Below are 60,948 nucleotides of genomic sequence, written 5' to 3'. Positions count from 1 at the left end.
TTTCTCCCGAAATGAGTGGATTACTGACAAACGAAGCCTTAGATTTTTCAAAAATGGAAACTCTATTTCAGAAGAAAACTATTAAAACTAGAGCTATGTGCTTGTGGAGATATAATCCTCTAATAAAAAACTTAATTGAGTCCCAACTGAAAAATAAGGTTTGGAAATCCATTTTTGTTTACTTAGCCAATTCAGAGTAATTGAGATTATCTGGATTCTTTAAAGGCGGGTATGTGTAATGTGTACAATTTATTGGTCATTTGACCAACTTTTAAACTATTGTAAGCAGAATTATCAAATTAATGTCCTTTTGGTAGTTTTATTAAAGGACCCAAAGTAAAGTTGACACTAAAATAGTAGGGCAATAATTTAGTCGTTCGGTGCACACTAGCTGCGCTGCACTGCTAAAAGCTTCACATTTTAATATAGGAATACAAATTCTATACTTGCAGTATTCAAAGTTATGGGTTTCAACTCCCTTTTTTCTACTTTCATTAATAATTTACTCTGATATTCTAGGCTTCTACGCTTCTGGAAACGTTACTTTAGGCTAGGCTTAGAGGGATAAAATCCATTGGTGAACTGCGGGATCTTAACCCGGGACCTCAGGTACCGAAATCCCGAACTTTACCATGGACCAACTCTTATTTATATTAAAAGGACAATAAAATGAAAACACTTAAGTTCTACATACAGTCTTGCAATTCTACAACACCTCTCGTCACAGTCTACAGTATACACGCTACCGTTGAGTCAGTAGCAGGCAAGTTTCCGCTCAGTAGTACAGACTCGAGAAGTCACAGATAACACACCTGACCCTGTATCGGAGCTGATAACCTATCAGTGGGTAGCCAGTGATGTCGCGGGCAAGATGGCGACTGTAAGTGCGCTCAGACCTGTAGCATGCGTCGCTGCGCTCAACTCGGCCGTGAGTATTTACTAAATCAATTATTGTCACTAGTGTATCCAAAAGTAGTTAAGTAGGTCAGTATTGGTTACGGAAACGTAGTTGGCTAGGAAACGGACATGATCACAATCTTTTTACCTTTTGATAAAGTTGAACGGTTATTTCTTTTGAACTTAAATTATTTTGTAATGCAGAATATAGAATATTTTGAATATTGTTGCTCTATGAATATAGAACATTTTAGGGAAGAATTACCAAATATATTAATTCCTAGAGTCTAGATATAATTTGCTTAATGATACATGACAATCTGTATGAAAATGTCAAAGAAATTTACAAGAACTGGATCAAATATTTACTCAAACGTCTTTTGATGTTCAATGATATAATACGAGTTTATCCAATTGTGTGAGATTGTCATTTTAATTTCGGTCACATATAGGTTGATCATGTCTAAGCATTTAGTTTACATTTGTTGACAAAATTGTTATATTCGGCTTTCGCAGTTTCACTTCTGTATGTAATTTTGTGTATAAACTTCAACTAGTAAACTAAGTCTGCTATTATTGCTGTTTTAATAAATATTGTTGTATTACAAGATAAAATTTTATGACACTGTGACCCAAAACATCAGCCAAGATAACTTCAGATTTAAGATTCAGATATGTTTTTAATAGGATCAGATTCCATTCAAAAAAAGTACTGAACTATTTTTGATAAAATTTAGAACTACTTCATGCATTGTTTTATCACCAGTGGGTTTCTATTGATTTAATAAAATACATTTTCAAGATTTTAAGATCTAATGAAACTAAGCTGAAGCTCAAACAAAATAGCATCCATAAATTATACTGTTATAGAGTTGTAGGTACAATAACAGAGTATTAAAAAGTCATTCCTTTATCACTGTGTTATTACAAATATCTACAACTACTTATAAAGTGTTATATGAGTAACAAGCATTTTTCATTGCAATTATTAAACCTTTGATAAACGTAACCGTGATAAAAGATTTGCTACAACTGAAATTTGAGAAAACGAATACAAGACTATCTAGTAGTATTAACATCATTCATAGTTTAAAAAGCTAAATAAATGCTATCCAAAATTTTATTTCTTACAATAAAGACATATAAAGTGCATAACTGATAAAACGATTAATCCTATATCATTCAGTACATTATTCGTAGTACAACGTTTCTCCTGGTGTTAGGGCCTATATACTCACCTAATATGATTTATTTACTATAATTATTATAGCTCGAAAAAATTGTTGGCAAGCTAGTATGTAAGTAACAAATACGCCTTTCCATTTATTACTTATGGATACAATATTCATCAAAACTACATCATACTAATTTTGATGGATTTTTAAACATAGCTTGTAGGCTGTAGCTACGACCCAACAATACCTCTTCCACTGATTACAGTACGATAACAACCACTCCTAAACAGGCATACTTGTGATAACACCAACAACAGTGGGATTACGGTGACGAACGGTTTATTGAGCAATAAACTCTCACAATTCTGAATCACCCGGGGAATTACACACTAGGTTAACTTATGACAAATAACAGAAAACTAATACCTGCCATGGAGTGTTATTCATACTCTCGGGAAGGATCAATTAATTGAGGTTGAAATCAGTTCACCAACAAGTGACTTTAAAAATGTCACTGGATAAAAGTCTTACAGCAGTTAAAATAGACAAAATTGGAAAAATAAAATATACCCTTGCTGTATAGTCACAGCTACGGTACTAACTCCACCCGAAGTAATTAAATGTTCGTTTAAAAGGCTTGCCTTTTAAATTCAAGGAAAAACTCACTTAAGAAATTAAATCTTGAAAAAAGGACTACTTACATTAGGGAGGGAGTCATCCAATTGGAGCCCAGAAGAGTATAATCAATGATGTTTGAATATCGAAGTAGAAATCTTATTTATAAACGGGCCAGCTGTTATAGATAAGTTTTTTATTAAATAAAATAGAACAAAGTTGATTTGCAAAAGTTGGATTCAATTCTTTTTTTGTATGATATTTGATGTGATATAAAAAATGCTATAGTTTGAAATAAGCTATTCTTATAATAATTACTGTGGTTAAAAAGTTGCGTATTTGACATAAGTTAGGGACTAATATCAGCTCAATTTAACTATGTCAATGTTTGATTTAAAACTGGATACAGTTCTAACGATAGGAATGGAATGTTAAGTTCTGACAAAGGTCGAAGTTGTGATCAAATGAAATGAAATGTCTTTATTGCTTTTAACATCATATAACATGCATTGCAATCGTCAAAATACTTATATTATAAAATAAGTAGCATATCATACAGTGCAAACCATGCAAAAAAACTCAAACTTAAGTTAGAAAGAACAAAACCATGCTTTCTACTCTACAATAAAACAATCCTGTTGAGGCAAACAAACCAATCTACTTACACAATAGGCATACCTTCAACTTAAAAAATCATTTCAAGACTGTCTGGGCATTTATTAATAAGCCATTTTTTAAATTCCATTTTGAAGTTTTTACCTTCTAGTTTCTTTATGGAGTTTGGTAACTTATTGAAAAAAAAATGTTCCCTTGACATTAGGGCTATTCTCTGTCCTTTTGAAATGTCTTTTCACTCTGAAAAATTCATTGCACTGTCTAGTGTTATGGTCATGCATTTGTCTTACATTAGCAATTAAAATACCAGAACTACAGCTAAATTTAACCAAACATATAACCTGGTATACATACATTGCGTACAAAGTCATAATGTTGTGTGACAAAAAAATGCCTTTGCTATGAGTCCTTGGGCTAACTTTTGCTACCAAACGTACAGCTCTTTTTTGTAACAGAAAAATTCTTTTGGTATAAGTGTGAAAAGAACCTCCCCACAGGACAAGCCCATAAGCTGGATATGGATACACCACTCCAAAATAGACTGACCTTAATGTTTCACAGTCCAAATAGTTTGAAAGTCTTCTTAGCAAAGAAATACCACTCAAGACTTTAGCACCAACAGTCTGAGGCAATCATGTTTAAAACGTACTTTCAAACAAATCCATGTTATGTAGTGGAGATTAAAATAGTTTTTTTAAACTGTTTTTTTTTTCAAATAGTATCATGTTTTAAGGCACTGTCAGCTATAGCGATGTTTTAATTGTGTAGAAACTACAATCTTTTTTTAAAATTGATTTGTGTCTATTGGTTCAAAATATATGTTTTATTGTTGGTTTGTTGTTGCAGGCCCAGGGGCTGGTAGGGGTGGTTCTAGGAGTCCTAGGACTATGTGTGTGTTTCTGCGCGCTCGGTTCTACCCCTCAGTCTTCGGGGAATGACTTTGGCCAGTACCTCACCTTCTACCTTCAAGGTCAAATCCAATCTTATTCTCATAGTCATAGGTTATAAGTTATTGTATTTGTAATACAAACAACATAAATTGTAACTATGTAGAAACCTTTTTTCTTACGGCCATTGGTTAACTGACTCTAAGGAAGTTATAAAATAATTATTAATAAAAGAAATCTTATTACCACAGTTTTAAATTAAAGGTTCTTTAGGGTTTAAAGGAGGCAGGTAAGGGTACATAATTGATTTTTAAAAAGCTAATTAATCAATATATTTTAATTGTACACCATTCAAGTAAACAACTTAATGTAGTTAAAACGTTAATCAAACAATTCTTGTACCTATAGTTAAAACATAAGTGAACAACCGTTCTACAGAAACAATAACATTTTTATTTCTTTTACGCGGATATTTTGTTCTTTTGTTCAGTTAAGACCTCATGTAATTTCAACCTCAAGGTTTCAACAGTCTAAACTTCTTGAAGGAAGGTAACTTAGAATTTATACATACCAGATAACAGCTCTGGTGGTCAATGATAATAAATAAAGTTAGAACATCAAAATAACACCGTGTGATGGATTCGGTGGTGTTTTAAGGACTGCAAAACTATGTGTGGTTATTGTATAAGACCTCAGACATGCCAAAATATTTTTGAACACTTATATTTTGATACACAAAGAAAATTACCACCAAAGAGCATTATATAGGTGTATGCAGGTATTAGCTTAGTATTATAACAATGATCATCAAGTGTATCGTCTTAGCCATAACTAGCATACCGCAGAGCTTAACAAGCTTATGGTTAACCTAATAGCTTTAAATTAAACCGCAGACTCAGCCTGGCTGAAGGGAACCCATCAACTGACCGCTGCTGTAACTGATACTTATTGCATGCAAGTAACCACTAATTATCTTTCAGGTATTTGTGGTCAGGTTGTTTGGTGTTCAAAACATGGGTAGACTATTTTAAATAGTACTTATCAATTATGTACCCTTACCTGCTTCATTTAAACCCTAAAGGACTTTTAACTTTAAATATACATCATATTATACAATTAAATAAAACAGGTATCAGAACCATAGAACTTTAGTAAAACTGCAGTAATAAGATGACTTTTGTTAAGATTTCATTTATAACTTCCTTATAATGTGTAAAACTCAATACTGTTCAGTACGTGGCACAACCTTCGACTCCGGTTTAAAAACTACTTAAAACAGCTAAAAATTAAAAACACATTTATTTGAAGAATTATTTTGTTGTTGTTGTTGTTATTATTATTACTGAGAGGAAGATCTCGATTACAGCCAAAGGTTTCCGTAACTAAGAGCCTCGACCCATTTGGTTTTTGGGTAGTCCTACAGCTCCTAATAGTTAGGCCTCGTATCACCAACTTACTGTATATCACAGCTAATAGTCATTGGTACCATCATTGAGCCCTTTAGTCAATGGTGATGTGCGATAGTAATATTTGGTCCCTTGAACACGCTTTAACCACCCTACGAGTGATATCCTCGTTTGATTGCAAGAGCATTTAACTAATTAATAGAAAAAATATTTTAAATTTATTTAATTGAATTTGGTTATTTTTGTAACGGCTATGATATTTAAAATGTGCGACACTCTATTTAACATGGCGAGCGATTGTTCAAAGAGGGATATAGGACTATAACGTAATGATTTTGTGATCATACTTTAAAAAATTTAAAGACTGTAATTTGTATTTAAATCTGATAAATAAATAAAAATTTAATTAGAAAAGGTATGGGGAATTTTAAGGAAAGGAAAGGTGTGAAAATATATTTGCACAGTGGATTTATTCGGACTTAGTGGCAAATATTATGCCAGTGAACCGTCAAACAATATCGGGTCCACAAACCACATTGCAATATTAGTTTGATGCGGAAAAACCACAACTTTTTAGCTGACGTTGAATTGAATGGTGGAGATCGGTCTGCTGGAATAGTTTTTATATTAATCACTGATGCATAGTGTGTATCAATTGATTAGGTGGTATATTTTGGATTAAGTTTTTATTGAAACATATCAAATTGATAAACTATTTGACAACACCTTAGTTTTATTGCTGGGTACTTTTAGCGATTTGCCCATATTTAAATAGGAAATTCACCTTATATGCTTAAAGAAAAGTTTAAGTAAAAACCTGATAAAGTAAATTGAAATTCGCTTAGTCTGCAGGTATGCCGTGACGGGGACACTTTTATTCTACGCGTATTACAACCAGAGGGCAAAACTGTTTTTAAAGTCATTAAGTCGGTATTTTTTTATTTTTATTCTAGCTAGAACCCCATAACAAACTGTAACATGAATAACATTAACGATTTTTTCACTGTATATTTTCTTGGAAGATTTAACAAACTGGACCTAAAAAGTAACATCTGACGCTATTATTGAAGCTGTGTTCTATTTGATGAAAGAAATTCCCATAACTTACAGTAAAATTACTAAAAACACTCAGTTTCCTAAATTAATACAAATTGAATATATTATGTTTGCTCAAATAGTACCAAAGATTGCCGATACGTTACTTGAAATACAAAAACAATTTCAAAATGTGTATTAAAATTCTACAATGACATAAAGCCTTTTATTAACCTCAAAGTTTATCTTACCTGTCTCTTATAGATAACCAGTTATCAAGTCATTTTCTATATTATAATTTTTCAACGTATTTTAAGCATAAAACAGAATAGAAAATAACTGAATTAATTACTTACTAAATTAGAATGGCAAGTTGTAAAAGTTTTAAGTCACTTTTGAATCGACAATATCGAAAATATTTGTATATTTGTATCAACACTCGACCTGTAATCGCTTTTTCCCGGAACAGCCACCAATACCAGTATTAATCTTGGCCTCTCGCCAAGGCAGGCTTACCTCTGTGTTTGTTCCGTGGTTATTTCATCCCCTTGTAATGTCCTCGATTTAGGCTTTATAACTGTAAAATACTGTATTGTAACGTATCCAAGCTGATCGTGTAATTTGAATATGCAACAAAACATGTATTGAAAAATCTGAATTTACCCTATGAAATGTTGAGCAGTTATTACATATTATGGAGTAGGGTAAATGTTAACGATTATCATTATAATTACTAGTAAAGTGTCTCTAGGGTCTAGGTAATAGTATGTAGTAAATTAAATTAGACAGCTGCAGCAAACTTGAAGTTTATGCAAATTTTCGGCTGTTTTTGTAGATTTTTACGAACAAACAATTCACAGCAATTTTAAATTTGCGTAATAGGGTCTACTGCTTTTATAATAACTGCTTCTATCACTTTGGTTTTTAATAATTAGAAACCCTATGAATGTGTAATAGCTCTTTTGCTATTTTGGTTGCTATGCCATTGAATTTACAATAGTACAGTGTACAATATAAATTTACAAAATTAATCGGTGTAAAACTCGTAGCCCTATCTCGTTTTGTAGTCATTTTGTACTATATACGAATTGGCGTTGATGTTATTTAAATGCAATGTGAATTACTCCAACTATGTAATAATAAATTCAGATGGTTCTTTTTATATGTTTTTCAAATTATATAAATGCCGACATTGTTGTGAAATATACGTTCTTGACAATAATGGCCATAACGTAACGATGTGATAGTACTTTAAATAATCGGGACCGTTTTCCTCGGGGAATTCAGTGGAATAAAAAACAACACTTTGAAATCATGTCATAAACATCCAGATGATTATTTTACGCCCGAGGGATAAAAAAAGAACAATTAAAAAAAAGAACTATTTCTACGTTTGTATTGTAAACAACTGTTTAGCTGCAATAAATTATATTTGTTTTGGTAGCTTGTATGAAAACACCCAATGTCTGTTTAGTTACTCTGACACATATTGCCTGTATTGATAGTGAGAGGTAAATGATAACGCGTGTTATCAACAATCCCCCCTCTCCTCAACAGCCATTGCAGCATATTACAAGAAACATATACGTTTTCAAGGTCGTTTATTAGATAATTTAGCGTTTGGAAATTTGAAAAACTTTTTAAATTTCCTCTATTTTTAACAGTTGAAAAATATTTGTTCTAATGCATGATTGGAATGATTCGTGTATTCTTACCGCTAAAAGTAGTGACACTATTCAGTAATAGCATTAGTATTATTTTTGATTAAGGAAAGACATAACAAATACAGTACTTTTGTATTTATATTTACATATATTTTTAAGTATTTGTACTTTAAAGTAAAAAAAAAAAAAATAAACATCCTTTTAAAAATTTAATCGAACAAAAATAGGTTCTAGTCACTGAACTTTTTCCATGTTTGTAGATTATGAATAATTGTTTATAACACTTTTTAGAAATTATGTTTTTCAGTGGGTACATCATGTTACTGTTGCAATATATATTTCAGGAGGGGAGTGCAGCAAAGTCACCACCGAACTGTACTCGGATCTCACCAGTCCTACAGCTCTCAGAGTCTGGCTCGCTCTCTCTCTCTTCTTCAGCGCCTCCATGCTGGCCAGTTCTCTGGCTCTTTTTATAGGTAATTATGAGTTTGTATTGCAAATATTAATCTATGACCTTGGAGAAATTCATTTTATGTTTACTTAAACTATTCCCCAAATAGTAGTGCACAATTATATTTGTTTAAAATATATATTTTTTTTAAACCAGCAGCCTTCTTAAAACTTAGTCCTTGTATGCGCTTTCAGCAGAACTACATATTGAATTCGTGATATTACACACGTTTCGTCTCAGAAACACACACATTCGGTCCAACTAACTGTAATTGCTTGTAGCAGGTCAGGCTGCTAAAACGCCAAGAGCCGGACCATCTAGTTTCTGATTGGCTGTGTGTTTGCTTGCCATTTGCTGGCATGTAATATTTCATCATAATTTGTTGCCACCTAATTAATATTTACAATCATAACGATAATTGACCATGAATTTCTTCTAAAGGGAAGTTGACAGTATTAGCTGTCAAAAGTAACTCACATAATTTTCTTTAGAGTACCAGGGGACCAAGCTTTTCTCGGATTGAATTAAACATTAAATGTATTATACTGGGTGGCGCATAAAGAACGCATGGATTTGAGTTGAGTGGTGAGAGCAATAAGAGCGTCCGTGGAGGGACAGGGCCTGGTTGTTTTGTAGGTTAGGGCATCCAGTTTTAGTAGCAATGGTGCAATCGACCTGGCGCATCGCGTTTTTGCTGTAGAACGTTTATTCAAAAATAATGAATCTTATATAACAGTTCAATGGTTCAAAACAAAACCCGATCGCAACACAATACTTTGTTGGGTAGCTTCTTTTCGCACAACTGAATCAGCTATGAAGCAGAAGTGGTTAGGTCGTCCTTGCACGGCACGAACTCCACAAAATGTCGACAGAGTAAGGACGTCTGTTATTCAAAGCCCTCGCCGCTACACTAGGCGATGCGCTCCAACTGTGTGCTTGTCTTGACGCTCGTTGCAGGGCAACCTGAAAGATGAGTTAAAATTTCATCCTTACAAAATTATGATCGTACAGAAGATTTATGAACGTGATTACGAACAATGAAAACTGTTTTGAGAGAATGGTTGATGTTCTTGCCACTGATGGCGTTTTGTTTATGATGTTAATGATGGAGCGCAGTTTCATTTGGATAGTTATGTTAATAAGCAGGACTGGCGATATTTGGCAGCAGAAGACTCAAAAAAATTGCATAAAAAACCACTACACGATTTGAAACTTAACGTTTGGTGTAACTTTCGAAAGTGGGAATTCTTGGGCCTTACCGTACTTTTTGAGGACTCGCGGAACGTACTTTGTGCAGAAAAGCCGTTGAACAGTTTAAACAGATTTAATTACTTTTGAATAAATGTTCTACCGCAAAAATGCGATGTACCACGGACCACTGCACCATTGCTACTAAAACTGGACACCCTAACCTACAAAACAACCAGGTCCAGTCCCTTCACTACGCTCCTATTGCTCTCACCACTCAACTCAAATCCATGCGTTCTTTATGCGCCACCCAGTATAAGTTAATTAGCTCAATTAAAAATATTGATTATGCAAGGAAAACAATATGAACAGATTTAAGATGATACAAAGAAAACATTTTAATACACCTTTATAAATACATAAGAGTAGATTGCAATAAAATAACCTGTATCAGTCGTATTTATTAACTTCAGCTACGAAAAAAACATTGACAATAGCATAGGTACTTTCAAGAGCTGTAGGGCGGAACCCAATTTTTTCCCAGCCCTGTGACTAACTCCAATCGATTTCTCGTGGCCAAATACCTCATAATATAAACAAATATAAAAAATCCTTTGGACGAAAATAAAAGTTTGTCCGTATATGTGCTTGTTTTAGGATAGGATAGGATAGGATCGACATCTTTCATGAAAAAGGTCTCTTACCGAAAAAAATAAACACCTATTGATGTCAAAGTATGTGGTCCACCAAACCAATCGTGTTAGACAACTACCTGAACAAGTCATATTCTCACATTTCAAAAATGAATCTAGCTTTGATTAACATTGCATGTGTCTTGAGAAAACTTTATTAACAGTAAAAATTGTAAAATACAGAATGTGTTGGTAAATTAGGCATATGGTTAGTCATGTTTGTTCTGTGGCTAGTTTGAGGGTTCATTGTTGTATTGTCGTGCCTGATTAAATCATACTAATTCGTACGACTTCACAACGTGTACAATAAATAATTAACCATATCAGAAACGGGTGCATGCTTACTCCCTAAAAATAATTTAAAATTATTTTCTCACCATTTTCTGAATATTTACGTTAATAAATGTAATGGACAAATCAATAATACAATCAATAACACATTATTTGATTTGGCAATTATTTTTATTTTAAAATGCGGCAACCTGAAAATTATCATTATTATGGAATATCATTAGCATCAGAGTGCCTTTAAATTATTAACCCTTGATAAAGATCGTTAGAGCTGATTTTGGGACATTTAGATTTTAATTATTTTACTGATTAAAATATTGATATGATATATTACAATTAAAATATGAATAACAAGAGAAATTGTAATCTATCAACTATGTTTTTACTTATAGTATCAACAAGTTCGAGTTTCTAAACATATCATGACATTTTGACAATTGGTGTTTAGCCCTGTACATATCCACATAAACACAGACAGTCATCACCATAAAACTACCTTGAAACAGGGGGGAACAAAACGAATATTTCTTCTAAACCCAAATCTTGATCATGCGGACGTCGAGTTTAGTGATAAAAGGTGACCTATTCACTAATGTATAGCTGGAAAATATATGTTGTGATAAACAGTAAGCGATGGACATAACCCACAAGTTTCTGTATTGTTCATTGAGTCAGGGGGGATGTGCAAATATAAACACGATTAAATCATGGTTATTTTATAATTTAATTGTTATATGTTCAGTGATGATACAAACTTCTCTAATTTATAACCATAATGTACCATAATGTCTGCATTCAAACGTTTTGTTACCAAACAAAAGTCTTACTCTTGCTAAGCTTGCTACGAAACCCTTAAATGGGAAAGACCTCTAGACACTATAACATAACCAAAGAAGATGATCGGTCTCACATAATGTAACTTTAATAACTTGTTTGTTTTCAAAACTTGAACTTCTAAAATATATCTTAATCACCAACTATTTAGTCCAAGTGGATAAAAGGCAATAATCTATTTGGCATAAAGTATATAATCCTATGTCATTTAAAACAAATTAAAATACTTGATTTTAAAACTTACTTTAACGAGGTAAGTGTGACTTCTTCGGGAAATATAAAATGAAGTAAGGTCTCCAGTATATTTGTAAAATGCTCAGGTAAAAATGTAAAATGTATTTAATATTAGGTCCGATGAATGACAAGTAGTCAATTGATTATTTGTTTTTTGATTATTGGTTTACTTCACAGCTGTAGCTAGACGATGGTCAGACGAGAAGCTCCAGATCACACTGGTGTCTTGGCTTTTCATCAACACCTTCACGGCCATCGATGACGTCATTCTAGCATACGTCTTTGGCAACGACTACACCACCGCCCGTGTAAGTAGTAAGAATTCAGATCATAGTTAAATTTTCTTACTGATCCAACGAAATCGTCTGTTTGCAGAGTCAAATATCGTGAATACAACAAATGCAGAACTAACTTTTGATTGTAAAATACTTACTTACTACTGAAAATAGTCATAATTTGACTGTTAGTATTAACGTTGACTGTAATTAACAATGGTAAACATATTAAAAGTATGTTAAAATGGCTGATTAATTCGACCAGTTTGTTTTGTATGTTGTAGTTTTTTTGAAATTTGTTAAATTTGTTTGTAATAGATCAGTCCAAAATTTGGTCTTGATGTTCCACGTCAACTTGTTGTTGGATAGACATCGTTGATTATTTGTCCACTGACGAATGCATACGGGTCTAGAATTAGCCCTGCTTGGGTTTAATGAACAGTCAAACTTCTGTTGATATTGAAAATAACAAAAAATATTCAAACTGACCATAAGTACTACCACTAAACAATTAATTGCGGCATTTAAATGAAATTAAATAAAAAAAATAAATAAAAGAATCAGGATCAATCAAAGAATTTAGAGAGTAAGTGTATATACAGTAATTAATGTTGGTAGGATAGTACAGTAAGTCGTGACGGTGATCGAGCTGGTCTAGTGGTAGAACGTGAGGCTTAGGTGTCCGAGGTCCCGGGTTCAAATCCCACCAATTACCAATGCATTTTATCTACGTGATAAAGCCGCAAACCTCTAGAAGCAGCCTGAAGTAATGTGTAAAATAGTTACAGGTAGAACTTGCGTCCTAAGATTTGAAGGTGGGACATAAAAAAAAGAAAAAGTGTATTTTTCTTTTATAAAAATGCCAATTTAATGATTTCCATGTAAAAGTTAATCGTTGCAGTAAACATAGCCAAACACAGACTGTTCTTCAAACTAAACTAACAGAAATGCATGAAATAATTCAATTATCAAGATATGAAACACAAGTTAGTTGCTTCAAACCAGCTTTGTACAACGCTCTAGTTAACAAGGGGCGCGTTTAAAGTTTAATCCAACTGGAAGAACATGTGATTAAAAGCTCGTCAAGTAGTTGCATTTTGGCTTGGAAACTAATCTGTGCTGCTATTGTCTCGTTCAGTAGTGTTAAACAGGTTTGAATTAAATCTTGTAAAGGTTCTGCTTGTCAAAGTTTTTACTAAGTTAACAGCAGAAAGCGGCTGAGCTTTGTTTGAGTCACTATTATTTTCTCAGAGTAGACATTGTTTTATTAACTTTAGATGTGGGCTCACATTTACTTAGAGAAACGACCAAATTTGATATTAGTTTTATAGTTTCGTTTTTATTGGACAATATGACGTCCAATACCTTTAATTCAAAACTTAAATTCTTAGAGTTTTGAAAATAAAACATTCTTTTTTATCGATCAGTAGTATTACTTTCATTTTATAAACTCCGCCATCACTTAGCTGTAAGTAGGTTTAAATAATCATTCTTGATTACAAATCAAGAACTACAAACGTGCACCATGTATACAAAGCGTTACTTCTAATCAATTTAATTTTAACTTGACAATTTGGTGATGAATTTTACCTCCATTCTACCTTATAGAGGGGAATTCAGGACCTTTCCCGTTAATTAATTATCACGATGTTTTTCCCAGGTTAAAAGTTATAATTATATACTACTTTTGTTTAAGATTAAGTTATTATTGGCTAGGTTAGGTTAAGCTAAGTTATGGTAAAACCAAGGAACAACTTAAAACTTCAGTTGTGAATTGTATAAAGGATTTAAAGTACGGAAAATTTCCAGAATGCGTCTATTTCACCTCCTTTGACCTAATTGCCTCTGACTACAACATGTATTTTCATGTCTACTCCAGGACAGCACCTCTCAGCGCGACTCCCTGGGACCCCTGACCCTCTTGCTCGTGACTCTGGTCGTCGCCCGAGGGGTTTATCTCTGGCTTCTCAACCTTGTGTTCATCTTCTACCTGTTCTCTACCGCCCGCGCCCTCCACAAGTACTTGAATCAGCAGGTAAGGAACGAGCTGCCCAAGTAGACATGATTTGTTATTAATTTTTAATAGTTAGACAGGTTAACTGGTTGTATAGACTTAGCTCTATATTGACTGGGAAGGGCACCTTTCGTTATAGCTATCCAGTCTAGATTTTTTTAGTCTAGGAGGATTTCCTTCAGGAAAAGGACTTTGGTAAAAGACTCCTCATCTCCATGGGATGTACAAGAACCGTAAACAGAGAAAGTGATATGATTTAGAAAAAAGAAAAACGTTGTTGCGACCAAACATACTGGGGTTTAGTAAATAATTACAAGAAATAATTTGAACCAGTTAAACATTGTTCCAGCAGATGAATATTAAACATATTATAACATAAATTTTCTCGTATAATGTGGCACATTTGGATGAAGATGTTTTCATTATTGATGGGTCTTCACTGTGAAAAATGCTACTCAATGGTTGGTATACATATGAATAAAAAGTGGGAAAAAGAACTCTGCAGAAGAATAAATTTAAAGTATGATAAAGTCATCAACAACTTTAATGATGTGATAACGGAGAAAAGCTCATCCCTGGACAATTATAACATTGCTACATGAAGTAAGTCAGTCCGAAACAATTTCACTCAAAGAAGTAAAGCGTTGTCTGTTTTCAGCTCCCGGTGATCATGCTCTGGTTCACTCAGTTGCTAAGCTGATAAGAATTTGAGAAATGGAAAATGCATTGCTGCTAAATTCAAATGTAAATTCAAGGGACTTGAAGATGTGAAGTCACAAAATGTGCAAGTAGGTGGTTGTGCTACACTGAAGGTTGGCTTGCAGTACATCTTCTACTTAGTAACAAAAGAGTTTAGTTACAATAAGCCGACCTATCACTCTCTTCAAAACTCACTCAATAGTCAAAAGGAAAAATGCATTGAACATAATATTATTAAGTTGGCGATGCCACGTATCGGTTGTGGACTGGATGGACTTAATTGGAGAACAGTTAAGGAGATGTTCACTAAAACATTCAACTATCTAGACTTGATGATTAGTATTTACGAATTTAATGTAAAAGGCTTGGCTGAATAGAAGATGGGTAAAACAAACTTCCAGCCTTCAACGTCACTCAAGCCTCATCCTCAGTATTCAACGGACGTTTCACTATATATCAACATAGATTTCAAGCTACCCACTACTTTTACATTTACATTAACATTTACGTTCAATCATTGACTATTGGCTACTGAAGTTTAATTCAATTTGCATCTTCCCTCTGGTCATAAAAAAAACATTTATTTAAGTTGTATGTAAAAAATGTTGCTATAATGTCAATGAAATTTTCCGCTGGCTGTTGAACGGTTTCTATTGGTTTTGTGTTTATAAACTATTTATACCATTAATGTTTTGTACAAAACGAATAAAGGATAATTTGATTTGCCGTTATAGATAAAGTACGGATAGGAAATATAAGTTTAACGCCATAAGGCAACAAAATGTCATTAAAAGTCCTTTTTAGGTTTGTATGGTTGAATGCAATTACTAGAAGTTTACATAAGTTTAAGGAAAAAATTGCGATTAATTTGTTAAGATACTTGTATGGCAGCCTTATACGCCACAAACCTCTAGTCAAGTTTGTCAGATTTGGGTTAAACTGATAAAACAACCTATATTGAATGTGATTCATTTAGTCAGTAATCATAAAATAATCTGTACAAGATAACCAGTGAATTGCCAAGTTTCTTATCTGTAAACTATAATTTCAAAGAAAACATGAATTGGCTAACATTGAGTCCATTTAAGTGGCTTATTGCATGTTATTTTTAGTGATGGATGGTTACACCATCCCAATGTATTTCAACAATCGTAACTGTACACAAAAGTTAAAAAAATGGCATGTAGTGGAAATGTTATTTTTCTACCATTCTCTAACGTTGGATTTACTACATAAGAAAAGTCAATACATAACTCATCTCATTTCGCCTAAACCTAAAATTGAACTCCACTTGTATTTGTAACGAATTAATAGAATAAGCTCAGCTATTTCGACGTAAATAAATAATTATAAGTATCGATGTGACAAATTAGTCTAACATGTATAACCTAATTCGCACTATTCTTTATTCATTCAACCTATAACGTAATTTAATTATTAGAAGAGGTTGCTATTGCCTTATTTTAAAATGTCCCTAACAACATTGGTATTTGCGTAAACGGTAATCTTTAACAAAATTAATGGAATTCTGTCTGAACATTTCTTATGAGCTTAATTTTGATGGTAGATTAGATGTAATTTATTAATCATTTTTCAAAAGCTTTCAATGAAGTTTATCACGATATCTTTATAAACAAGTTATTAAAATTAGGATTTGTAATGTTTTTTTTTTCAACGGTCCCACGTCTAATCGCCCACAGTTTGTATTAAATCTTATTTTCCTCTGTTTATTTTAGTTTGTATTGTCTAAGTAATATAGGGATCTAATTTAGGACCAGTGCTTTTCTTAATGTTTAATAATGATCTCCTTAGCTGTGATTGAGATCATTGACTGCATATGTTTATTATTTCCTATGGTTTGATAATATTTAGGGGAATAAAATGCTAATGAAGACATTTAATTATTATAATACCATAAACAATAGTTTTTGTCTATGGTAATACTCAATCAACTAGCTCAATTCCTGGTGATCCGCCAATAAATTCTCTCTTAATGTTAATAACTGTTTTGCCATGTGGTACTCTAGAAGAAGAGTTTTTTGGGTGTCAGTTCTATTGGGAACTCACCATTGAAATCAGCCAAAACCTATTGAGGATCTAGGGGTTTTTGTTTTTTCTTTTAATTTCTTTGGACATATTCATCGTTTGCTAATAGATTCCTATAAGCTTTTAGGGTTTATTAAATAAAAATTTATTACAATTTAACACAATAGAACCAATTTTGCATTTTTTCAGACTCTTATACGACGTATATAAGAATATTGTGCTATAGTCTGATATTCAATCCATAAATCCGAAAGTTTCTTCGTTTTTTTTTACTTTGAGATTTTTTCATCCACGTCCCATTGATTTTACTACTAATAATTTAAGAAGCCTTTTTTCTATTCCTTAATTGTCACTGAGAAGGAAGTTATCCAATATTTGATTTGTTTATAAACGTATTAATGGTACTGTTAATACTGGAGTTTCACTGGAAAATAAACACTTCCATGTGCCCAGTCTTATCGTTATAACTTACAATAAATTTTTACTGCCTGGATGTAGAACTACTCATTAACATGTTTCATTGGTCGTGGGTTTAATTCCGACAATGTAGATTTATTTAGTGATATGTTGAATTTATTCTTGTAGAAATGTAGCAATATTTTCGTTTAGTTTTTATCTTTTGTTCTATGGTTTGGGAGTACAAATTAAATGGTAAAATTATACGGTTTAAGTGGTTTGGGTTTTATATTTCAATTTGGACTGTTACATATTAATACTCATGGTTAGCTTTTAGTATAGTTAGTTACTTATGTTTTGAGTAATAATAATTTAGTTAAGATAGCTGTATCGGAACATTTTTCTGTAGCTGTAAAATGTCATTATCATCAAATAAATAAATAAACAACTTTTATATAATTATTTGTTCATCCTTAATCCAGTGTTTTACACCAAAATTATTGACGTAAGCATTTTATTCATACTATATTTTCAAACTCGTTAAGCTGGTAACGTTTTTTTGTAAAGTGATGTGATTTAGTAGTAACATAATAATGTTCCTATCATCGCGAGAGTTACTGTATTAAAAACTAGGTTTTTTATGACGGGAATAACATATTTTATAAGTTTATTTTTTGTGTGAATGGGTACGGCGTTTGAGGTATTATTGCGGACAGTTGCATAAGTGGATTATTGTGTCCATCTTTGTTCTTACCTATTATATTCAGATTTCGTTTTTGTTTTGTGCATGTTGTTCTGACTACCATACAGTGTAAGGTTATCCTATGTGTTTTCAAGCTTTAGCTGGGTTTGTTTACTAATATGTATTAGGTTCTCACCTGAAGATGGCATCACATTGCAGATCCCGTAACGTCATACAATTGATTTACTTAACACGTGATTGAAAATGTCCTCATTAATTCCTCAAACACTATAGAATAAAACATTATAAATCAATATCATTTTCTATGGCTCTAATTCAGGAAGCAGCTCGATGAGAGCCTGACTTTTGTCCTGAATGTGCGGGTTAAAATACAGCCTATCAGTAAAAGCAAATGTAATTTTCCATGTACAATTGTTGGGACACACTAGTTTTGAGCCTAGTCTTAGTTATAGAGCCAATTATCAAATAACAAAGATGAGTTTTTAAAGTCAGAGAACTGTCTTATATTGGATATCAAGATATCCCTTTACGAAAACTATGCAATGTTTTTTAAATAATCGTTAACCCATAAAGTGCTTTAACGTTTACAAATAAAACCTGGAAATCAAATGATTCAAACAATGAATATTAAAACAACCGAACACTTCAAAAATGATTGTTATTATGAATAAACAACAAAAAAAGTTGTCTAAAACCCACGAAGGGGAAAGAATCCAGGAACTTTTCCATTAATCTTGAAAGAAAGAAGCTTTGCCGTAGTTTTCAATAATTAATTCAACCAATCTGAAAGCATTACCAATGCAAGCCCCTTGGATAAAAGGGAAATACCTTCCTTTTCACTGCAATCGATTCAGGCCTGCTCATCCCTTTTAAGCCGGAATGTTATTGTTATCTTTACAATTCTATTTCAACACAATTTGCCCGGCTCGATTGTAAAAACCGGAATTACAGGGCCGTTCGTTGAGGAATAATTAATTGGAAACAATCACAAAAGGTCAAATTTCGTAATTCGTTATAATATTATACAGGACACTATATCTGTACTATTAATTAGTTTTTGAATGTTTTATGTATTTTACAGTGACTATAATGATGAGAAATTGCAACAAATACACTGACTTAACGTTTGGAAATATTTTGTAACATTATAACATTCCATTATATATTAATTAGTTTAATAGATAAATACGGTATTTTTCTATAATTGGTAAGCTCTGTATTTTTATGTAACCGTTTTCACCATAGCGTGGATATTTATTCTTTCCTGAGGGTTTTAATTTATTCTAAAAAAAAATTTAAAAGAATGCTTTATGATTTTTACGTTTGACATGGCTTGTTATAATGTAGTTGTATGGGTTTGTATGCAAAAATGTAATCATGTAAGTCTTATATACCCTTCACGAGGTACTAAAGGACTGTAAAAACTGAAAATAGAAGAACACTATAAATACACTGTATTTTAACAAACTAATGCCCTCCAAAAAAACATAACAAGTCATGTCTAATGCTTAGTCATGCAATGTTACAAATAATACATTATTTTATAGGGCCCGAATCATGATCAACAGCCGATAGAGAGGTGGCCAACTTTGGATGACTTTGGTAAAACAAAGACCGCTGATATTGAACGCACCCCTACAGCGATCAACCCCCGCCTCACAGACAGGTTGAATAACAATTTTAACTTATACAATAGCTATAACTCTAGGCAGTTAGAAGATTTTATATATTTTGAGTATATGTAAGGTTCAGCTAAAATGTTAATAAATGGTTTTGATTGTCTGCCAATATAAAGTAGTCTACTCATTAGATGAATTCAAAGATGGAAATACGGAAGGCACTAGGAATATAATTTATAGTAACATTATTAGATTTACAATGTTCAATTTGGATGTCAATGCAATTCAAAATCACCTTTACAGTGAACCTGGAGCAGTACACTCCATTTTTAAAATGAAAAAGTCTTTGTATATCATTCATGATCCAAAAAGTTGAATTTTCTCTTTGCTTGTATGTGTATTTGTCATATTGTACATAAATAATTGGAAAATATTTCATCCAAGCTATTTCTAAAGAAACTTAGTTGACTATAAGGCATGATTATAAAATGTAACGTTTCAAATAAAATGTACACGTGGTTTAACATTTTACATAGCCTATTAATGAACTGTGTGTCATACTTATGTCTTACATTGAACAGTATTACTGTAGTAAATGAAGCTTGTAGTAATAGTGTCATAATTTGTACGTATGACATTTATTCACGATAAATTGCGTTTTTATCACTAACTCCTATAAAATCCGAAAAAACCACTGTTATCTTTTTACCTTTTAAGGATGGACAGCACGGACTCCAGGTACCCAGAGTATTCCGCCATGTCCCGCTGGCCAGCGCTGAACGGGGAGCCAGAGACCATGAGGGAGTCCCGTAGAGACAGCCACAGAGAAGGGAACCACCGCGAGAGAAGGCCGAGATCAATGAGGGAGCCGAGTTTCAGGAGACAAGATGGTATAGACAACCCAGCCTACGACACTAGCGACATCTACTACCTACGACTCCAGAGTGACAGAGACTACGACCGTAGAGACTCTAGAAGAGATTCCCGAGAGCACGCGAGGTCCAAGAGGGAGGTTGTGGGAGAATCAACGTCTGGGCAGTACAAAACAACAATCCCTCCTCCTCCAGTCAGCCCTTCGTTTACCCCAGGATATGACGAGGAGAATGGCATAATCATACCTCCCATAGACTACCTAGATCCACCCGAGGAACAACCGGGAAGTCGTCCTCTAACCCTCCAAGAGGCAATCCGAGATAAGACTCTGAGACTGAAGAAAGTCCCGGAGGAGTTGAAGAGAGGTATACAAATGTAAAACTTTGATTCCTAAGCGAAAAAATGTGATAAGTATAAATTGAATGTTCATGGGTTGATATTATTATCAAGTCAAATCCAGCTCGATTACTGTTTTTACATGTAACAGTTTTCAATTTGTTTGAATGGATTTTAAGATGATTGTTAGTTTTATGTATTCTCTTTGGAAATTAAATACATTTATTTTTCTTTGTTGTTTGTTTCGGACCCACTTGAACAGCAAGTATATTTTAAATAAATGTTTTATGAATTACTTGTACAGCATCCTTAATATTCACATTGATATTTTAGGAGAAATAAAAAACCAACTAATGTGTTATGGTAAATAATGTCGAACACTTGTGCGTAAAAAGATGTATACTTCTTTACAAGCCTTAAGAAATATAATGTAACCTATGAACACTCTGTATTTATGTTATAATGAAAAATGAGTAAACAATTCAAACCGACCTTAAAACAGTACAATATACTTTTAGAAATTGCTTTGTTCTACTGATTTAATGAGTATTTTGTTATAAAAAAACTAAATGATCAATTATGGAGATTATTTTAAGATCATTGATGAAAATGTTTCATAATAAATGAACACTGATCAGGGGGAAAGGAAAATCTGATCGAATTCCAACCAAAGTTTGGAACTCAGCTTGCTTCTGATTAAACAGTTCTTCGTCTGATCCAGCTCTATACACATCCCCAATCTCACTTTTAGAAAAATGGGACTAACCAAACCTAAATTTCTTGACCTAACTTTTTTTGGTGAAAAGTTTACTTCCGCTATTAAGTAATTATTAATTGCTTGAAATTAAGAATATTATAGAAAATAACCGTTTTTAGAGAATGTTGATTGTGTTTTGCTTAACATAGTAAATTAAAAATTAGACATTGAGGATGGCAAGAAACTATTATTATACACGAATGAATGTATGCACATGATGTTTCCTGTGTAAAGATACAGCATTAGCTTCTTAACAGTGTCAGATCACGGCACATATTTCAAGTCTGCATTAGAATGACATATTTAGGGTCAGAATAGAAACTTAAAGGCTTGTCAAATGTTGAAAATGTTATGAATTTTCAGATGCCTGAAAAGTAATAATAGTATTAGACCTAATACAATACAAAACTTTCGTTTGAAAATATAATAATGAAAAAGTTGAGTAAAAATGGCACTTTCTATTATACTCAAGCGTTGATGTAGGCTATGCACATGGCGAAAATCTATTTAGTTCCTTCGTATATATTAAAAATCGGGACTGGCTACAGAGCCTTATAGATTGTCTTAAAACTGGACACAGCTATCCCTCCCTCATCATTGGGCTTTAAATAAATTATTTCGATAATGAAACAAATGGTCTTAATCAGTAACAAAGCTACACATACCATCTCACTCTATTCTACACTCATACTTTACTCATAACTGGTTTTAAATATGCACCTAGGTGGTGTCCTCATTTCAGTTGATAGCGATAATAATAAAAAGAACTACAGTTGTTCACAAACCTTTATTAGGAATTTAACTTTATAAGTTGTAATCTATAATCTGCTTAACATTTTCACTTGGCGAAGAAGTTATCAACTTAATTCTCATTAATAATACTTGACTGGTTGATAGGATTAAAACGAATAAGCCTCTTATAACCTAACCAAGTTTATGAAAAGTTATATCAAAACCGTTAAACATTAATACACTGTATTAAGAAGAGTAATGTTAACAGACTGTCAATTTTGAGTTAAATAGTAGCCAAATAATTTGATAAAAGTTCCTGATATTAGTAGTTGTTAAACAGCACACACTGTTTCAAAGGGTAATTTTTAAATGAATTAATATGTGCTAAAAAAAAAAATATTAATTGCATATTTTTAGGAGTATACTACATTACGGAGATGGTAAAAACGACTTTACTTAACCGTAATAAAACATAAACTGCTACAATTGTAAAATACTATAAATCACTATATCTACTACATACATTATTATGTGATGCTGACCCTACTAAAGCTTACTTCAACCTAAAGGACTGTTCACGCCGGCGTAGCCAGACAGATGAATTCGACATGTTAATGGTGAGCTAGGTCCATTTTTAATCACAAAAATCTACTGACTTTCCTTGAATTTGAACCTACGCCCTTTAAATTTCAGGTAAGCATTCAACTATTACCAAAACTACTAGTTTTTACTATGTCTGTTTGGTAGTGCGGTTACAATAGCCTACTGGATCAAATAATTTGACACTGTTCCTCCATTATTTGAACGATTATTGCAACATTTTATTTGATTTACTTGTCTATTTCATGTACGAAGATTGACAATAGTGGAGTGAGTTTGAATATTGTGGTAGATCTCAGGGCTTCAGAGCACGTCATTAAAATCCCGCCAATCACCAATTGATTTTATTTATGTGATAATGCCGCAACCTTTGGAACTATTCTGAAGTCATGTGTAAAACAGTTCCAGGCTAAAACCTAGAGTGTTATGATATGAAGGTGGGACAACAAACAATGTACAACAACACTGTCATTGTAAGTTTTAGAATTACAGCTCTTCTTGAAGCTCCCCAAGTTCATACGTTGAGCTGAAGAGAAGCAATTTATCGATTGATCTTCATGGAAGCAACGAAGAAAACCACAAGGGTCAGAATAAACCAGTTTTCATTAGCAGTTTTCAGTGCAAAAAATAACAAAGATGTAAATTTCATCGATTGTTTATATTTTGTAATCAATAAAAACAGGTAGGCCTACAATTACTACATATATTTACTTTTGCACTGGCGTACCTTACATGTGTTACGTTAAATATTATACATACATAGATGTGTCGATCCTATTTTTTTTACCTTCGTTATATAAGGTAAGCTTCACCCCATTGCACCAACTTCCTTGACACGTCTTATTTGGAATAAATATCTAAGCACTCACTATGCTTGGGTATAAAACAAGAAGAAAAACTTATCCAAACAAAAATGGAAAATAATAATATCTATCTATAAAATACGTAATATAGTAAACGACAACAAATATTTTAGCTTGAAACTCTTAATAACAGTTCTGACAAAAATAAAACAAACAGACAAATCCAACCAAGCATGGTATGTAAATTATCTTGGTCGTTTTCGCCTTCGTAGAATTATTTAATGTTATCTTAGACATTGCGATTAATTCTAAAAAGAAACCATAGCTCATGTAAATGATTCTTTAATAAATAACTACTGGTATTGTTATAGTGTATATAACATTTTGTTATTCAACAGTGAATATTTTGTAGAAGAGTGACACGTCTTCATTAAACTATAAAATTAAGTTATATTTGAATCCAGTTATGAATGTTTATAAACTTTATATAATGTAACGAATTATAATTGAATTATGACGCCCGTGTATTGTATGCATGTTTGGTTACAATCCTTCCTTTTGGTGACTATTCAAATACAGCTTATCGGAGCCTGCTGTAAATATTCGTAATTGAAGTGGTCCCAATCTTGGTCAAGGAAACTTACTTTAATTTTGCCTATAGGTATTGAACTATAGCCATTTCCTTTTAAGGTAACAAGAATGATTGTTTTGATATTTATTAGAAGAAAAACAAGTTTATCCAGAGATATAATTATAAACTTTTAAAAAACCGTGTTACTAGTCTTAGTTTTGTTAAATACGAGATTACTAACCCAGTTTTTCCATGTAAGTCAAATTATTAATGTATTTAAAGAGAAAAATCCGACAAAATTCAGAGTAAAACATGGAAAATAAAAAAGTTTGTAAGAAAACTGTCTTGATAAATATAACTCGCCTTTCGTGAAATAATTTACCTACCAGTTTACTTTGATTTAAAATTCTAAGAGATTGCTTACTTTGTGTTATTAGTTTATTAACATAATTGTGTAATATTTGTACTTCTGCTAAATAATATTAGTCCATGCTTGTACTTTTAGCACAAACATTGGAAGAGTTTCAAACATATCCTTGAATATACTAGTAAGCTTAAATTTGATTTTTAATTATTTAAATGAGTTAAATGTTTCCTAATTGTTTAGTGAAGAGATGATACTAAATGCTTTAAGCATAAAAATTATCAAACATATTTGATGATGATTATTTTCATTATGAAATTGACATTTTAAGTACATTTCAGTACATTTCTAGAGCCATGAGATTAAATTCTTATTTTTTGTTTTGTATTAACTTTGGGTGATATTACCTAGTTTAAGGGTAGGCCTATATTAAATTTATATCCATCCGCTTGAGGATATTCAGTGTTTGAAAGTTCAGGAACAAACACCATTATACAGAGAGCTTCAACTTTTCCTTTCCAGCTTTGGGTTTTAGGTGCTCTAGTGTTATAAGTAGAGAGTAATAGAATTTAATCATTATATATTAGTTTTATTAGGAGTACAGTATATTAAAATCATTCCTAATAGACATTTCCTAATTATCAGTCATCAGTTGTTAACACGAAATAAATATTCAATAGGTGGGGGAGTTGATACAATTAGTAAAATTAACGATTCTTTTGCTACAATGATTCAAACGGAAAAATACATTTATAAACAATTTCAAACATTTATAGAAAAAAGCTTAAGTTTGAGTTTAGTTGAAGCAAATTATTTTAGTAATCTTTTCTAGATCATAAACATGAACCAACTTTAGTGAACTGTTTTGGGGGGGAAACTTTGCTTCGTAGCGGTTTTAAGTTTTTTTTATGTAGTAACAGTTTTTTTTTCTTGAATTGTTTAACCTAGTTTGAGGTTAATCACGAACACGAATCATAACATGATTCGTGTTTGCTAATTTAACTACTATATTGTAATTCACTATGAAACAAAATCACGGCGGCAAAACGTAACCCTCAAATAAAATCGTTGACAGGTAAGAATAAAAGTGTCATTTCGTGTTTAATAGTTATGCTAATTTAACTACTATATTGTAATTCACTATGAAACAAAATCACGGCAGCAAAACATAACCCTCAAATAAAATCGTTGACAGGGAAGAATAAAAGTGTCATTAAGACGTTCCGGTGTTTAAATGAGGCATGATGTAATTAAACATACCTATAAATTACGTCTTTTCAAACCATAGCTATCATTACACACATATTTGCCAATCAAGTATTTCATAGTAATGATCGAGATACGCTTTCAGCGAGTGATCAAGCCCTTTGAAGTGTCGCCTTACTTGAACAGTCAAAGTAATATTTTTCGTAAATGGACTCCTCGTTAATATTGAAAATATCGTAAATTCTGTATAAAGACAAAGCCACGTTCAGTAATATTTTAACCGTTTTTTCTTTGACCCTACCGAATCCAATTTACTTTCCCTTTCGTTCGATTATGGTCGATTACACCGGGTAATGTTTCTAAACGAGAATTGCTTTTGAGACAAGCAGATTTATAGCAATAAAAAAAAACTACTTCTTTTAGAGTGTTTATTTTTTTAGATTTTCAATACATTAACTTTTAGTTAAGATCTTACAAATTCAGGTTGGTTTAGAAAAAAAAACAATGTTATTGCATTTAATAACATTGTCATTTAGATACAATTCACCTTTTTCAGGAAAAAAAGGTAAATATTCTCAATTGTTAATACTGTACTTATACCAAGGTATTCTCTTATTATTGCTATCTCTAACTAATGTTTACAGTTTGCCACAATGCAACAAATAGGTGTTTTTTTCCTAATACGCTAGACACGAGCCCGGGATTATTTTTCACACTACTTCAGGCTAGACCAAGGGGTTTCAGCATTATTAATTAGATAATCCATTGGTGATTTGGCAGGATTTGAACCCAGGACCTCAGGGACCGAAGTCCCATGCTCTAACCACCAAGACCAGCTCGCTCCGCAATGCAACGAATATTAGACTTTAAAAAAATGCAATATAGTTCGTATTTTAAAGTATGTTTGTTTTATATCAAAATCAACAATAAATACTGTTAAGTATACGAAGAATACAAAATTTAAAATTGCGTTATGTAAAAGAGCCTTAATATTTACAATACCATAGACTATTGTTAAAAACGTGTTTGGAAATATTTGATATTCAACAAGAACTTTTAAAATATATTTCAATTTTTTATTATAATTGAGGAACTAAAAAAATAAAAAAAAACTAACGGTTGATGTATGTAAAACAGTAAATGTGTTATTTTTACAGAATACATAATTCACTAATCATTTGTTTAGTTTTTCATCGATAGTTTCAAAAAGCACAAAGTTTTCTGGCGCTGTGGTGCGAAACAGTATTTTACGCTTGCTTTCAGAAGATTAAAAGAGTAGAATGATATTGAAAGCGTTGTCGAGGCCATGCATCTAACCCAACGATATTAAAAAAGTTATCGGAAGATAAAGTGAGTCAAAGTTATATCACGAAATACACTTTGCTAGGCGTACTCTATGATATACGCCAAATTTGATTTTGTGAATCGATAAAGATTTAGTGATTACTTATATTTTTGTTATAAAGTCTTAAAGTATTTTCCCCATGTAGGCTGAAACCAAAAAAAAAAGGTTTGATTGACAACGGGGTTGTGTAAAAAACAAAGATTCTGCAATTATGATTTTTTTTCAAAAAGTTTTCCAAATGTGAAAAGTCAAATTAAATTTTGTTGTGAAATAAACTGGTGCAATAGAAAATCTTGGTTCTAGCCTGAATAAAAATCCTTACCCACAACCGTAACTAAAATAAAATCGAAAATATTAAAAAGTAAGTAACTTTAATTGACTACTGTTGAAATTGACTGCAGTTAAAACTGATTTACATTAAATCAGAAAATGTCCTGTTTGCTTTTTTTGTCAACTGAAAAAGTGTACAAATTGTAAAAAGTAGCATATTTTGCTAGGTTTTAAGGGATTCCATTTAATTACAAAATTGTTTTTGAAATCATTCAAAAGAAATTAATTTGATGAAAAATTGAAAAACCAGTTTTGGGTAACCACTTTGTAATAAATTACATTAATGATTATTATATTCTCAAAATATTTTCCAGGTTTCATTTACCTTAGGTTATTTAAGAAAAAGTAAAGACAGAAAACAGTCAAAGTTTAGAACATAATAATTGAATTATTCACAATTGAATTACAGTTTTATGATGTGATTTTTTTAATTTTATGCATAAGAAATATTTAACAAATTAAGATACACATGTGCTTATGTTTAGTATACGACTATTTTGATTCAGTATTATGGTTCAGTTGTATGTGCTTACTATTACTATTAATATAATCATTTAATTAATTATAAACAAAAATTATGGTTTTAAATATTTCACTCGAAGAGTTGGGATACATTTTTTGACTGAAAATTGAATAAGATCAAACACTGGAATTTAGGAAACGGTTGAATCTTTGACCTCGATACGGTTGAAGTTATGTTTCGAAATTTAAAAACCGACTTATCTCTAAATATCTCAAATGTCTTATTTGTTATTCTTATGAATCAACTAACCTTTTAATCACAATCGCAATTAATATGCAATTTATATGCCAACTTTTGTGATTGTTGTTTCCTAAACGACTAAGTCTAGCCATAGTTCAATATCAGAACCTGACATTGATTAGAAGTTTTGACCGGGTCCTGTTTGTTAAACAGTAACTTTCCAAGTTAACCGACTCGTCTAAGGTAGTTGTTTGGCTAGCCTACTAGGTCTGGTTCAATATCAGAACCTGGCATTGATTAGAAGTTTCAACTATGTCCTATTTGTTGAACAGTAACTTTCAAAGTTAACCAACTTTTCCAAGGTAGTTGTTTTGGTAGGCTTCTATGTCTAGTCACAGTCCAATATCAGAACCTGACATTGATTAGGTTAATTGAAGGTTAATTACAAGGTTAATTAAGGTATAGTTTTTGTAGACTTCTAGGTCTAGCCATAGTTCAATATCAGACCAAGACATTGATTAGAAGTTTTAACTGTGTCCTGTTTGTTGAACAGTAACTGTCAAAGTTAACCAACTTGTCCAAGGTTAATTACTCAAGGTATAATTACTCAAGGTTAATTACAAGGTTAATTAAGGTATAGTTTTTGAAGACTTCTACGTCTAGCCATAGTTTAATATCAGACCAAGACATTGATTAGAAGTTTCAACTGTGTCCTGTTTGTTGAAAAGTAACTTTAAAAGTTGACAGAGTCGTCCAAGGTAGTTGTTTGGGTAGACTTCTAGGTCGGGACATAGTTTAATATCAGAACCTGACGTTAATTAGAAGTTTCAACTGGGTTGTGTTTGTTGAACAGTAACTGTCAAAGTTAACCATCTAGTCTAAGGTACTTGTTTGGCTAGACTTCTAGGTCTAGTCATAGTTCAATATCTGACCAAGACATTGATTAGAAGTTTCAACTGTGTCCTGTTTGTTGAACAGTAACTGTCAAAGTAAACCAACTTGTCCAAGGTAGTTGTTTGGCTAGACTTCTAGGTCTAGCCATAGTTTAATATCAGACCAAGACATTGATTAGAAGTTTCAACTGTGTCCTGTTTGTTGAAAAGTAACTTTAAAAGTTGACAGAGTCGTCCAAGGTAGTTGTTTGGGTAGACTTCTAGGTCGGGACATAGTTTAATATCAGAACCTGACGTTAATTAGAAGTTTCAACTGGGTTGTGTTTGTTGAACAGTAACTGTCAAAGTTAACCATCTAGTCTAAGGTACTTGTTTGGCTAGACTTCTAGGTCTAGTCATAGTTCAATATCTGACCAAGGCATTGATTAGAAGTTTTAACTGTGTCCTGTTTGTTGAACAGTAACAGTCAAAGTTGACAGAGTCGTCCAAGGTACTTGTTTGGCTAGACTTCTAGGTCTAGTCATAGTTCAATATCAGACCAAGACATTGATTAGAAGTTTCAACTGTGTCCTGTTTGTTGAACAGTAACAGTCAAAGTTGACAGTGTCGTCCAAGGTACTTGTTTGGCTAGACTTCTAGGTCTAGTCATAGTTCAATATCAGACCAAGACATTGATTAGAAGTTTCAACTGTGTCCTGTTTGTTGTACAGTAACAGCCAAAGTTGACAGAGTCGTCCAAGGTACTTGTTTGGCTAGACTTCTAGGTCTAGTCATAGTTCAATATCTGACCAAGACATTGATTAGAAGTTTCAACTGTGTCCTGTTTGTTGAACAGTAACTGTCAAAGTTGACAGAGTCGTCCAAGGTAGTTGTTTGGCTAGACTTCTAGGTCGGGACATAGTTTAATATCAGAACCTGACGTTAATTAGAAGTTTTAACTGGGTTGTGTTTGTTGAACAGTAACTGTCAAAGTTAACCATCTCGTATAAGGTGGTTGTTTGGCTAGACTATTAGGTCTAGGCATAGTTCAATATCAGAACTTGGTATTGATTAGAAGTTTCAACTGGGTCCTGTCTGTTGACCAGAAACTGTCAAAGTACGACGACTTGTCCTGAATTTAGGTGGTTGTTTGTCTATACAATTTTCTATCCTACATTAACCTCATAGAACTCATAGGATTTAGCTTGAAACAGTTTTTATATTACTTCAGGATGGCCTACAAGATTGAGTTTTATCACTTAGATAAAATCCATTGGCAATTCTATAAATTAACACTGTCCTGTTTGTTGATCCGTGACCTTTGAATGTTAACAGACTAGTTCTGCATGTTAAGTAGACGGTTGTTTGTTTGGACTGTTAGGTATAGGCATAGTACAAGATCATGACCAGACAATAATCAGAACTTCCAACAATGTCCTGTTTGTTGATCCGTGACCTTTGAATGTTAACAGACTAGTTCTGCATGTTAAGTAGGCGCTTGTTTGTTTGGACTGTTAGGTATAGGCATAGTACAAGATTATGACCAGACAATAATCAGAACTCCCAACAATGTCCTGTTTGTTGATCCGTGACCTCTGAATGTTAACAGACTAGTTCTGCATGTTAAGTAGGCGCTTGTTTGTTTGGACTGTTAGGTATAGGCATAGTACAAGATCATGACCAGACAATAATCAGAACTCCCAACAATGTCCTGTTTGTTGATCCGTGACCTTTGAATGTTAACAGACTAGTTCTGCATGTTAAGTAGGCGCTTGTTTGTTTGGACTGTTAGGTATAGGCATAGTACAAGATCATGACCAGACAATAATCAGAACTCCCAACAATGTCCTGTTTGTTGATCCGTGACCTTTGAATGTTAACAGACTAGTTCTGCATGTTAAGTAGGCGCTTGTTTGTTTGGACTGTTAGGTATAGGCATAGTACAAGATCATGACCAGACAATAATCAGAACTCCCAACAATGTCCTGTTTGTTGATTAGTGCCCGGCAAAGTTAACTGACTCGTCCTGCATTTTGAGTAGGTAGTTTTGTTTGTCTAGACTGCGTCTGAGATATCCGAGGAACTTTGTCTATTACATTTGTATGAAAATTCTCATATAATATAAATATATCGTTTCTACCTTGTTTTGAATACAAATTTAATGCTTGAACTTCCGATAAACAAAAATTAATAAAATACGCTTCTTTGGTTGTATCTATAGTTTTAAAAACGAATAAAATTTTGTGGTATTTATTTGAATTTGTCTAGACAATTTATTCAGTTTATGTAATGTGCAACATACTGTATACGGTCTTGCCTCTTTCCTGAAGGTTATGAGATGTCACCTTCAATGAAATAAATTTCATTGATACTTAAATAACTTGAGTATACTTTGTTTAAGGGGTTCTAAGCTCTTGAACCTTTTAAAGAAGATAACAGAATACTTCATAAGGGTTCTCAAGAGTAGGGTTCTTCAAGACAGCTCGATTTTCTAAGACTATTTTTAATTAATACAGTCTTCGTCAGGAATTCAGTGATTTAAGGAGTTGTTAAGATTTGTCTCAAACATAACGAGATACAGTGTGAAGATATTGAGGTGAAGTTCCAGTTATTACTTCTCAGCATGGTTTATTTATGACAATTTATGACAATTTATGTACTATTTATTTTTACATCATTACTGCTTGAAACCTAAAATCTCTTACTATTGAATCTAAGAAACTTGTGACTTGACTTACAAATGAAATGTTTTTGTTATTTTATCAAGGCTTAGACATATGGTTTTCGATACAAGTATTTTTGTTTGTTGTTAAGATAACTAAGAATATATATTTTTAGACAAGAAATTAGTACTATATTTGATCCATTAATAAAAAAAAAAGAATTTGTCCGTTTAATGGTTTTGAAGATAAACTCAGCCACGTAAACATTCATCGAAAAATATGAACTGCAGTTGAAGTTAGCAATACATCTTTGTCATTTATTCATTACGATTAGGAACAGTTTTCTAAAAGTTGCACATATTACCATAATATTGCAATATGTCGTTGTTACAGAACTATTAATACTTTTATCCATTTAATAAACATTAAAGTTTTTAATTACTTATTATGTAGCTAAATAACGTTTGTTGCAATCCAGAAATGAGCGGAGGGGAGCCCAAAGGTGCTTCATTTAATTCTAACGGACCTAATAACTTTTTGGTTTCTTACATGGGATTTTTTTTCTGGTACCAAAGCACCTTACTATTATATTACGCGTAAAATCAAAACCAGTAACAAAGGAAATTTTTGATATTGGAAATTGATTTACTAATAAAGTGATTTTTAAGTAGGCCACGAATAGAGCTAATCGAGATTTTATATCATATAACAAAAAAAAGTTGTGTAAAAAGATACTGTTTAAGATTTAGTTTAGGAATTTCATTTTGTTAAAATGTCACCGAAAACGTAGGGGAAAAGAAATGTAAATAAATCTTAGTATTTAATTACTAATTTTACTTTAAAAAACCTGCCAATTGACACTAAACAATAGGACGTGTTATTCTGGATGAATATTACTGTTATTACTGTATTACATATTACTGTTTGTTAAAATGAAAATAATATAAATTCTTAGTTATACAAATTTTTAAAATCATAACTTGAGCTATAAGTAATCTTTTCAGAATTTTAGTTAAGACCACCTACATCAACACACTTACTGCTACATAATGCTTTAAATACACAAATGCTATTTCCATTCAATAACACTTCAATTAACATTCAAACTACATAATGACGATACTTCCCAACGAGGATATAATAAACTATTTCAGTAAACAATCTAGGTGATCATTCAGTCAAGTTGATATGTTCAAGATACTTTGAATCACCACAACCAAGTTAGATATTGAAATCTTGGCTTTGTCTACAAAGGCAGATTAACTCACTATGGCAGATGTCACTTGTGGCGTTTGATACCCAACTTGGTGTCTGTCTTCACTCAACTTCCCACTCACTTGTCTTCACTGGTTCACACTCACACAACTTACCACTTAGTATTCAACTGAAAGCTTCATCCTAATTCAGCAAATCGAGCAGTCAAACTACAAGTACTGTATTTCAAAGTTGATCCTTTGAGTTAAATAAGATAGTTTTGAAATAAATAACGTTCAAGTTTTGTTTATATGATGTACTTTAGTAGAAATCACCAACATATCAAAGATAGATTGTTTTAGTAAAGATAATAAGGTTTATTAATTCAAATTTGGATTTGGAGATTGGGTCTTTTACAATCTGAGTCGTTAGCGTCTCGGGCTTTGATGTGAGAGTGACGGGTCCAGTCTCGGTATTACATGTGGGCGTTGATCCCCTAAAGGTGAGGAAAAAGGTTTTCTCTTAAAAGCGTGTTAGTTTTTGTCAGATCAGTATTCCTTTGGTGTAGATAATCAACAAAATGAAATAGTTTATTTGATTAAAACAGATAACTTAAATAACTTACCGATTTCGCTCTGCTTATCCTTTAATGTGGTCACCTCACTAACTTAATGCCTTAGGATGATAACAGTGCAAGTATAGTCAATTCAATATGATATTTCATATAAACACAGTTCACCTTTTAATTTAAACACACAATTGAAACAATTTGATAGTTTATTGTAAAATATAAACGTGCAAATATAAATTTGTTGGGTAAAAGACCTGAATGAATACATTATTCGAGACACAATTTTGGTTTCGTACCTCATCTAAGGATTTATACAAAGACTTATTTAAAGTGCGGTTAATGTTGTGCATGCCAAAATTGTATGGTTTTTTACTAATAACCTATTTAGGTATTAGTTTATTAAAATATTTCAAAAATATTTCTGTTTGTATTTTGTTGAAAACAATCGAAGCTAATTAAGAACGGGTACGTTACCCACATTTACTCTACATTAAAACTACATATGAAATGCAATAGTTTTTATAAGTTTGGAATTTTAATTGAGAGAGTTTGTGAAAAGTACTGAACCAGACGACTAAAACTTTGACACTTAAGTTTAAGAGTTCGTGGTATCCGGTTGCTTCATTGTAAATGAAGTCACTTTCTAGATGGATGTTTGAATACTTATCTGGTACCAAAGATTGCCGTCAAAGGTCTAGATAATGTAATATTTAGAATTAACTAAAACTGTCTATCAAAAGAGATGCTTGACCTTTTTAAAAATATATTTTCAAGCCTCATTACTAGTTAATTAAATATTTTTGGAAGATTTTTGACTTTTATAAAGTCACGGTGGATAGATACAAAACTCCTTTCAAAGAGTGTAATAGTTTTATGGTTGAGATCTTTTATTATTTTTGAAGTGTAAATTTCGCAAAGCCAAAACATATCTCGCCATCGCCCGGGTTTGGTAAACAAAATCAGATTAAGAGGGTGGTTGAGCTTGAAATATAAAACTACCCGAAATGTGACTCTGAACCGAGCTGTACAGTGTATAACTTTAAATCTACACATAGAAATATTTTCTCTGAGAGTTAAATGTATTAGGGTTTAATTGTTGTGGTTTCTATAAAACTTAAGTAAATATAAGCAACTCGTAGTATTTTCACGCTTTTCGAATTTCCCTATAGGGAAGTAGCTATTACCGTAGGTGGCACGGTAAGACCTAGACCCGGGACCGATTTACTTTTTCATTTTGATGTCCCCAGAGGCCAAAAACACCATTCGTTCAAATTTTTATATATGTACTAGCTGACCCGGCGAACTTCGTATCGCCTAAGTTATAGGTTTCCCCTAAGACAGACCGATGGAAAGAAAGTACCGTTACGTTTAATTTTCAAGATGATCTCGTTCGCATCGCTCAATCACGTCCTGGTTGAAGTTCGTTCGCTACGCTCACTCACCTTTGGGTTGGAGCTCGTTCGCTACGCTCACTCACCTTTAGGTTGGTTCTCGTTCGCTGCGCTCACTTGCCTTCAGGTTAGCTCGTTCGCTACGCTCACTCGCCTCCAGGTTGAAGTTCGTTCGCTACGCTCACTCACCTTTTGGTTGCAAATTAGCTGTTGTCATAAATGTAAAAGAAATAATAGTGCTGCACCCTGTGGTAATCCTTGTAACTTTAATGCTATTGAACATCATAGAACAGAACCAACTTGTTTAATTGAAACCGCTGTTAAGATTCATTAATACCGATAATGACGGAGGGTGAGGACAATTGGACCTGTGTGTCACATTACATCCAGGGTATTCTCCGCGCCAAGAAGCTCGACCTTGACCGGGATGCGGTGTAGGTCTTAAAGTATCCAAATGCCATAAACGGTGAGAGCCCTGAGGGCTTAGGTAACATGTTGGCCTGACTTGAAGTAATGTGACAAACAATTCCAGGTCTGTGTCCAACAGAGTAGAGGGGGTTTTTTAGTGAGTAGTCTGCGATAGATTCAGGAGTCTCACACTACAGGCTGGCTACCTGTGTGCGTAAAAGCATTTTCCCTCCTCTCCCTTAAAAAAAAAAAAAGATTCATTAATTCCATTTCTCATAAGGTTAACATGGGAAACTCCAGAGCCACTGGGGCGGAGCCCTTTTAAGAATTTCGAAACGGGAAATAGTTTACGTCCGATTCGCATACCTACAGAATTTACACACCAAATTTCATAACGATCGGTGAAGTCGTTCTGGAGGAGTTTGCAGACAAACACTGTGACACGAGAATATATATATATATACGTCCGTGAACGCGATAACTTGAGTAATTTTTGTCCGATTTCGATTAAATTTGGTTTAAAGGTGTAAAGCGGGATAAACTTGAATGAGTTCGCAAACCAGCATGATCGGACCCTGGGAACGGGGCTTTACGGGGGGTTTTATGGGGTAAAAATTGGTTTTTCTTACTTTTGACCCTCAAAACACAAAATTTCCCAATTTCTCTTTAGACCTTTTTAAAGAGCTTAAAAAACAATTAATTTAGTATATAAAAGTATTTTTGGTACTTACGTATTAAACGGAGGCCACATTTTGTCAGCGCGCTGCGGCGGTTATGTTAGGTTGGGTTATCATAATAGAAAGTATAACTCGTCTGGTAACGAAGCGAGGAAAGTCCTACACACATAATATTTACGATAACCCAACCTAACATAACCGCCGCAGCGCGCTGACAAAATGTGGCCTCCGTTTAATACGTAAGTACCGTATTTTTGTTCGTTTAATAGTAACGGAGAAAATAAAAAAAAATTGTAAATTTAAAATTCCCATGTTATTCTTATGGAGAATATTGTCAAATGTTGTAGTTTGCTCGTTTATGGATATATTTTGTATTTTGATCAAATTTATTTATTTTGTACTAAGCTATCAATATTAAAAAAAACGCACTTTATTAGCTTCCTTGTAGCAGCAAACATAGGTACTCGTTAACCCTAATGTTATTAAAATATATTTAACTGAAAATCAATTAAGACAAATGGAAATTCGCTTAGTTTGCAGGTTTGCTGCGGCGGGGGTATTTTATTATCCAATAAATCCTTCAATAACGTTTTAAATCCACTACTACGCTTCTCTAAGGACTGATATAGTATTATATTTTCAAAAGTATGATTATTAACTAAGATAAATGATAGTTAAGAGCAAAGCTCAAGGGTATTTTGATAAACTTTAGAAGTTTATTAAACTATTGGTTGGTTTGAAACTGTTCTAGTTTAACTCGAGCCAGCAGACGGATACTCTAGAGACATTGTTTAATTTCAAATATTATAATATTCACAACTTATACAGTGAACTTTAATCTTCAAATTTATTACACAACTATACGACTATGTTGTTAGATAGTTTTTTATTATAGTATGTTATAGTAAGCTGAATGCTAATTTAGTATGCATTAGAACAATGATTTGTTAAGGATGTTAAATTATTTAATGGTACATTAGGAACAAATTATTGGGCTTTATTTGGCATTTACATAATAATGGAACTATTAATGTTATTTAAAAATTATTGAATTTGTTTACTAGGCACGAGCCTGGGATTGTTTTTCACATTACTTCAGGCTAGACCTAGGGGTGGCGGCATTATCACTTAGATAAAATCCATTGGTGACTTGGTGGGGATCGAACTTGGGACCTCAGGGACTGAAGTCCCGCGCTCTAACCACTACGCCAGCTCGCTCCCCAAAAATTATTGAATTAGTAAATAAGGAAAATACACCAGCCGCAGCAAACCTGCTGACTAAGCCAAATTCCATTTGTCTGAATTGATTTTCAATTAAATTAAAAATAACTTTCAATGCGTATACGGTCGAAAAAACATGGTTGGAGAAGTTAAAATATAACATCCTTTACAATAGTTTCATGTAAATTAGTCAAAATTGACATTCTAAAACAATATGGTTATACCATTTGAGTAATTGATGGAGACAACCAATAAACTATCAACTTATGGTGGATTCCATGTAATTAAGTGATTAGTAGTTGACTGATGGCCGTAGTTAGCGTAGCATCTGTCAGAGTAGATATATCAAAGCACAATTATTCACAAATGGACAATTCTCGATCTATTGATCATTCTGTGGAATTGTCTATCGATCTACTTGTAATACTGTTTATGTTCTAGTAATTTCAGGATACCTGTTTAAGGTTTAGGAAAGGTTCATCACTATGTACTGACAGTTGGTAAATTTAATTGCTAACAAACTTTATCTGTAACAAAGTTTAGGTAGAAGTGTAACGTAGCTGTTATAAATACAAATTATTTATATAATTATGTTTCTGCACGGCCATATTAGGTCTATGATAGATAAAATGTTGATAATCATTAAATCACACTCCTTTCAAAAGATGAAAAGCGAAAAATAAAATCCATAGTGCATTTCAATAAATATATTCAAATTTCCCGTTGGTTTGGATAAAAAATAAAATTCAATTAGATAATATGGTTTGAAAAACGTAGACGTGATTTAATAAAAGACTGTTTGAACTCTTTGTAAAACATCACGTTTGTAGTAATTGTTACGTGACTGTAGTGGTGAATGTGGCGATGAATATTTTAACAGATTTGGGGGTTTTCAATCACATAAAACGTTTTTGGGAAATACTTCCATAAAAATCAAACTTTTTTTGTTGTGTTGTTTTTTTTAACATAAGCGTATTCAGAGCTTACCAGGTTAAGGATAAAACAAATCACTACAACACATGGCTGATAAAATAGGTAGGTTCCAGTTTCTTAGTAGTCTAAGAGTAGAATTCATTTATGATCTATTGATTTGTAAGGTGGTAAAAAGAGAAGTATATTAACTATGACCAATAAAACGGCTCTAAGAGTAAGTATAGCTTACATACTATGGCATTAAAAAGTGTCATTAAGTCTAATATAATTTCCTTATCATTACCTATTGTTTCATAGCAAAGGTATGTTTACAAGACGACTAAAAATTGTATGTAATGGAAGAGAATGAAGGGCTTGAGGGACAACCAAGGACAACAGCACAACATGTGCGACAGACATGTCATAGCCAGTGCTGGACTGTGGTTGTAACATACTGGTCATTTACACCCTTACACCATATACATAGGGTATACAGGGTTTATGTGAGCGAATAAATAAGATGTCTTACTTGGTATATGCGGTCACTTATGGGTTTTTTCAGTTTTTCTACCTCATTGGCATTTTCAATGTTTTAGGGAAAGGTCAAAGCATTGGTATTTTTATTATTGAAGTCAACCTCTTGATAGACCAATAATTGAATAGTCCAATGACAAATCTAGGTCCAGAAATTGCTGTACAGTAAAAATTAAAGTTAAGAAAATCATTAGTGAATGAAACTGTTGCTAGTTTATCGATAACATTGTGGATACTTGTTTCAGCACGAATAATAGCAACATACTAAAGCACACAACATCATAAACTACTAGATTGCTTGGTGTAGAGGAAGAAAGTATGTAGCTTTTATTTTTATTCAAAATAATCTATTATCAACAGTTCTTTTGCTTGAAATAGTCTGATATATTTTGACCAAATGTAAACGTATTTTTTGATATTACTTTTTTTTAATAATTTTAATTGGACTAGTTCTACTAAAGTTACATGTAATTTATCAACTATACCATGTTTAAGTTACAGCAAATGGTGATATAATTAAAAGTATAGTAATGATTGAAATCCGAGTTGTAAAGTATGTAGGACAACCGGGATGAATATATTTGCATGCTAAATGTTCGTTCCGAGGTCTTAATCTTATTACTAAACCTCGTATCTCGAACTTACGATTTGAGGTTTACTGTTGGCCTTATATTTAAATAAATTTAAAATTGCCTTACATACTAAATCAGGGAGAATCACGTATGGGTAATTTGTCCACGATTAGATTACTTTCCAGATCCACCCTATAAATAATACCATTTACTGAAATTCTGTTGTTACAAGCATTAATTTAAATTGGGTAATGTGTGCTCAGACTATAAAAAATAATCTTGACCTATATTAAGTTTACAAGAAGAAATATGTAATTATAGTATTGTAATAATCATTTATAAGGTGACAAAATGCGTATAAAGTAGCCTATAGATTTATATTGAAGTATATACAAAATAAATTGATAGTGGTAAAACTAAGCATTAGTTGATGAAATATGATTAGTTCTAATTAACATTCCACACAAAGTCTAGTTGAGTAATTAATGGGGCTAACCAATAAAATAACAACTTATGGTGGATTGCACGTAATTAAGTGATTAGTGTTGACTGATATCCCTAATTAGCATATCAGCTGTCTGAGTATATCACATCTAATTATTCTCTTCATGAATGATCCTCAATTAGTTCAATTATAAACCTTTTTCCAACCATAATAGATTGGTAAAATGTTAATAAATGTTAATAAATGTTAATACGTTTAACAAAAAATAGTAGGATGTTAGCGATTCCGGAAAAAAATATTCTTGTAATTGTAGCTAATTCCTGTCAATTAGCTATTCATGCCTTATTTTTGTCTATGACAACTTTAATTCAATGATCGAGGATTGATTGTGATCTTTTAATGAGCCAAACATTTAGAAAATGTCAAGAGTATCAAAAGCAATAAAAGTTTTTGATTATTTACACATTTCTCAGGGTTAGTTTAGGAATAAGTTTTGATAGTTTTGAGAGTAAAATTCATTTAGATGACATAATATGTAAAACTTAGATATTATTTGATAAAAGACTTACATAATTCTTTGTAAAACACTTTTGTAGTTACGTAGTGGTGAATGAGGCAATGAGTATTTCAATTGATTTGGCGTATTGTAACAGACAATATAGCTCATATGAAATAAAAATTGATAATTTCTAGGTTACTGCTTAAAAAATTAACTACAGAAAAATACATTGCCGATACATAGGGTTTAAATAGTGCCCTACGAATGAATTTTAGATTTATTTCTTCGTAAATGTAATGGTAGTAATACTATTTTTAAGTTGGCATACAAAATCCAAACAAGAAGTTAATTCAAAGCTTAAACAAAGCCCCGTTTGTTGATTAGTAACTGTCAAAGTTAACCAACTCGTCCTACATGTTGCGAAGGTAGTTTTCGTGCCTAGAGCACTGTGGAAATATCTAAATAACCATTTGTATGTTCAAACTTTTGTTTAAAAATTGTGACATGGCATATCTAGTTTTTAAAAGAATCATCATTCTTGGCAATTTTTTCACCTTTCGTCAAAGCATGGTTTACAAATCAGGTATATTTTTGCACTTTTATGCTCGGTATTGATAAGAAAATAACAGAAAAGGTAATTTTATAGCATTTATTTTATACTTAATTTAAAACAAAAACACTTTATGGAATGTGCTTAATAAAAATGATGTCATGAAATTCGACCCTTGCTAAATATTGAAATTTTATCTAGAATTAGATGTCATACAAATAGAAAGCCAAGCGGCAAATATACCTATCGCATGCACTTAAGGATGTCAGTTAAAAAGATTTACAAAAGTAATTGGAACTGTCAAACTATTGTAAAAAATGGAATGTTTTTTATAATTAAATTAAAGTATACGTATTAGAAAGTTGGGGTAAAGTAAAACAAATTACAAGAAGTAAATGAAACTTCGTCTCTTACCTTATACTTATGAGATAATATCATATCTGAAAGATCATTAAATGTATACTAAAATATCTTGATAAAATTTCTTTGATGTTCTTAAAAACCATAAGTTTAAAATAACATAAAAGAATATTTATATAAGGATTCTTGAGAGGTTCGACTTAAAGCTTGATATTCTCAAGATTCCTGAATCGATATTCCGATTAAATGACAATAATAATAAGGATTAAATCAAAACTATTTCATGATCCTCCTTTAGTTAATGCCTCATTCAAGCTTGTGTGTACAATTTACTTTAAACTCACCACAGCCAAGTTGGGTACAGAAGTCTTGGCTTCATCTACGAAGACAGATCAACCACAAATCAGGCACTTGTGGTGGTTCATACCCAAGTTTGTTTCTGTCTTGCCACTTCTTACTTTACCAACCATTTTGTGCTTATTTCATCTTACTTCGGCAGATTAGGTTTTTGATCAATAAATGACAAATATTTAGGTTTTTGACCCAGGTTCATAATTACTTACTAAATATTCAAGTTATGCTCATAAGGTATAGTTTATAGTACATAATTTTCTATCTGCGATCGTTTTTTCAATAACTAAAATTCGAGTAATTAGAATATTTGTATACTGTAATTTAAAGACTAGTTTTGTAACTATCCTAGTAGTTGACGTCGAAGTCTTAAGTGCGAGGCTGACACTCCCAGTATATCCCAAAGAAGGTTGCGGAATATTATCCTTTAAAATCGTTTCAGTCCACCTCTGGTATTAAAAAAAAAAACTAGCTGTTACCCATGGGCTTCACCCCGTTTGACTTCATAAGTATTAATAAAATTATTCATTGGATATAGTCCAGTCAAGGAATGAGGTGCAGAGTGCGTGAGCAGGTAACTAAGTGATTCCTTCAGAAACTTGTTCAGTGGGCTTAGGGTTTTAACATACCAAAAGTCCTGACTCCTAGGTGTTGAGCCGGGGGGTGGAGTGGGAAAAGGGGGAGAGTAAAGTTCGCATTTTGGGTTTTTAGATTATATCTCGAAAACTATCAACTTTTTGTACACTATAATAAATTATAAAATTTATGAAGATAACATTCCCCACAAGAAAAGTATATAATGTGTTTATTTTGATTTAACCATTTACGAGTTATTACTAATTTAATTAATATCTTATTAAAATACTCCTTCCATAAGAAATGCATGTAAATTAGTATGCAAAATGGGACAAGTTTTATCCGGCCAAAGGAAATATAACCGATATTCTGGGTAATAAAGTAACTAAGTAGGAAAGAGGGACTTAATTTTTTATGTTGGCGGCCTCTCTTCACTCGTACACATAGGTTTCAAGTCTGCTTGTGGACGTGTCAAGCAGAGTCGATGCCGTACAAAAATGAACTGTAATAATAAATATTGACGATACCGTGGCAAAGCCCTGCGGCATTACTGCCTTAATCGGTGAATGCAGGAAATACAACGTAATTTTGAGTGGATATCTCTTGACACCCTACTTTCTAAACAACAGCAACCAAACAACATAACAACACAAGAACAACAAAACAATATATAATAAGGATAATGAATCATCGCTAAAATAACTCATTTTTGCGACAACACATTATATTCACAAGGAGACATTTCCACTGTAAGACTTTATGTTTAAGGCATTCTGGTTTCACCGGTTATTATTTTACTTCATCCTCGCTTACTTCTAACACTAGGGACATGAACGCCTTAATCCAAATATGGATATAGTTTAAGCTTATCCATGTATCCCGAGCATTTATAATATCTATTAGTACTGTCCATCGTATTCAATCTATAAATTCTCCTTAATTCCCTCTTGTATATGAGATTTATAATGGTAAACATATTAAATCAAAACTGTGTCAGTTTTTCTGTGGTTTTGAAAACTCCTACAATATGTAGAATGGCCTATTTTTTTATATTTCGAATGAAATATCATACCAATGTGTATAAATGTATTATTATTTGCACAAACATTTCATTTTGAGTGCCATTCTCAATTTACAGAATTGTCTAGTAGGAAATAAATCTGACAATTTTTAGGGAATATTTTAGTACGAGCCAGGTAAATACAAAATTTGCTTAGTCTGCAGGTTTGCTGCGACGAGGGTATTTTTAACTGTTTTTTTTCAAATATTTAGGTTCACAATCGTGATATGGTACATGCTAGATTAGTGATAGGTAATTAGTAATAATTCTGATCGTATGAAAAAAAACCCGAGAAAAAACATTAGTGTCAACGCTCTCCGATGAAATGCCTTTAATCTGGAGGTAGCTTGTTAAAAGTGCTCAACCAGACTATTCAAAGTTTGACACTAAAGGTTAAGGAGTTGAGTGTATCCAGTGGCTTTCTTGATAATGAAGTCACTTTTTGAATGGCACTTACTTTGTTTGAAAACACACCTGCATCTTAATTAGTTTACAAGACATACAAATTATGATATAATAAAATGGATTGTCAATAGATACATTTAGTATTTAAATTACAAAGTATTTTTATGGACTCAGAACTAGACTAAAAATAGTTGAACGATGCAAACTATATAATGTTTAGTAATTGTGGATTTTAATGAAATCCCTTAAGTTTTGTTTTCTTATACTTACAAAAGAACAATTTGAAAATAATTTTATTCATATTATTTTATTAGCTTTGAAATGCAATAATCCCGTATCCTAAAGATTGCACTACATTGCTCGGATTGGTAAACGAAATAAAATCAAGTGGGTTGGGGTTGGGCTTAAAGTAATACGATAAAGAAAAATATAAAACTCAATTAAGTTGCTAAAGCTTCAACCTACTTAATAAATACCCTTGGCTGTCATTATATTAGAACATAAGGGCATATATTTGCTGTTTTCTATGGAACAGAATTAAATTATATTTAATGATGTGCAACAAAAATATGATGAAAGCAAAACTATTGTTTTATTCAACAAATTATCCAAAATATTTCAACTTAGGTTCTCTCAGCACTAAAATGTTATTATATTTCAGAAGTGTTATTATCAACTACGATAAATTGTGGCTTAAGTTGTGGCTTAAGGGTTATTTGATCAGCTTTCTAAGTTAATAACCTACTAGTTGGTTGGAAACAGTTCTAGTTAAACCCTTTTCAGTAAATAGATGCCGTTGGTATGAATATAAAACTATAGAGACATTGTTGGCTGGAAGCCAAATGCTTATATTTGCAGTTTAAAAAACTAAATATAATATAAATTAAAACATGTTTCACAGGTTTAGGCAAAATCTTAATCTAGTAGCTGCGATTAAGTAAAAATTATAAGTGATAAAATCATATATGTAAAGATCTTAGAAACTGAAAAAAAATGGAAATGTGAATGGCTTGAACAAATATAGTAAATAATGATACCAAGAAAAAATACCGACTGCGAAAAGAATGAAATGTTAATAACTTATATTGGAGATATTGGCAATTAATTAGTAATGAAATGTATAACTAAATTTAAATGTTCAACAAGGCCTATATTAACAATTACTATATATTGGCCTTGTTGAACATTTAAATTTATCTAAACATTTCATTACGAAATGTTAAGTTAAGAATGTTTTGAATTCTATGTTCTAACGTTTTTCTTCTTCAACTACAACTCTAACATGGATATATCGTTACAACTTTAAACAATAATTTATGGAATAGTTTTATAATGAATTGTGAATCATGCACAAACTATCGGATGATTTATAACCTAATTTAAAGAAGTTACGATAACATTTTTACATTATACTATCATCCTTACACTTTGCCATTCCATGCACATAATGACTCGGTAGAAGTTGATAAAACTGGCGCCAAATCTGATTTGAGTGAGAGGGAAGATTTACCAAATCACCCGGGACCTTCGTGCCCTAAACCTGAAATTGATTGAAATGGGACTTATTTCTCTCAGCTCCCTTAATATTCATACAGGTCAATAAGATATACATAAATAACGCATTTGGTTGTGCATACTTAGACAAAAGATTTTCTGAAAAACGGAGTGACTTACATAAACTGAACCAATAGCTAACTTGTTATTATGAGAAGGACAAGTTAACATCTTATAAAACACTTCCCTTCTTTTTTTTAATGTTTTGGAATATTTTTAATTAAAAAATATGACCATCATTTATCAATATTGCTGACAAATTTAATATTTTTTATAGAACACTCTGTATCGTGTGATAGTTTAGAATGTACAGTTTATTTCTTTTGATCTAGCTTCTTTTGATTAGCTACATAGTAATAAATATAAAGAGGTGCTGCTACAATTGTGATCATACTGTATCTAACTATATCATTTAAGTTTTAAATTATACGCCTTATTTAGAAAAACCTGTCTATATTTAAAAAATCCAATAAATGAAAAATAATCGTTCGACATAGGGAACTATAGTTAAGCCAAGAATAAATTAGTTCATATTGACATCACATAAAATAGATAGATTTTTTACAGAAACTCTTTTATTTTAGTCAGGCATCTTTTTAAGCTCATTGTATCTATGATAGTTAGCAACAATAAAATAATGGAAAGATTTAGTTTTTTACTTAGTAAGAAACTCTATTTTTGTTAATGATGATAATAATTTCCTATATAAACAAGACAATATTACTTTTAATTTTATGGTTACTTTTTATTTTTTACTAACAAATAATATAAAAAAATGGTATTACGGACACACAGGATTTTAACTTAAAATTATAATGCGGTTATGTAGAACTAAATAATCACTGTAATGTTTTTCCCGTCACTCTCAAAGGAAATTATTTTTAGTGAGTTTCCCATGTTATAAGAATAGGATATAATTACCGTAGGTTGCATGGTAAGACCTACCAGGTACCGACTAAATATTTGTTTGATGTCCCCAAAGTCATTAGTTTAGTTTCATAACTAGATTTTGATTAAATTTGGCAAATTCGGTTTATTTCTTACTAAGCTATCAACATTTTTATAATAAAAATACACTATTATCTTTCTCGTGGCATTAAACTTAAGTACTCAATAAAATGAATGTAATTAAAATGGTAGATAAATCCAAAATTAAATTATTATAAGCACTAATCAACAATTTGTAAAAGGAAAGAAAATAATTCCACCAATAAAGAACAAATTGGTTACGTTAGAGGCAATTTGCATTTAAATAGAACATTGAACTAACCGTTAAAGAAATACCTTACAGGCGATTTTCCTTGTTTTTTCCATAAATTAGTTCTTTCAAGAATTCTTGATTGATTTTTATTCTTCCACGTCGTACCAGCTATTTTAACTTTAAAGTCTCTGTGTATTTAGACAACATAGTTGGTAAATAAAAAAACAGATTAACTGCAGTGGCGGTTTTAGAATAACAATTAGGATTGCATATATAATGAACTGTTATGAGCTGATAAAGTTTGAATGAATTACAGGCCAAATATAGCGTACACATACGCTGATAAAACAACATTAATAATGTCAAATCTCGCCGATGATCAAAAAGCTTTCGATGATTTGGTAATTTAAAGGTATATTTTATATGGAGTATATCAATACTTTTTTAAGAACAATGGTTGAAAGTAAGTTCTGGGAAATGGGATTGTTGAACTGTTTACAATCTAGAAACAAAAGTCTGAGCACATAGGAAGAGTGATATAAAGGGTGGCAAAAAAAAGGGAAGAACAAAAAACTACCTAAAGTAATGAGCCAATCTATTACTTGACTTAACAATGAAACAAAACAAAATTGCTTGGCATTAATAAGAAAAAGACAATGTGACTAGCGGGGACAAAAAGAACAAAAAACAGTAAAACAAGGGGGGGGGGGGTAGTAAAATAGTGGTGACATATTAAATATTAAAATCAAGTTAAGTTATTAACTTCAACAATCCTTAATACTATGTGAAGTTGAGTGGTTTTACTTTCATGGATTACAAGCTGTTGGATAAAAACCAAAACATATGTGCATTTACTGTAAAATAGTTGTCCTTAACACTGTATGTAATTCACTTAGGAGATAAAAGGGGGTTTGCATACTCTTTGTGTTGGAGCCATATGTACTTAGCGGATTCAGAGGGTTGTCTGTATGTGAATGCACCTGACTGACACAAGAGGTAAACCATGTTGGGGTTCCACATTATGTTTGCTGAGATCTTGAGGTGTTTGCAACATCTGCAGCTTTCACCTTTGCACAAACATATTTCACCCAAAGCAGGAAATCATGTTTGTGCAACTCTTCAAGGAAAATATTTACACCAAACCATTTGAAATACCCATTGGTGGAAATCGAGGGAAAAATGTTTCATTGTTTGTGTTTATAGTACTCATTAATTGTCAGAAGGATACTAATATTTTGTAGATTATATACTTTTAATATAATGATAAGGTATTAATTATACGAAGATGGCCTGAATCAATTATTGTAATAAAAGTATTTTTATTTAATTTTTATTGTATATCAAGTATTTTCTTACTCAAATATACATACTAATGATAACTATTTGCTAGGAATGATCATACATTATTATAGTTACTTCAAATGATTGGACAACTAACTAATTAAGTTACCAAATTAATTGATTGTTTAAAAGCCATAATACTAAAACAGTGTTACGACAAGCTATCAAGCAATAAAAACTATTGTCAATTGAATAAGAAACCGGAATTAAATGTAGATTATCATTGGAAGCCACCCAGATAGAGTGAGTTTTGATTAAGTTAACTGGATTGACTCTAAGCCAACGTAGGATATCCTACGTCAACAGATTAGGTGAGTATTACTAGTAAAGTCACTAAGATTAATGACAAGGCTGATGTATGTACTAGCAGTGTTCATTATAACATACACTCATACATAATCATAAACTCTGTGTAAAACATATTAAAATATACAAACATTAAACCAGAAAATTCCACAATAAAGTTAATTTTAATGTTTGAAAAATAAAATGCTTAAATTGTTAATGTGAGGAGATGTTTTCTACAAATTAGTATTGGAAAAAATATTTTACTGTTAAAACACACAAAATATTTTAAACACTACTATAGCGGTGGCAATGGCGATATAAAACAGTGAATTAACATCTCAAAAAACTATGAGTAATAAAACACTTGCAACAAATTTGACCAAAATAAAATAAAATTCACCATAGCCTAATAACTTCAGACATCTTCTTAGTTCACATCAACAGCTTTTAAAGTCTTATAATGATTAAGACGCTCAGTTAACTACTTTTTCTTCATGGCAGAAGTTATATACCCTCTTATTGAGACTTTTGATTTAAATAGCTTGAAAATGTATTATTATTTACATAATACGTACTAGTGTAATTTACATAGACAAGTAAAAGTAATGCAATTGCAAACTAATTGAGTAACTGTAATATGTTAATGAACTTAAACAATGAAAACAATTTAATTTTCCAAACGTTTTTTGGGAACTGTATGTATTGAAGCTAGAAATTTCGGTAGCTTTTAATTTTTAACGTGTTGTATATAATTGATTGAAAAAATGGCGTCTAATTGTTAAAAATCCTGTTTGTTACCCCTATTCAAATACTGACATTCAAATCGATATATCACAATGAAAACAAATTTCAGAAGAACTATTATTAAGTCATATATGTCATGATTTCCCCCATAACAACATTTACCTCTATGTTTTATAATATAGGTATGACTAATATAGAATTTTAAAACTGTATGGCATGTAATAGTATGTAGAGTGGATGAGGGGGAACCAACTAAGCAGCACAGCATGTGCGGCAGACATGTTATAGCCAGTGCTGGTCTGTAGTTGTAACGCACTGGTTACTTTACCCCCTACTCGTTAAACAGGTTTTGAATTAACAAATAACTATTATTGATTGGTATTTGCGTTACTTGATGAAGTATTTCCGCGTCTCTCCTCACCAAAATTTTTTAACAATTTGTCTACATGTTCATTCAGTTATTTAAATATAATTAATTATTAGGCTAGTCAAAATGACACGGGTAGAAACAATATTTAAGGTAATTCGTGGAGAAAAAAATGAATTCTTATAAAATAAGAAATTATATTTATGGATGCACGTTTGACCAGTAATCAATAGTGAATAAGTCTACATTATATAACCTCTTTTATACATATGTTATATCCAGTGCCAGTCTGTATTTGTTATTTTCCCCCTACCACAATAATTATAGTTAATATGAACAAATAGATAATGTTTTTTTTTTTTATTTCGTACGAGTACGTTCCAGGCTCTAAACTATTTTACTATTTTACGTTGACCTTTTGATAAATTTGCTACAATAAATTAGGCTGGTAAACGAATGAAAACGACCACCAAATTCAGTTGAATATACAATCAAAATCATTGTTTCAAGAAATAATTTCATGAAATAGAGATTTTTACAAAAAAATTTTGATATATATTTTACCACTTTTTTCGGATACAATTTATATCTGAAAATGAAAATTGTACTAATCTCTCGTACATTCATTTAAAAAAAGGTTACTTATGATTAAGAAAAAACCGATACAGCGCACTAGACAATAATGACTATGCAATCCATCTAATTTTAACTCATTGTTATATATTATCAAAACGTTTATATCATAATATTACTTTTCACACTCTAAAACTACCTTTTTAGAATATTGGTCAAATTACTGTTTTTTGTCGTACAAAATAGTTTAGATTAATTGTATGCAAATTACATGTTTACGACCCAGAATTCTATGTTGTTGTAAATAAGAATGTAATAACTGAAGTAGGCTACTAGATGCCATACAACCTATAACTTACTAAAACAACACTGTAATCAAAGTATTTTAACTACATAGTGATGAATGAATGGTAAATTGGAACCGTAAAGTATGCGGAACAACCGGGATGAATAAATTTGCATGCTAAATGTTCACATCGAGGTCTTAATCTTATTACTAAACCTCGTATCTCGAACTTACGCTATGAGGTTTGCTGTTGCCCTAAATTTAAAGTAAATTAAAACCACCCTACGTAATGAATTACTACTTATAAATTGTGTAAAAATAATGATTGATTTTGTAATAGATAAATGCTATCATAAATACTATAGGTTAAATCTCTTTCGCTATAGTCATGATCGAAATTTCATCTGTAAAAATATAAAGAATCCAGAAAATCGGTAGTAAAACTACTAAAGGAGACCTTGAGTAACAACCATAACAATAAATCCAATGAAAAGTGGAGAGTAGTTGCTTAATAGCAATGGTTATAAGAAAAATGTTATCCTAAAATTTAGTTGCCTTCCTCCCCAAACCTCCCTAAAACTTTTTAAGATAATGTATGATTATAGCCAAACTTTGTCAAAATAATAAATCACAGCACTCAAATTGTTCTTTGTAACTTACTGTAACATAGCCTTCTCAATATTCAATATGACGCTTTTGGTAATTGATCTTAAAAATGCATTTTCACTTTTACCACGATACTTGATTGCTGGTAGTGTTAAACAAATAAGTTGCTAGTTAAATTTAAACATGTAACAGGTTAAAAAATATATTTATCATTACAAGCAGCACCAAATATTATCATATGGTTTTAAAATATTTATTTACGAAATTAAATTAATTACCATTGATTAATTTCCAATCGTTAAACCTAATCACAATCTTCAATTTTTCCTTTTCATAAAATGTACACACAAAAATGCGGCACTGCCAAACATATAACATATATGTTTAGTGATTTTAAAGCCTTTACTTTTGTTTATCAAAAAGAAAGTTCATAAAAATAAAAATGCATGATTTTCTTTTTTTTAGATTGATATACATTATAAGATTTTGTATCGTTTACATTCTAAATCACACGATGTAATCTTTTCTATTCAATAAAAAATTCCCTTGTTACTTAATTAATTTTTGTTGCTTCTCTTTTTTAATAACTTCAAATTATCAATTATTACTTAAATTAATAATTAAATACGCTTTTTTTCCTATTTGTTTCGTATTTATTTTACTTAAATTAGCAGTCTACATACTTCACCATTGCATAAATTCATTGAAAATATATTCACAACTTTTACTACGGATTTCCAAAAATTATTTGTATATCTCGTAATGTTAAAGATACGGGCCTAAGTAACAAAATATATTCCTAATTAAACTTCACTAAAAACGTATAATGGAGTTAACGCTAAAGTTTTACTTGTTTCACATAAAAGAAAGTAAAGGTGGCAGAATCACAGATGGATAAGTCGTAAAAATGAAACTGTTCCGACATCCGAAACTCTTCTCCGGTCTCTAGTTCGGTTTACAAAAATAAAATAATGATAAAAAATAACAAAATTATAAATATAAAGAAAACAATGTTACTGATTTGGATATATGTTTTTATACTCGTTGAACTAGGAACTAACACACCTGGTGTGTATAGTAATAATTTGTATTCATTAATACTTGTTCTATAACGGAATAAAACGCTGGAAAGTGGAAATGGAAGCAGAGATGAGGGCCAAAGGTAGGTTCCGTGCTTAATTAAATATTCATGTGACCTCATTCGGTTTGAGGTCCTTTTTGTTGGCGCCTTACTCGGGATTTCCCTTTTTGATATCAACCCACTTCCAACTTTATAAATTTAAGTATGAAATAACACCAAGTACTAAATTATATGTTTGGAAATCTATTTATAACCTCTAAAACTATCCAATAAAATAATTTTAAAACGTTCACATACACATACTACATTTTTATATCTAATGAATGAATGACTTTAAGGTACCATAAACACAAAATTAATTAAATATACGTTTCAAGTTCGTATTTTTTTACTGTTCCCAACAATTTAATGAATTAATTACGCTTGAATATGAATAGGGCTTACTCAGAGCTATAAAATATAAATAATACCAAAATGAGTTTTAACTCTATAATAAAATATGGTCGTGTTGAAATTAAGGAGTAACATCATTTGCACTGTTATTTGTTAAAACATAAAGAAATCTAAGAACAGTAAATAAGTAAATTTTGCAAAGAATAAATGGTAAAACGTAGTTTAAATGATAGTTTTCCACTGTTACAATAACATTTAAATGTAAATGCATTCTTCTTCTTAGTGAAAGGTAATCAGAAATAATAATAATAATGGTGCCTTTGAATATTTTTTTTAAAAACAGTTTTAATTAAGTTATGTTGACACTATTGTTTGTCAAAATATATATAAGAACAGCTTTACAAAAATAATTCAGGAAACATAATTAATTATTAGAACGTAGTTTAAATTATAGTTAGCAATTGTTACAATAACATGTAAATGTAATCGCATTCTACTTCTTACTGACAAGTAAGAAGTAGACAAGTAAGAAGATGCCTTTGAATAATTTTTTGTAAACATTTTTAGTTAAGTTTTGTTGACAGTGCCATATTAACGTCATGAAACTTTTCATTCAAAGTGCCTCTTATTAACTGGCCCTACAATATTTAGTAAGCTTACTTACTTACTTACTGCCATGGCCACTTGTACCCTAGCTGGTACTTGGCCTCGCCAGCTTTTAGTATAATATACTACTGTACTTATATTAATATACTACTTAATATACTATAATATATACTATACTATAATATATATAATAATATTTAAATATTATATATATATTATAAATTATAATATATAAAATATACTACTTAATAAGCTTAGTATTTCGATTTTTAATATCTCCTTAGATGTACTTATAATGGGGAAAAGATGTTTGCTGGTACCAGTTTAACAATCACCCAAGCCAACAAATACTATTGAATATGAACGTTTAACAAATATACTGCCTTGAGTAATAAGCCCTAGTTATTAGGGTTAAATGTTTTCTGGTGTGTGGTTAATTCTAAATGAACCATTATTAGTACAGGTAAAATAATACAAAAACACTCCATATAAACAACAAAATTTGTACATTCATGAAATTTCACCTGTGAGTTACTAATAATATAAGAAATGAAGATCCGATGAGTCCCCAAAATTTTGGGCGTGCTAAGGCCCTTTTTGGGGCCCTTTTTGTTCCGAAGGGCCCTTAATCCTGAATAATTTTGTTTTTACGTTTAAGTTCGTGTGAGGTGTGGTTTTCGATGGTTTTAGTTATTTTCAATCGATTGGGACTAGTTTTATGTGTATTAAACCACTCCGTACAGGGTGTTTAGAAATATTATTACTTTTTACGATATTTAAACATTTATTCATAAAGTGATAAAATTAGTTACCTCCATGCATGCTCTATATAAAAGGGGATTATTGAAAATAACTAATTCATTACTATATAAGAGGGAAGGATCTCAAGGAGTAAGAGAAAATATTAAATACCCCCGTCACAGCAAACCTGCAGACTAAGCGAATTTTAATTTGCCCGATTTTCAATTAAATCTAATAGTTTAATGAAATGAGGTCTAATAGTTTAATGAATACTTAGGTTTGCTGCTACAAGGAGGCTAATAAAGTGTGTTTATAGTAACATCTTAATAGTCTAGTATAAAACAAATAAATTTGACAAGTTTTACTAAGACATATCTATAAACAAACAAACAAAATCATTTTACACTATTCTCCTTAAGAATAACATGGAATTTTAAATTTACTATTTTTGAATTTTATTCGTAACTAACACACTTACAAAACACGTTAATATACTAAATTATTTGTTTTCTTTGAGCTCTTTAAAATGCTGTAGAGAAAAATTGGGAAACTTTGTCTTTTGAGGGTCAAAGATTACATATTTTTACCACATAAAACCCTGTTCCATGGACCGATTATGCCGGTTTCGTTAAAATTGAACCTAAATTACTCGAGTTATCATGTTTATGGACACGTATATAACATGGATATGTTATATTATATATGGATATAAACACATATATACTATTTTGAGTAGATGGTGCTTTAGGCTTCTGGGGCCATCGAAATGAAAACGTAAATCGGTTTCGGGTCTATGTTTTACCATGAGACCTTCGGTAATAGCTTATCTCCTAAATGGGATGTTCGCTAAAAGGGGATGAAGGGGATGGATGAAGTTTCACACTATAACATGATAACATAGGTTACTAAGCAAAAATTTCAACTTTTAAGGTGGTGTGAATAATCTTTCAACGTGTTTATTATGCAAATCTATTAAGACCAATTTCAAATTGATATGTATTTTTCTAAGGTAGTATTTAAGTTATTTTTTTACATTTATTAAAAATTAAAACAATTGCATTTGTATATAACCTTACATTACATATTAAAATGAAGTACTTAAACTAAAGCAATTTTTCTACAATTTATGTAGTATCTCTCTTTACAATTTCATTATCACAATAATTATTCTCAGACGACTCATTAAAGATTTTATTATTCTTAGCAACTTGTCCATCTTTACTGATTTTGTCCAAGTTGGTGTTCAAGCAGGATTCCCCTTTACAAACCTAAAACCTTGCATATTGCAGAACAGGCAACACCAATCTTAAAGCACGAACAATGTGGTGCAAAAACACCTTTCATACATACTGACGTTTGCAACTTGTATCTTAAGTTCCTCAAACTTATTTTCAATCAATCCAAGTACAGTTATCTTTCGTGGTTATGACGACCAGGACAGCACTAAGACATCAGAGCAGCATTGTCGGCACAAGCATTTTTGTCCTGAACAATGGGAACGAGGTTTATGGGGTAAAAATTGGGTTTTCTTATTTACTTTACCCTCAAAACACAAAGTTTCCCAATTTTTCTCTAGAACATTTTAAATAGCTTAAAAAAATAATTTAGTATATTAACGTGTTTTTGTATGATACTAGTTACGGATAAAAATACTAAAATTATAAATTTAAAATTCCCATGTTATTCTTATGTAGAATAGTGTAAAATGATTTTTTTTATTGTTAATAGATATATTTTGATCAAACTTATTAAATTTATTTGTTTTATACTAGGCTTTTAATATTTTACTATAAACACACTTATTAGCCTCCTTGTAGCAGCAAACCTAAGTATTCATTAAACTATTAGACCCTTTTTTCATTAAACTATTAGATTTAATTGAAAATCGGACAAATTAAAATTAGCTTAGTCTGCAGGTTTGCTGTGACGGGGTATTTAATATTTTCTCTTACTCCTTGAGATCTTTCTCTCTTATATAGTAAAGAATTACAGTTATTTTCAATAATCCCTTTTTATATAGAGCATGCATGGAAGTAACTAATTTTATCACTTTATGAATAAATGTTTAAATATTGTAACAAGTAATAATATTTCTAAACACCCTGTACGGAGTGGTTTAATACACATAAAACTAGTCCCAATCGATTTAAAATAACTAAAACCATCGAAAACCACACCTCACACGACCTTAAACGTAAAAACAAAATTATTCAGGATTAAGGGCCCTTCGGAACAAAAAGGGCCCCAAAAAGGGCCTTTGCACGCCCAAAATTTTGGGGACTCATCGGATCTTCATTTCTCATATTATTAGTAACTCACAGGTGAAATTTCATGAATGTACAAATTTTGTTGTTTATAAAACCCTATTTTACCTGTACTATATCTGCAAATTGAGAATAACCGTTTTGAAAAAAAAAATGAATTTGCAAGTCTTATTGTAAGGCCACTCACTTTTTTTCACTTCGAGGTAAACACATTATATATGAATTTTGTGGCGACTGTGGGAAAGTTTATTTTCTTGCCATATATTCTCTCTGGCGCCAAATCTTACAAAGGCTGACAACCATTAAGGCGACAGCCAATAGCCAATACAAACAGTCTTACGAGTATTTTTCTCACTTATTTATTTCGTTGAGCTGTATGATACCTACATGTATTTTGCTTAATCGGTTCTATAAGTTATTATGATATTTGACTAGTATCAAAAAAAGACTTAGTACAGTTAGACCATTTCGAAAAAGCGTTTTAAACAATACCAAAAGTTTGAACGAATGCACCGAATTTACGTTTAAGGTAATTTTTGAACCTGCATGAAGAGATTTCTTAAGAAAGTTTTTACTACTATTTGGTAAGTTGGAGTTTTTAATAATTTGTGCTCAATTACTCTCCAGCTCTATCAAGCCGCTAAACCTTGCCCGTGTTTTGTTTCAACAAACTATTAATGAGGTCTTTGCGCTCATGATTTGAACAGAAATTCACAGTAATTTTTTTTATCTCCTAAATATTCACGCTTTGGCAACATATTCGGAATCATTCTTGCAAAAAGTCTTAGTTTTTACCTAGATTTTACTTAAAAAATGTTAAATGTGATGTTAGTTGGATCTTAACGTATATTTATAAATAAGCTAACAGTTTTACAAAGTGTAGTGTAAGTTGTTAAATTGATTAAATATAAAGATAATATAAGGTCAATATTTCCGTTTTTAACCTTGAAACATAAATATCGATGTATGAAACGATACTAAATACAGATTTTTTAAAATCATTAGTATAATTTAAAATCGTTTTTATTAGCTCGCTTTCTTTTCTGGTACAAATTGGGCAATCGATTTTAAACTAACCCCCCAGACATGAAACTTTAAACATATCTCACAAATGGATGACAATGCAATATTATATCATTTAATTTTCTAATTTCCCTTGGGCTACGCCCCATGGGTGTCCAAATTATCCATGTTTACATTTGAGAAGAATGTAAATATATCAAATTAAGTCAGCTGTAAATACTTAAATTTGACAGTTCGAAGAGCAGAGGAAGAGGTACAGGCTCTTCTAACAAGAACAAGCATTTCAAAGTAAAGATAAAACATATGATTACAGATAAAATGGTTTTGGTTATGTCAGACCATATAAAATAGATGTAACATATTTACACATTAAAGACTAAAAAGTAGAAAATAATGTATAAATAAAAATACTTTTTTAAATGCCACGTTTTTAAACGCACTAAGAAGTAAAAATAATTTATAAATATGTAAAGAGAATAAATACTTGTAAGATTAAAAATGAAAAACGTGGGGCGCTTGCAATAGATAAATACTGTATAGTTCAATAGGTGAAAATAATTATAAATTAGTAGCCTATGCGCCCCACGTTTTTCGTTTTAAATTTTACAAGTATTTATTCTCTGTACATATTTATAAATTATTTTCTACTTTTTATTGCGTTTAAAAACGTGCCATTAAAAAAAACTATTTTTATTACAAATTATTTTCTACTTTTTATTGCGTTAAAAACGTGGCATTTAAAAAAAAAGTTTTTTTATTCATAAATTATTTATGAATATTTTAAACGAACACCTTATTTATTTATGAATCTTATCCTTAACAATTTGTATGACCATGTAAAGAAAAAAATATCATGAATAATCAAACATTCCGTATCAAAGAAACATTTGATGCTTATGCAAGCTGGGTTATAGTGAAGGGCTACAGATTAGCATAGAATATAACTGAATCCATAAATAGTTTAAAGGATTTGGCCAGTAACTGAAAGAGCTTACTATATAATATCGAATTTTAAATATGGAAATATTTAAACATCCTGCTCGATCGCGAGGTGCTATGTTCCGGGGCATGGACTGCTTTTCCAGAAATTCTGAAGTCTTATTTTCTGTATTGTTGTATTTTTAAGTATATCCAAGCTCAATTACTCACGTTAATATTTATAAAAACTCAATTTAATATTTCCAATATTATGTGGTATGCTACTATAAAGAACAAACATCACATATGAATGTTGTTTTGATTGTAATGTTTGTAAATATCAAGTTGACTATGAATAGGCAATTTTTAAAAAATATTCATGATCAAATTCAGTTCATAATAAATACATCATCGTGTTTATTACCTAAATTAATATAAAATATCAGATAACAACCTTATTACCTATATGCTTATTGTAGTAACATATTTATTCCTTCTATTAATTGGAAATAATTTTCTATAGGCATATATTTTAGTTAGTATTTCATGATAGAAAAAATACAATGTGACAATACAACAAATATATTTACCATCTTGTGAGTAACAGTATAAGCGTAAATATATGTGTATAAGTGTTATAAGACGTTTCTTTTATTTAGTTTCCGTAATAATTGTTTGTCAATTATCGTAATACGGGTTTAAATACTACAATCATACTTCAATACTGTATAAGCTTACAAAATGTCAAGGAATATCAATCCATTTACAATTTAGTATATTTAACGTTTTTGAGTTCCATTGATATTAGAAAAGTAGAATCCGCATCAGGATACTTAAAGAAGTAATTACCGGTTTTCTTTGTTAGTCAGCAAGTTAATATTTACGGCGAGATATTGCTGAAGCGCAGTTTCTTTCAGTCGTTGTTTTAGTAAAAGAATCGTAATCACCAACGATTATTAAAACCCGTCAATAAAATACAAGTTTAAATAGTGTAACGTGCAAATTTATTCCTATGGATAAAAAAGTTTAGTTTAGGTAGTTCGAAAATAAAACAGCATACGGGAGTATTATTATTTTACTAAAATGGATACAGTACAAATTATTGATCGCCTAACAACTGAACAAATTATCAAAGTGCAATTATTACAAAAATGTCCTAAATAAAACTTGATGTAACAGAAAATTCCAATATTTACAACCAGTGTATAGTATATAAGTTGTTATCTATTGTACAATACCAAAACTGGATGCAAAATGTAATATAGGTTGCACAGTGGAGTGGATTAAAAACTGACATGCGAAGGCTTATGCAGAAAATTAATATACATATCTCTGGATTGACCAACAAATTTTATACTTACTGCAGTCAGTTTCATAGAAAAATTAACAGTTCACTGTTTGCTGAATGATACAGTAGATTTAAACATTAATTGCTAACAAGTCCAATAAATGTTTCATTATTTAAAATGTGTGTTTTTTATATGTGTAATATATATATATATATATATATTTTATTTATTGAACAATAATAATGAATACATGCATATTATACAATAGGTGCAAAAACCATACAAGGCTTGTCTGCACCAACATATTATGAGAAATATTTTTGTTAACTAATATATAAAGTTGAGTTCAATCAGCAATCAACACAGTTCTATGAGTGTCCTAACGTGTTCCATTGAGAGTTACATGCATAGTTAAATTATCAAAAACCACTGATATTTAAATCCAAATCTCATGAAAACAATGAAAAACTGCACAATATAACACTATAACATTACAAATTATATATTTATTTGCAGATTTCATTGAGATATGCATAACCATACAAAAAAGGCATAGATCATAGACTCACCAACACAAGGGAGTATGTTTTATCTATGGATAGATTTATCACTGCTTAGAGCTGTTAAAAACAAAATTGTTTTAAGCTGCGATAAATCCTGTGAACCTTAAGATTAAATAAATAATCTTGTTCAATTGGCCATTACGTAAAGTAAAAGCAATATAAGTCAATTCAACGAGCTTTGGTCATATATGTGAGATATTACAGTTTAGACATTTGCTTAAAAAATCTTTAAAGAGTAGTTTGAAATGTACATCATTACATAAAACATATTTTATTATTTTTATGTCAAAAAAGTTTGCAGAGATTTAGCAGTTAGAAACAGTAAAATAAATATACCACATTATTCTAAGCAAAATAAAAGATTTCTAAATCCTCAAAACAATATTATGTTGTTACTATACGTTGAACAAAATTTAAGCTATGTTAGCCTACATTTAAAATACAAAATTGCTAAACAAGTGTATAAATCATGTGAAAGCTGTGCCAGACAGTGGAATTGAGAAACAACAATAGTAGTTTATACAGCATAATCCATATTTTTTGGGATGTGTGTAGTAGCCTAATCCGAACAAATATGAGGTATGGAATAGTTGTTATTCTGCAAATAGACTGTAAATAAATTACCTTTTCTCATTTCAGAGTGTTTATAATTATCTTGACAAAACCGAGTTTTTATCATAACAGATGCAAAAAATCTGTGCAATTACAACAACACATTTTTACAATAGAATGAAATGTGTATTATATGCTACTTAATGTTATTGAATGATAATTGAAATAGCCTAGCCCACAAGTATAAATCACAAGCCAAAAGTTTAAATTACAATATCATAAACCTTAGATTGTGATAACAAAATTAATTTATGATTCAATTATTAGTTAGCATGTTCCAACCAGTTAAGATTTGTCTTCATAATAGAATTATATACAAATACTTCAGTTCAGGTTAAACATATGATTGTTGTTATACTGAAGATAAATCTAAAAATTTGGATATTCAATAACTGTATTTACTGCAGTTAAAGAACCCAAAATCAAGATGCCATCGATTCCTCATCCTCAAATCGCGCTTCCCCGATGATCATTATAAATATCCACATGGTTGAGCGTTGAGATATAGCTTGAGTGACCCTACTCTTAAGTTTTTATCATTGGAAAAGATGTTATAAATTATAGATTATAGTTATAAATTATATAGATTGATTATAGATTATAGATATCATAGATTATTATATAGATGTTACGGTAATGCTGAAAGTACCTTGTTCTCCTTCATAATTTGTGATGTTGTAAAAGCTCTTATTGACAGCAATCCCTTGTTCAAAAGTGTCACACATTAAACGATATAGCAAGAGCGTACATAAAATAAATCGATTTCATGGTGGGTTTATAATATTTTAATTTAAGTGGGGATTATAAAAGGAATATAACTAATGCCATTGAAGTAAAACGGTTTGTACTAGCTTTTGGTACTCCTGTATTTCCATTGGTCC

The 60,948-nt window shown here is 31.3% G+C and overlaps 1 protein-coding gene across 1 annotated transcript; it reads left to right on the top strand.

The window, feature by feature from the left end:
- Window positions 1–798: 798 nt before the first annotated feature.
- Window positions 799–21,176, top strand: LOC128994801 (uncharacterized). The gene is made up of 7 exons (XM_054419589.1): window positions 799–928; window positions 4,149–4,272; window positions 8,639–8,770; window positions 12,162–12,292; window positions 14,139–14,294; window positions 19,665–19,783; window positions 20,454–21,176. Exons 1-7 carry the CDS (start codon window positions 872–874, stop codon window positions 20,986–20,988), a joined length of 1,254 nt encoding a protein of 417 aa, XP_054275564.1. The 5' UTR covers window positions 799–871; the 3' UTR covers window positions 20,989–21,176.
- The last annotated feature ends 39,772 nt before the right edge of the window (window positions 21,177–60,948 follow it).

This window comes from Macrosteles quadrilineatus, unplaced genomic scaffold, assembly GCF_028750875.1.
Source record: "Macrosteles quadrilineatus isolate MER2022 unplaced genomic scaffold, UCM_ALF_1.0 Scaffold_5__1_contigs__length_97177068, whole genome shotgun sequence".
In the NCBI taxonomy this organism is placed as follows: domain Eukaryota; kingdom Metazoa; phylum Arthropoda; class Insecta; order Hemiptera; family Cicadellidae; genus Macrosteles; species Macrosteles quadrilineatus.
This window is presented reverse-complemented; position numbering and strand designations above follow the sequence as displayed.

What these genes read in the sequence shown, in the direction of transcription:
- LOC128994801 (XM_054419589.1), top strand. Translation starts at nt 872, where the DNA reads ATGGCGACTGTAAGTGCGCTCAGACCTGTAGCATGCGTCGCTGCGCTC. An exon ending in TCGCTGCGCTCAACTCGGCC is followed by an intron (nt 929 to 4,148) that starts GTGAGTATTTAC and finishes TTGTTGTTGCAG; the next exon opens with GCCCAGGGGCTGGTAGGGGT. An exon ending in CCTCACCTTCTACCTTCAAG is followed by an intron (nt 4,273 to 8,638) that starts GTCAAATCCAAT and finishes TATATATTTCAG; the next exon opens with GAGGGGAGTGCAGCAAAGTC.